At 38.3% G+C, this 72089-nt stretch overlaps 2 protein-coding genes across 6 annotated transcripts; one reads left to right on the top strand and one right to left on the bottom strand.

Moving 5' to 3' along the window:
- The first annotated feature begins 16473 nt into the window (after nucleotides 1-16473).
- POU1F1 (POU class 1 homeobox 1) lies at nucleotides 16474-44700 on the top strand. Of its 5 annotated transcripts, none has more exons than XM_085527274.1 (7): nucleotides 16474-16605; nucleotides 31435-31500; nucleotides 32634-32751; nucleotides 34772-35013; nucleotides 36589-36753; nucleotides 38191-38251; nucleotides 42210-44700. In XM_085527274.1, exons 2-7 carry the CDS (start codon nucleotides 31494-31496, stop codon nucleotides 42421-42423), a joined length of 807 nt encoding a protein of 268 aa, XP_085383400.1. In that variant the 5' UTR covers nucleotides 16474-16605; nucleotides 31435-31493; the 3' UTR covers nucleotides 42424-44700. The 5 variants fall into 5 exon arrangements, with proteins under 5 accessions (XP_085383400.1, XP_085383384.1, XP_085383396.1 ...); XM_085527258.1 differs by lacking the exon at nucleotides 16474-16605 and adding an exon at nucleotides 17038-17221; XM_085527262.1 differs by lacking the exon at nucleotides 16474-16605 and adding an exon at nucleotides 28949-29220 and having other exon boundaries at nucleotides 31432-31500.
- Nucleotides 44701-47108: 2408 nt separating this feature from the next.
- Nucleotides 47109-59222, bottom strand: CHMP2B (charged multivesicular body protein 2B). The gene is made up of 6 exons (XM_015879963.3): nucleotides 59069-59222; nucleotides 55856-55947; nucleotides 52416-52610; nucleotides 49969-50071; nucleotides 49076-49182; nucleotides 47109-48893 (listed from the first exon to the last, which is right to left on the bottom strand). Exons 1-6 carry the CDS (start codon nucleotides 59100-59102, stop codon nucleotides 48780-48782), a joined length of 645 nt encoding a protein of 214 aa, XP_015735449.1. The 5' UTR covers nucleotides 59103-59222; the 3' UTR covers nucleotides 47109-48779.
- Between the last annotated feature and the right edge of the window lie 12867 nt (nucleotides 59223-72089).

Here is a 72089-nt window from a genome sequence, read left to right on the forward strand (position 1 = left end):
AATTGAATTGTGGATTTTTTAAATTATTATTTTCTTTTTTATTTTTTGCTTGATTGTTATTTACTGGGTTTTTGTTTGTTTGTTTGTTTGTTTTTGGCTTGTTTTCTTACAGAAACACTTCCATACCTTCTTTTGCTGGCAGTAGGATATTGTTGTAATCTAGGGTGGATCATTATTATAAATATCTGAATTTTATGCTACCAGATATAAAAACTACTTTTCTCACAAAGTGACTCATCCTTCCTAGATGGATGCACAGTTTTACAGCACTGACAATATGCTTGGAATTAGATTCCTTGTCTCAGTGCAAGACGCCAAGTCAAATAACTAGTGCAATAAGAATTAGAGACTTGAATGTGGTATGACATTAGCATAAGACAAAATTGTCTAGGGGAGAAAAAAAATGTTTTGCCAAATAAGTCTCTTGAAAGGCTGAGTAACAATGTGGAAGGAAAAACAGCTGTGCCTACTGCAGAGACTTTTGAAGTTTCTGGTGAAGAATTCCTTTTTGCAAATTAGAAAGCATGATTTGTTATGCTTCACAAACTTTTGAATTCTGCATTAGTTCGTGATTCAGTATAGCTGGCTGCAACAAACGGTATGATGTTGTTCTAAGTACCAGAAGAAAAATGTATTCTTATGTTTTTGTATTTGTTATTTTGAGCTATTTTTCTTTTCCTGGGACACACTGATCTATGTACGAGATAGGAGACTGCACTTGTAAACTAAAGACTATTATTAATAATAGTGTTTTCCACTTGAGTGGCAGGTTCTTATGCAATGAAACTTAGCTTTCATTCTAAAGAACTGTAGCTGCACTTGAAGTATGACAATTCTACCCAACTATGGACAGGCCTAGAAAAAGGATGCTTCAAATTCAAAGGTGTCTTTACCACAATTCAAAATTGTAGAAAAAAAATACAGAACATAAACAATTCCTGTTTATTCGTCTGAAATGTTCAGCAGTGTGAAATTGGCTTTAGCAGAGAGCTGAAGGAAAAGCTGCTCCCTTCAACCACTACCACCACTCCTCCCTCGTGATCCTATGACAACGATATAGTTAATTGTGCCTCTTCCTGAAAAGTTACTTTAAAATTGACAGAGGGTCATCTAGATGGCCTTCAGAGGTCCCTTCCAACTCCAAGGATTCTGTGATTCTGTGATGTAGACTGCCAGAGTCACCAGTCTAATGGGAAATCTGGAGTAACCTCCTGTTTCCCTGTTAAAAAAAAAAAAAAAAAAAAAAAAAAAAAAGAATCATAGGATGGATTGGGTTGCAAGGGACATCAAGGATCATTAAGCTCCAACCCCACTGCCACAGGGCAGGGCCACCAACCTTTATGTCTAATACTAGACCAGGCTGCCCAGGGACCAACCTGGCCTTGAACACCTCCAGGGATGGGGCATCCTGTTCCAGCACCTCACCACTCTCTCTGTCAGGAACTTCCCCCTGATATCCAACCTAAATCTTCACTCCCTTTTTTTAAAACCATTTCCCCTCATCCGGCCATTACCTACTCTTGTAAAGAGTTGACTCCCCTCCTGTTGTAGGCTCCACTAAAGTACTGGAAGGCTACAATGAGGTCACCCTGCAGCCTTCTCTTCTCCAGGCTGAAGCTCCATCAGCCTGTCTTCACAGGGGAGCTGCTCCAGCCCCCTGATCATCCTTGTGACCCCCTCTGGACCCACTCCAACAGATCCCAAAATGGAGAAAGAGTGCAAAGAACAGAGAGCCAGGGTCTCTGGGGTGTGAGTGGGGTTTATTAACCTGTTAGGCAGAATCATTCCACCTTTTGAGAGAGGGAAGTCAGCAGGAGTAATCTCACATAGAGAGCTGTGAAGGACAGCACTGTGTTCCTCCTTTAAGAGAAGAAAAAGCTGTACTTTTGTAATCCATAGTTTTAAAACTCCCAGTGGAGAGGGTCACTGTATTTTGTTTTACTCTTCTTCAGTTATATACCACACAGAAGATTACATATGGAGACCTGTTGCTGAAGTGTTCATTCTTTCAGTTGCTGGCATTAAATGGGGATTAATTCTGAAGCGGTGTAGTTTATCTTTAAAAAAATACAAACAAAAACAACATAAAAACAAAAATCAAAGAAAGATATAAGTTACTTTGCAAGCTTATTTTCTGATATCAACTGTTCCAAACTTCTCTGCAGGATTATTTCTGCTTACAGAAGATCCCTGCTAGGACATGACCTGTGTAAAAGAGGGCAACTCATACTATGCTGACAAACAGCAGTTCAGTATACCCTAATGCTCTGAAGGCTGCAAGTATGTTGAATACTACAGTGTTTTGATATATCCATTTTTAACAAAATAACGGCAAAAAATATATATATATCTTTCATTAAGAATTTTGAAAAATAGAGAAATATAGAAGATATTAGTGGCCATTAAAGAAAAAAAGAACAAATTTTTTTGGCCTAAGATTTTATGTGCATCTCCCCCCAAGTATGTGTGAAAAAAAAAAAAAAAGTAAAAAATATACATATTTATTCATATGCCATTCTCTTGAGAGAAAATCATTGCAGTAGTGAAGCTGAATATTCAAGAAAATTAATCTGCATAATAATGAAGGGAGTCACCACTGCTCATGTTCTAAGGTACAGGGAAGAGCATTAATCTGTAGAAAACAGAGAATGTAGACAGACTTTTTAGACCTGCAGTCTTGTGGAAAGGGAAATTTGCCATATTGAGGTTCATAATACAGCTCCTTTGAAAGGAGCTTAAAGAACAAGCGAAGTGCTGGAAATGTGTTTTCATGGAAATAGTGAACAAAGAAGTCAAGGTAAATAATGTTGAAGGTAATAACCAAAGCTGTAAAGAGAGAGAGAGAAAAAAATCATTATGTGGTAAGCAAAAATCTTACTGGAGAGACAAAGCAACATGATTTTATTTTATTTTTTTTAAAGAAATATACAAAATATAGAAATATAGCAGAGTCTCATCAAGTAGTGCTGATCCTCTGAGCATGACGAGATTGATAATTCAGAGATGTGCTGCTGTGTCAGAATGTCAGCTGCATCAGCATGTTGCCATGGAGGAAGGGCATTCACAGAGTACAATTGAAAAACCAACATAAAACCAACAACAAACATTTCTGTTGATTTGCAGTGGTGTGAAACTATAGCAACTTTGGAACATGATGCCAGGTGTGGGTGGCATTCATCTTTTCCACGTGCTGCCTTCTTTCTGTGCAGAGGTTGAAATAAGGAAAACTGTAGCTGAGATGCTAAGAGCATAGAGAAGACACGCTTTAATGCCCTTCTCTTCTAATAGGAATCCTGCTACTGGGCTTAGAGCTTCCTCTTCATATAGACTTGGTGGGTTTGGAACAACTTGAAGTCTAGCCTTATGCTACTCCATGTAAACTCTTCTCTAGTGATTACAGTAGTTTTTGAAACTATCGTTTCTGATTTTTTTGAGTATATAGCCTCAAATACATGAGGCATGCGAATGAGTTTTATAGCTTCAGGATAAAATTTGCCCCCATTTTCAGTATTCTTTCTCCCTTCTGCTGCTTGGTAAGTAACGGGGAAAAGAAAAAAAATCCTTCTAACACTTACAGTCTCCTTATCTTTTTCTGGAACAGATTTCAGTTTCCATAGTGTAAAGAACAGATGCCACTGTTGACTTGTGGTTTGAGTTCTGCTGGGGGAGAGAAGGAGGAGGGGTACACTGGCATTTTTGTAAAACACTTTCTGAGTTCATTCCATAAAGGATTTCTTCCTTCTCCTTGTAGGATTCAGCACCACTGAGAGGTGCCATCCATGAGTTTTCAGTGGTTTTTCCCATGTGTTTGCCATATGTTGTTTATTTATTAACAGTAATTAAACAGTGATGAAAATGACCTAGGAAAGGCAAGTGTCCTACTAAAAATCCTTGAATAAATTGTTTGTTTCTAAAAAGAATACCAACTTGCTTTGAAATGGCTGTTTGTCTCCAGATTTTAAAGCTCACCAAATACAGATAGAGCTGAAGGAGAGACACATGGACAAAATTACTATCACTGTGTACATGTGGAATTCTAAAAAAGCATCTCTATAGTCATCAATTCATGAGACCTTCCACAATAAGTCTAATGAATAAAGATGGTTCTTAGAAACCTTGGAGGGGTAGATAGTAAACACTGCTTTTTTTTTCTTTTTTTTCTTCTATATACTCCTTCATGTGTTCTGAAAGGATCTCTAAGTGCCTGTGGGATGCACTGAAATCTTGTTTTACTGTTCTGGATCTCTACTGGGATTGGCACTGAGGCTGCCAGCACTAATTGTGATGGGTTTTTGTTTGTGATCTGGATACCTGCCCACTAGGAAATGAATTGGAACAACTCAGTCTTTTAGGGATTAAACTGAGGGAGAAAAACAATCTGTCAGTTTCAATCAATGCACAATTCACATTTTTGCCCATGTTGCCTTGTACAAGAATTAATTTTCTGAAGTCCAGATTCTGAATTCATTGAGAATAACATCTGTGGATGTGAACGGAAGGAGAGACTGTATTTTTGAGCATCACCAGAAGAAAAATGTGACTGCATCAGTGCAAGGTAACACAAAATAATGTAAAGGTCTGCTCCCAGAAGGCTTTCCTGTAGAGAAAACCATTTGCCAGAGACCTGACAGACTTGAATTCCGCTGGACTAAAGGATATCATTTAAGAACAGCACTATGTCTTATACTTGAAGTTTTTTTTCTTCCATCCTTTCATTTTATTATTATTATTATTATTTTTTTTAAAAAACCAAGAGCCTAGCTTGTCTTCTGGAAATTATCTGTTTCTGCAGATTATCCACAATGTTTCCTTTAAACTAAGCAAAGGTTAGATGGAAGTTTGAATGTTTTAGTATCTGTATTTGTACCTGTTTTTCTCTTTCTGTTACTGTTGTTCTCCTTTGCTTCTCTGTGTGAAAATGCATGTTTGGAAAGGTGGTTATTTTAGCAGATATTTTGCAGATCATCTTCTGGTGTTTTATGCGCCACCAGCAGTCCATGAACTAAGAGCTGAAAAACAGTGTAATGCACTGGGCTGGAACTCTCTCCAGGTTTTAACCAAGCAGAATAGCTGGACAAAAATTTTGGCTTGATGTCCACAACTGGAGAAGAACACTGGGAGAGATTTGGCTGACCTTATCTGTTAATGTGCCATGAGACCTAACTTTGTGACTAGTAGGTAACAGCCAGTTTATTCCCTGCACAAGTTGAGGTGTCTGGTGCACAGGCTGAGGTGTCTACTGGAAGGTACAGGCCCTGTTCAGTGCAACATCATGGTCTCAGGAAGCCTCCAAAAGTAGTGAGCATTGTTTTGTAGTTCTCGTTTCTAGCTGTCTGTTTTTTGTTTTTTTTTTAATTAGGATGTTCCTATTTTTTCTTCCTTCTCATTTCCCCACCACATAAATGGACCAAAAGCTTTATAGTTTTCATGTAGTATTTTTTGTTTTTTTCCACCTCTGTTCACAAAACAGGGTCAGCCATGAAAGAATTCAATTGTTAGTAACTGCCTACTGCTTAGTGTTTGCTTGTTTGTTTTTATTTTCAGACCCACTTCTGTTTACAGTGTTTTTTTGTAAGGGTAATGTTTTGTGTTTCTTTCAAAAATTCCCTCTACTTGGTTGTTGTTTTTTTTTTTTGTTGGTTTTTTTTTTGTTTTTTTTTGCCACTGACATCTAGGGAACACCACCAATTTTACTTTGGCATCTCTATAGTAGTGAAGAGAGAAACACAAACTTTGTGCAGAAAAAAGCTTCTCTCAAATCATGGTAATTAAGAAAGTCACATTATAAAAGGGTGACCTGGTTTTAGCAGATAGTGAATGCTGAAATAACTGAAGTATTATCACAGAGTGGTGCTGTTTGCTATGGCTTGTTATTAGTATCACAGATGAGATGAAAGGCTTGCAGATAAATGTAGGTTTTAATTGATGCCAGCATTATTTATAAAGATAGAAAATAACTTGCCTGGTAAATGATGGACAAGGAAAAAAGTATTAATTTAATAAAGTATGTACAATTAAAGGACTATCTGCAGGTTGGGTGAGAAGCTGTGAGCTGAATTGCAATTTGACAGACTAAGCCAGTGTGAACAATTTCACGTGCTGAACATACACTGTTCTGGCTCAAAATAACATGAAAATGATTTCAGAAGTGTGGAGTGTAGGGATATGTAGCTAGTTTCCACAATAAATGGGATTTCTGCAGTCCTCTTGTAGTAAATTTTGTGCTCAGTGGCCATTTTCAGACAAGTTTTACTTAAGGGTGTCAGTCTTAAAACAAAGCAAAAACAAAAACAAAAAACCAACATAAAATGCCATAAATGTTATGAAAACAAGTCATTTGATTGAATAAAATGAAGCTGCAGAGTGAGCTCATTTGGTGACAAACATCAGGGAATCAAAGGAGGAAAAAAATAATTGCTGCTTTTTCAGGAAAGTCTTAGCACATGAGAATAATCTGCAGGAAACCAGACTTAATTTGTCTGGTATGTGAAATTATTTGCTTTTCTGAGATACTGTAGTTTGATGCTGCTTTAAATGAACTTTTCTTTTTATTTACTTGTGTTTGAATTGGTTTTGCAAGGGTGTACCATTTAGTGGATGAGAAGGGAAGTCATGTCAACCATGAGATATGCCCCATGTTCTGCTCCTTTGCATTTACTCTGGGAGACTGCTGGCACTACTGCAGTGGAGCAGCCCTTTCCCAAGGACACCCAGGAAGGGAAAGTAGGAGAGTGGAGTGGAGGAAATCCTTGCCCTGCTATAAGCAGGTGGCAGGAGGCAGTTTAACTAGCAGCTGTGCCATTCAGGTGTCTCATTCCAAAACACATCTAGGATGATGCATTTTCTAAACAGCAAGAGTCAGCATTTTGTGTTAGGGGAAAGGACTTCGAGAAGTATCAGTGAAAAAATCTAAGTGGTCTTTACATCTTAGCTTATTTTTATGATTTTAATGTTGTATTTTAAAGAAGAGGAAAATTAGAGGATTCAGAGAACTCAGAATTGTATTTCTAGGCTGTACAGAAGGAGCCAACTACTGCTATAGGTTTCATGGCTTGATGCCAACCCATTAAAATACCTTGTAGTTCTGCACAAATGATTAGCCTTCTTCACCATTTAATATGAAACATCCTTTTTTTCCTGGCAGTGTATTTCTAACACATAACAGTAGGGGGTTAGATTTCTGGCTCCAGACACTGCGATAAGAATCAAGCAGTAAAATCTCTGCTCCTTGTTTTGGAACTATTCTTTACTTATTCTATTTTCTCAGTGTCAGATGAGTGCTCAAATACTTAGACATCATTACAGACTTCTCCACTACAGACAGTCAAACAAAGAGGATGTACCAAGAGTTGGAAAACATCCGTTAATAGTACAGAGATTTCAATTTGTTTATCAAGTCCTTCTTCATTTATTGCCATAAAAGTCATGATTGTCTAAAATGGCTCTTTTTCCACATGAAAGATAACAGAATATTTGCAATGCAACCCAGCAAACACCTGTGTATGTGGCGGAAACAGTTGCAAGAAGGTCTGTGTGATCATAGGGTGGTTCAGAACCGATGGGAGAAAGTCACAAAGAAACTTACTGGATTCATTTTCCTCTCCAATTCACACGTTCTAATCTTCATTCTCTTTCAATGCAGCAGGTTTACAGAGGCATGTAAATGAAACTGTGCAGAATTTAGTCTGGTAGCAGAATCACAAGAAGTATCCAGTAGTCTTGGACATTAGTAGAGAGCCTTACATTAAGACATTGATCCTTCAGGAATCTAGGGGTGTAGCCCTGCAGCTGCTGAAGTTCAAGATGAACAGGCACACTCATTCTTGCTTCTTGATTTCTGGGTGGGGTTGGCTATTTCTTTGCTTGTGCAGTCTGGATGCATGACTAGTAGTATAGTGACCTTTTTTGGCCATCGTTCTTCGCTATTCTGTTCTTAAAGATCTCTTTCTGTGATTGATATGCAGAAAAATTAGCACTGGCCAATGCTTGTTCATGATCATAATAACTGTCCTTCCCATTTTAGAAAGGGAAGAATTGCGCAACATGCAAAACAGCACCATCTCATTGCCTTCAGCTCTTCAATGCAACACATTTGAAATGACTCACTGACACTTCTAGCACTTGGATAATTATAGTGTATTTGATTCTACTCACAAACAGAGCATTCGTAGTGGTAGCACATGAAATGGTGGAAATCTGGTGTGGATCCAGAACCATTGCTGATAACAGGCGTTTGGAAAGTCTCACTCTTTATGGCTAAAAATCTTACGAGAGTTCTCTAAAGGAGAAACTAAAAATGTACAATTCTCTAGCAAATCTATCTTCTACTGCCCTCTCCTGCTACCTTTCTAGGCAGAAAACCTGGATGAAATTACCATGTAATAGTTGCCGTTCACCAAATGACCCAAAAAGTGAAGCTGGAGTTAGCAGAAAGTGAGGGTAGTTGATACTCTGTGAATGGACAAGATAAGGTATTTGGAAGGAAGCCACACAGACAAATTGCTCATAGGAATTCCTATCCTGAAGTAACAATGTTAGCACAAAGGACAAGGTTTTCAGTAACAATCTGTGAATGTCCCTGACTGTGTGAGAGCTGGAATTGACTTGAACTAAGTGTTTATAGACTGTTTAGCTCATCTTAAAACATTGTTGCTAGTCACTGCTGTGATTAAAATAAACACAGTATGGAAAACTCGATGGACAGAGTTGTAATTGAGGTACGCTTAATTAAGATGGATTAAACTCTTCCCAGAAGTTTATCGGTTTATTCTCAAAGAGATGGAACTGAATGTAATTAGCTAAATATCGTCAATAAAATTACTTCTCAGTTAGGAATATATTCTATTGAGAGCAATAATGGCTTAGCTGTTCAAGAAACCATATGAATATATCTTTGAGACCACTAATGATACTTTGGGCTTCGGAGGACTGGACTCCTGCTCAGAACATCCCCAAAGGTTTAGAAATTAGCCTATGAGAAAAATCTATTTTCCTAACTTTTCTTTGACTGCTTTTACCATGGATATGTACATGAGATGCTTTGATCAAAGGATTAAATTAAATACTTAGAGGTTAATTCTATCATCTTTTCTGAAGTAGTCAACTTGATTTATTGCTTTTGGCTTATACAGTTAACAATTATCTCTAGAGCTAACATTGTCTCAACAGGTGGTCACATAATTAAACTGAATTTTTTATTGCAATTAAGCACTCCATATAAAGCATTAAGTTTCTCATGTTTGCCAGGAATCATTCATATTTTAAAGCCACGTATGAGATCTGTAAATGCATTGGTGGGAGTGAAATGGCTTAGGAACAGTGGAGTGAAGTTTAATTATTTGGAGAGTATGTCCTCTACTTCTCACACTAAAGTCTTAATGTCAGTTCCCTCAGCACTCCATCCTCCCTCTCGCTTTGCTGAGGTGGTGTTTCTATTGCACAGACAAAATCTATTGGCACTACATCTTCAACTGCATTGTTATACCCTCAAAAGTAAAAGTGATAAGTGGCTATTCACACTTGCAGGGACTGTGATGGGAAAATAAAACACTGTGTTATGAGCTGTGTGAGTGTGCATGGGTATCCTCCTAGTGCACTATATCAGATTTCATGGACGAGCTCTCAAGTCAAACCAAGTAGTACAGGGAAAGAAGAACAGTCTCCACCTACAAGAGGTGCCTCTGACTGAATAATTGAAATTATGGAAAACACTCCTGGGCCACCTTAGGTATGTTGTTATCTGAGGCAATTCACCAACAGTACACCAATACACTTTGAATAGCTTCCTGAGATGATGTGTTCATGTGCCCTGAAAAGTAGCTGTAGGTTCATACTTCATTTTTCTTCAGGGGGGTGGGGAGGAAGTGTGGAGCAAAAATGCACATGGTTTTTTAATACTGCATGTCCAGAGAAGTGCAATTGAGTTGGTGAAGGATCTGGAGGAAAGCCTAATGGGGAGCAGCTGAGGGAGCTGTGATTGTTCAGCCTGGAGAAAGCAAGGCTCAAGGGGTATCTCATCTCTCTCTCCGTCTGCCTGAAAGGTGGTGTGGTGAGGTAGAGGTTGGCCTCTTCTCTCAGGGAGCAGTTCTAGGATGAGAGGTAACTGCCTTAAGTTGTGCCAGGGAAGGTTCAGTTTGAATGGTAGGAAAAATGTATTCTCTGAAGGAGTGATGAGCTATTGGAACAGTCTGCCCAGGGAAGGGCTGGAGTCCCTGACCCTGGAGGATTTTCAGGGACTGTGCAGATGTGGAAATGAGGAACATGATTTAGTTGGCATGGTGAGGGATGGATTGACAGTTAGACTGGGTGGATCTTGGTGGTCACCCCAGCCTTAATATTTCTATGACAATAAGCCTTCCCTTCTAATATTGCAGCTCTTAATATTTTGCCTGAATATAGGGTTTGGTTTTTTTTTTGTTTTTTATTTTTTCTAGAGAGAGGGAGAAATATTTTATAGGTATGTGCATAGGATGCTTCTGAACTGATGGTTATGGTGCAGAGCAGTTAGTGTGTCTGACAAACTGTAGAGAGGAAAAGATTTCTCTGAGCAAAATGTATAGAAGCTTATTATATCTGACCTGCTTGTCCTCGATCTGCTTTATGACCAGAGAAGAGAAACAAACACTTTGTGGCACCATTCATCTCATCTAAAAATAAATAAATAAATAATCTGTCTAAACTGGCAAATTTAGACAGGAAAATGATAATTTTAGTCAGGTAATTAGACCCTCTAGTCCTTATTTCTCACTTGATTATAAAGAGCCCAAGGTGACAAGCTCAGCTGCTGACATCTTGACTGTAAATTTCTAAAGTTAAGTGAAATCAATCCTATGCCTTCAGCCTTTGAAATAAATGGGACGTGAGTCCCCTTTTGGCCGTAAGCATAATTTTGTTGCTGTTCTCGACCCTTTGGACATTAACAGCTAGACTCCTTTACTTCTTCCATCCACTCTGAAGTGTGCACTCAAGATTAGCCAAAGGATTAAAAACCAAGCAAATTCTGATAGCAGTCAGCCTTTCCTCTGACTTTTCTGGGCTCCGAGCCTTTCCCATAGAATGTTAAATTTTTGTATTTATAGGAGGCTGTGGGTTTGTTGTTGTTTTGTTTTGTTTTGAATAAATGGATGCCCTAGATGCCCTTATGCCCTAGAAACATTTTGGAATGAGAATGATTTGAGGGTGCTGGTTTAAATTCTGAGATAAGCAGGTATTTGTGTAACCTTAACCTGTCCTGATGGCTGGGGATCAGGGAGCATCAAATGGTTCTGGATGCAGCCAAAGCAGTGTGTGCTGCTGAAGTTCAGTTTGTGTCCGACTTCTGAGACTCTGAGACCTGAATGAACCTGCCACGTTCCTGTGAACTGCCAGGTCTCTAATGGTCTGAGATCGTGCTGCACCTTTTACCCTGCTGAGCTCTGTGCTCAGCTGCCTTTATTTTGCAGTCAGACCTCAAAAAATACACATCACTGAGAGAAAACTTTGGTTGCACAAACAGCTTGCATGCTTGTGGATGTATAAACCTTTTATTTTTTTTCACTAGGAAGCCAGGCTAATTGCTACTGCATTCTCTCTCCTTTCTTTTTTTTACACGAGGAGCTAAAGCAGCAAAAAAGTGCAGAAGTGCAGTATATGTAACCACAAGGCTGATGCAATGGCGCAGTACTGCACCTGCTTTTTGAACGCGACCCTGCGGGGTGTGTCCCCGGAGCGTTCTGCTGGCTGGCTGTTTGCGGTTGCCACCTGCTGGTAAAAATACTGCATGGCTTGTTTCTTCTTTCCACTGCCAGTTCCTGCTCCCTGCAGGCTTTTAAAGAACTATAACAAAGAGGACCTACATTTTGCATTCCCATTGAAAGCAAAAGGTTGCTGATTGCCTGCAATGGGTTTGGAGAACTCATCAGAAACTGGTAGGATGACATCCAGAGATCAGAGCTTGTGGGTTTCATCCTGGAATCTGTGTGACTGCTGACCAGTCTATCTACTCTTTCTTTCCCAATCTCCCATGGAAGATGCTGCTCATGCGTTGTTCGTCTTCAGTCATTGCTAGAAGCCACCATCAACCCACCGGTGGGTGCAGGTCAGTTTTAAAGCCCAGCAGTCCCAGGCTGGAGGCAATGATGTTGGTGAAACTTGGAGGCTCTTCACTAGCCCCACTAGTGTGGAGGCCTCCAGGGATCATGTTGGTTTTTAAGTGATTAATCCTAAGTGTTTTAGCCTTGACAGCCTTTTTCAGGAACTAATCTCATTGTCTTCTGCATAATCACATAAAATGAACTTTCACACAGTGCAACAATCATCAGCTATCTCCTGGTAATTAACAATTCAAAAGCCCCTGCAATGTGTGCTGTTTGTTGCTTTAGCAGAGATTTAATGGTATGGTAAGTGAGAACTGGGTACTTGGGAGGTTTGTAACCTCCATTCACTACCACAGGGATGGTGGCACTGTTCACACCGCTCACAGACCTGCAGTATGGGCTGAAAGGGGACTTGCCATTGAGGGTTTCTTTTATTGAAGGTCATGGTGTCTGTGCTACCTGATCCTGCTCTGTATTGTTCCATGTGCCTCTAACAGGGACAAAATTAATATTCAGCTGTAGCTGTATGGGCTTATAGGGCATTTCTGTAAGGCCATCTACAGAACACAGGAAATGGTTTAGTCATGGGAATAGTAGATTGGGTTGATGGCTGAACTTGATAATCTGGAAGGTCTTCTTCAGACTAGCTGTGATTCTTTTCTATGGTTCTCCACATAGATGAGAGGTTGGCACAGGGTTCCCACAGCTCTATTTTTGGGACATCCCTCCAGTTTGTGAAAGGCTGTTTCCTGCCTCTCTCCCCACATCCTTTGTGGAAGTATGTGGGTATTGGAGGTAGGTAAGTCTCTCCTTGGTCTTCAGCAGGATTTCTTTCAGAGCTTTACAAAAAACATCTATTCCTCTTCCTGACAAAAAATTTTTAAAAAAAGCACTTGAGTTTCATCCAGTGCTGCTGTTGTTAAGGCTGCCCAGCCCTTTGTCTGAGAGGATGGTTCTTGCAATTATTTATAGCTGTCGGGCTCTGATCATTCAGGATGAAATTTTTCATGCTTAGTAGGAGTCTCAGATTAATTTTTAGGGTCAGTTTTGCCTATTCCACTTTTTTTTGAGGGAGAGAGAAGAGCAAAGGAATACACTTTGCTCATGTTTCAAACAAAGAAAAAATCATTTTATTGTATTGCTTCTATTTAGTTCCCATGCTTAAAATTCATAATTTGGATTTTCTTCTGACAAAGAAAGATGCATTAACATCCCTTTGAAAATATGCTCGTATTGGACAAGTGAAACAGCCTTGAAAAGGGCAATTTGCTCCAGAACAAAAATTCAACCTCCAGAATTTTCTGGAGGTTGAAAGGATGCAATAATAAATATTTGTGAATGTTTTCTCTTGAGTGAAGCAGCGATGATGAGTCAAAGGTCTGGGACAGATATGAGGACAAAGTAGTGAAGACAGGAAAAAGAAGGGGTCAAACACACAAAGAATAATCATGACTGAAGACCATGCATGTCTATGCTAATGTCTTATTCAGGCTGTGTATTTTGAAAATATTCTTTTGAAGTCTACCTGATTTAGAGACATCTGCCTTTCTGGGTGTTTGACTTTGCAGATAGGAGGTGTACCTAAGATGGAATAGACATTCGCTTTGATTTGCTTGTAATAAGGATGTCTTTGGTAGAATCATAGAATGATTCAGGTTGGAAAGACCTCTAAGATCACAATTTAAAACCACTGGTAACAGAAAGTAATGAAATAATTTGTCAGAATTGCCACAGGAGAAAGCTGTGCACTCACACCTGTATCTTAAGAGACTGTGAGAAGGCAAATCTCTCTCTCCTTTACTGAATGTGGATGAAGTACCTTTGAAAGCAGTCTAAATAGCTACCATTGAAGGCCTAAAGCTTCTAAAGATTATATCCTAGTGTCCTCCAAAGAAATGCAGCTCACTAGTGAAATGCAGTCATCCTCAAGCTTTGGTCCCAGGCCACTAAGCTCTGGAAATAAGCAACCCACTTGTAAAGGCAACAAATGAGGCTATTCAGAGAGGCGAATCTCCCAGCAGCCCACTCCTGGCTCAAGGGTTGTCCTTGTAGCTTATTAAATCCAGTAGTGATTTTTCAGGTTTCAGAGCAAGTCAGTTGCTCCAGGTGCATGCAATGCGTATGCTCCCATCTAGACAGGCACTAGTAAGCCCACGTGTGTTGTATTTTCTTGAATGAAAAATGATTTGAGTTTAAAATCAACGCTTTTCATTCTAGGATCAGAGATAGGAACAAGAGATCATAGCTGTTTAAAGTGGTAAAGCTTACTGTGGAAAGTGGGGCTACACAAGAGTGGCAGTGGCATGGTTTATTCATGTGACCTAAAGCTTTTCCCTGCTGTCAGCAGATAGGCCCAAATTGAGAACTGCCCCTGGATAAGCAGGAGAACCTAAGCTACACCACCAAGCTTCTTTCTTTGTGCCCAAAGATTGTAACTCCACATTCTAAGAAGTCCATGGACCTCTATGAGAGAGAAGCATTCACACCAGTATTTGTTATGTTGGGAAAGAAAAGGTGAGAGACACTGTAAAAACAAGAAGCAAGGAGTTTGGGTGATCCATGTTACCATTTTTGACTGCTATTTTTTGTTAAATCCTGATTTAATTTCTGTAGAGAAGCTTGCAACAGCTCAGGGCTGCCATTTCAACAGTGTATCGTCAGTAGATGTTGGCAGGGTTAATAGAACTTATTACCTATGCCTGAAATATTAAGCTGAAATAAAATAAAGAGACCAGCCTGTAATTACATGTTACATTTTCTGATTGGTTTTGGGGACTGCAAATTTGCTAATTGTTTTATCCTGTTTTCCTAAAATGAAGATGATAATATTGCAAACATACCCTAAAATCTCAATGGCTCTGTATAGAGCAAAAACAAACAAATAAAAACAAAATGAAGCCTTCATAGAAGAGAACACTGAATTTTCTGTGAATGGTTTAATGTATGCACAGCTTTAGTTTGGCTATGGATATAAAATGCCTCCTGTAACAAAGAAACTGCTTTTGATTTTTGGTGTGCCAAAAACTCAAGCCAATGCTATGAAAAGGGTGCAGTGTAGAGACTGTAATATCTGATTCATTTTCATGCTATTTTTTTTCATGGAAAGGATTCAGTGTGTTTGTAAAATTTGGTTTTCAAGACATACTGAAGGATGCCAGCTAACTCACTGTATGGAAAATAGATCTCAAGTCAGTGTTGTTGCTCCTTTGTTATTCGATCACTAAGAAAAAATACAGGCACTCATTTTTTCAAAGCTTCGGTTTACTTCACTTAGCCCTAATTAACAAGTGTTTTTGAAGTTATTTGGTGTGAAGGTTTATCTTTTGCACATGCCCGCTTATCCATAACCTCTATGAAGACGGTCTTTTACTGTAGTATCTGAGCATCTCCCCTTATTTTATTGATAGCTTTGAATAACTGGTATTTCATTCAGAATATATGCATATATATATATATGTAATCTTATAACAATTCAAGATTTGCATTGTTTCTGAGGGCCTAAAGGGGAATTTAAATACGTGTGTGGTTTACATTAGAAAGCTGAAAGCAGGAGGATGCTACGTAAATATGGTGAGATCTGTGATTATTCAGTCAGTAAGGAAATTCTGTATTCTGCGCAGTTCATTCAAAGTCTGCACTTGAGACCAAACCAAACTTTCCTTTTCTCTTTTAAATATATTTGCAGGTATTGTTTTTAAAATATTCAGTAGCATTTGCTGTCAGAAAACACAAATACGGGTTGAAATTCATATTAACTCACAAAGTCTTACATCACATTATATTTTCCAAATTTCAGGTAAGAGAAAGTTGCTGTAGATTTGTTTATGCAATATTAATAAAAATGGGGAAATGCTTAAAAACAGTCACACTGTTCTGCGAAACAAACAAACAAACATCTGGGCTCTGCAAAACATTGTCCTATCAGTAGGAATTCAGGTTGGCTGCTTAGGAAGGTGGAACTAGCTGATATATTTGAACCAGATCATTGTCCAGCTTTAACAACACCCACTTTCTTCTAATTGATCTAAGGGAGACCATATGTTCCATGTTTAAGTGCATGTTCCAATGTTAACTTTCCCAAAGTTTCCTAAAGTGTAGGGTGCTGTTTGAGGTTATGTGAAGTTTAGAACAGACTGTAGAAACTCTGAAATCCCACTTACAACTTAATAAATGGTGGAATTTCAAAATAGAAAGTTTTAACAATATTTTTCTCTAAAAACAGAAGCAAACAGCATTATTTCAAATTGCATCCAAGAAATCCTAATTCACATAGAGTCTGCGTAGATACTGAGAAGCTCTTTATTTCAGTCACTGATATAAGTGCAAAGCTGAGAAACGTATGTAAGTATCTGTATATAATCAAATGCATACCATAAAATTTTCCTATTTTTTGCAACAGGATTTTCCATGCTTACATAAAGATTCCTGATCACAGAAAAATTCTTGTCTTGTGGAAGTTCCTTGCTGAAAATTCGTAGGAAAAAGGAATCAGGTCCACACTCAGCACCAAGAATGTCACCATAGTTATGAGGTCAGTAGCCTTACTTTTTAACAGGTGGTTTAATGTAAAAATGCAGCAAATCATACTGGGCTATTTATGTTCTTGAATCCAAACAAACAGTAAAATAATGTCTTTCTTACCTACTTCTAACTTAACTTATACAACAGTTTCCTATCTGCACATATCCTTTCTATTATCTTTCACTACAGTTGATTCTTTTGAAGCAAACATCACCTGATGTTACACCGTGATGTTTTATATTATTTTTAGCCATTGAGAAAATAGTGAAAATTGTATAAGCAGTCATTAGCTAAGGATGATTATTTAAAGCTAAGCTATTAATAAAATCCTTGGACAGGTGGAGGCAGTTAGTAATATCAATTAGTTCTCTCTTGAGATATGAAGTATTCATTTTATAAATTTATTTATTCTCTATATAAAGTTTATTGCCTCTTGAAAAATGGCTTGGTGTTGGGAATACATCTTGCTATTCATTTAGAAGAATGTTCTGCCAATGACATGGACGAGCTTTCAACAGTTTGGGGAAAAAAGAACAAGTGGTTACGTTTTACAAACATGAAGATGAGCCTGAGTGTTGGATTAAGAAAAAGATTAAGAGATGGCTTTGTGGAGATCTTCTGCTCAGGTATTGTGCTTGCTGTGTGGAGATGATAGGTTATCACAGACATTAATAGCAAAGACTGTTTTTTACTGTAATGCCATATTTCTTAGTTTGCTTTCTTTGTTAAAGGTTTTTGTGAACACACAGATAATTTGTTTCCAGCTACTATAAAACAGTTGCCAAGAGTGATAGAATTTCATTGTAGAGGTTTAATTCATCACTCAGGTTGTTTGTCTGGATGTCGCTATGAAAGCTGTATAGCAGAACAAGTATCAGCTGTGACTCATGCAAGGACGGAGATGCTAAAGAATCAAATCTGTTTTATTTTTCCTATGCTTTTGGAAAGTTGCCTTGTGCTCAGTGCTCTGGGATAGAGATGAGCACTCTGATAAAGGTATCTGCCTGCGTGTGCTCAGGCAGGAGTAGCTGGGTAAATCGGCGGCTTTTCTAAGCAACACCAGCTAGGCTGGAAATTGAAAACTGGTATTTATTCAGATGTACTGAAGCCTCTCTTCCATGGAGAAGGTAGCTGTTCCTTTGGACTGAGACAATGCACAGGAAAGTTCTGGAAGAAATAAACTTACTGTTAATAAAACTAACAATAATCTGCTTCTTGTGTTGCTATAATCTGCTTGGTAGATGCCAACTAGCAGAGAATGGTTGGTAGATGCCAACTAGCAGAGAAACTGTGGTAAAACTGGCTAGTTTTTAGAGATGTCAGTTCCATACTTTATATACTATATATTGTTTTTGCTTAGCTTGTAGCTTTAAATGTTATCAGACGAGAAAATGATGGTGTCCTCTGACAAAAGGGATTTTGCACTGTGCTTGAGTGAACTAAGTAAAGGGGGCTTAAAAAAGCAAATTGTAAGCAGTTCCAAGCTGGTGGAGATGGATGGACGGAAAAGAGGAGGCAAACAACAAAAATATGTCACAAGAAAACAGAAAAGGGAAAGATTTCCTCATTCATTTGGTTGAGCAAAAGGTTTTGGAAAGATGGACTCAATGAGACTGCATTTTGCAGGGCAACATATTTCACATAGGCTCGTGGATTGTGGCGTTGCTTGTGATGTATGATGGATTATGTTACGAAAAGGTCAACAAAAATTGCATTTTCCATTTCTGTTCTTCATTTAATTGTTGAAGTCCACAGCTGTGGCTGCGAATATAATTCGTGGTGGGGATGCAGCACCATTATTAGTGTAATCCTCAAGACCAAATTAAACTCAGAGGTGCTGTTTTCATACCTCCTTTCTGTGCTTGCTCCAACTTTCCTTCTGAAAGTTTCCATTTCATAGAATCATAGAATCATTTAGTTGGAAGGGATAATTAAAGGCCATCCAGTGGACCATGACAATTATAGCTCAGTGCTATACAGGTGCTCAAGTGCTAAGTTACTGAAAGTCCCTAAGCTGTTTTATAGTGCAAACTGTGGATATCTCCTGACTTATAGCATCTTTAAGAAAAATGTCCTGATGGAGATTTCCTTAAAAGCTCAGCTTCTGCAGCCACTGTGCAGTCCCAATGATGAGCTTGGCAGGTGAAGGAAAACAGCAGCACCTGGGTGGATAGTTATGTCTCCTTGCAAGATTCTTGCAAAAGCTGTGGAACTATAGCCTGGAGAGTGCTTGGCTGTTCTGGATGGGGAGAAATCCACCTCCAAGAGGGAGCTCTCTTTTGGCCCAAGCATGAAAGAAAGAATGGATTTCAAAGGTTGAAATATCAATGAGCTAAGCTTAGGTTTACCTTTGCCTGCAATGATGCTCTGTAAGGAAAGAGGGGGATTCCCCTCTCCCACTTCCCCAATCACATACAAATTTGAGTTATGCTTATTTAACTTGGAAAGTGGCATAGTATTTTGTTTAAATACTTGCTTCTTCAGGCAGCACACTTGCCAGTACAATGAAAAGCCTCTCCCCAAATGTAACATGTATCTATCTACTCAGATTAAAATGCAATATATCAATTTAAGAGAGAATTTTCAAGCCCTGTTGTGCCAGCATCCCAGCCCAGAAACACTGTGCTTCTCGGTGGGGATTTTAAAAAGAAATCTGGGTGCTAGTTACTAGAGCAGCAATTTTGTGGTAAAGCTGTAAACATAATTCCAACCAGATGCACTAAAATGCTCACCGTGGAGAGAAGGAAACAGATTTGAATGCTTAAAGACAGTAAATGATTCTCATAGTCCCATGCTGTTTGTTTATGCCAATCACTTCACTATTATTGTTTGAGCTTTGTTGTGTTTATTCTGAGAAGATGTTCACTTTTTCCTGAGCAATAATTAAAGAGGGGTATGTATATAGAGAAAATCATTTTATTCCCCATCTTACAAAAAAATCAAACATCTCTTCCCTCTAACCCAAATTTCCTCTTACAAGTGAAGGGAGAGTAGGTGGACAGATCTCTTCCCTGCCGACTCATGTGGAGACTGAACCAGCCCATTACTTAGATGATGGCTTCTGAATTTAGAGGCTGGACAAACATGGTTCTTTTCCCCCTGATCTCACCCTGGAAAATGTAAATGGAATTTTTGGATACTCATACTGACTTAGGGAGCCATTTCAGACTTTCTCCTGTGGCATGGAACTACATTTAAAAGCTGTACAGTTTTATAAAAGAAGCACTGATCAAAATGTAAGTTGACAGATTTGGCTGCTGTCCCACTGCTGGCAATTGGTTTTATTTAACATTTCAGCTTTCTCACCTATAAATTTCAAGCAACATCTCTGGGGTCAATAGGTAAAACAATAGTGTTTAGATAAGAGGAGATACTGAAGGGTGAGGTGGTATTATACCACGATGGTTGTTCCTTTACCATGAAGGTACACTTTTCAGGTTTATCACTGTTGGATAATGATTAATCAAGTTGTGTGGATTAATTTTTATTTGGGGTTATTATGTATGTTCCAAAAGAATAATAAATTTTAAATGTTATTTGAGATTTCAGAATTAAATCTGTCTCATATTTCAAATAACTTTAAATGACCTTCAGACAGAACCAGTCAGTGGTTTGAATATGCTAATGAAATCACTTTGCTTGCAGGATGTTTTTTTTGGTAATGAAACTCAAAACTACTGACCATGTTGAGCTGATGATGTTTGTCTATCTAATACACTAATATTCATCAATGCAGTGTGTGCAGGCAAAGTTCAGATATGAATATAGATGACTAGAATTTTCTGGGAGTTCATATAATAATCTCTTTTAGGTATTGATCTTTTTAACAACCTGATGACCTTTATCTTACACTGATACTGAAAGAAAGCAGAATTATTTTATCACTTGGCTCTGTGACTGCAAAGATAATTGAGTTCTCATTACTAATCATTTTAGCAAATTAGAAATTCCAATTTAGAGCAGACCTTGCTGGCTGTACTTGTATTGAGTAGTGTTTCCTGGAGTATTTTGGGAGCATTTGCTGCTTAATGTGCTCAGTGAAGATATCAAAATCTGGCCTTAATTTTTTATTTTTTTTTTTCATTTATTTCAGAATCCAGTTTTGCTTTTTTGTCTTACTTGTATCTGCCATTTTAATGAGGCTGAACTTAGTTGAGTATATGTAATTTTTCAGGATGAAGCATGATCATTATAGTTATCTTAGTACAAAAGAGAAAAATGTATTTGTGTTGACTCTGAACTAACATGTTAGTGTTGTTTTAAAAATATAAGGCAGTAACCTTGAAAGATTCAAATTAAATTAAAAACATCCACATACTTCACCTTTACTTCAATTTTATGCCTTTGTTGCTGTAAGTCTTACTGAGTAACACTGGAATCCTATCAAGCCAACCCAAATTATCACAAATTTGGATTAATCCCAAAAGTATGAATGTTTTATGCTACAGTTTCTATAGCAGCTTTCCTGCTACACGTTATTCCATATAAATATATTCCATATACTGCTGATTAAAAAAAATATATCTATAAATATATATTCTAATGCAATTCCCAAAAATGTAAGTAAAATATGATCTGAAATATTTATAAAAATTATTGCAGATGCCCAGAGCATTAGATGAGGCTTTTAATGTAATTGTTTCTGAAATTCTTGGTGACTCTTCATTGAAGCTGAAATATTCTACATAAACTCATTGACTTTGTAATGAGTAATAACTGAAATAAAGAAGTTTATTATTTTATTCAAAAACTGCTGCAAGTGAACATGCTGTCATTCTGGTTTTAGTTTTGAAATGACTTTATATGTGAAAAAGGGTATGTGGTGGTTACAAAGCACTTTCTGGAGAGAGTTTAACTAAATGAGGGATTGGCTAGAAGATTTGTTCTGGCAAGCTTTCTCTCTAACTTCTTACTCATTTACAATACATAGTTTACCCAAATGTGCTTCAGCTAGCCCTTTTGCACTTAGTTGCTTTGTCTCTTCAGGGGATAAAGGGACATGTCTAGAACATTTCAAACCCAGTCTTGGTCAATTCTGCATCTTTTATTGTTCTTGTTTTGTGTATTTATTTAGTTACTTTAATTTTGACTGTGGGTTTTTTTGTTTGTTACGTTGATGATTTTTTTTAATTTTTTTTTAAACTTTCTGACTTTTTTATTATTAACAGTGCATCTGGGAAGAAACTGTTTTGCTAGCAATAAGTACACTAAGAAGCAGGGGATGTATAAATGTTCCATATGTACTAAACCGTTTTGGGATATATGAGGAGACACTAAAGTACAAGTGATTAGAATTCATTTCTATGCTGTATACCTTTTAAATGTTCAGGTTTTCCAATCATTTTACTATCCAGCACACACAGACATAGGTATCTACCATATTCAATGTTTATGTGTATTCACAAAAGCTTTTTTGAAAACAATGTTTTCTATTTATTTGGATACATAAAAAACATATTTATGTATAAGTATATATATCAATATGAAAAAGTGTCATACTTATATTGTATTTCACAAGGATACAATGTTTTGTAATATAAAAATCAACTCTGGGAAAGGACTAATGATCTGCATACTGTAGCAAAGGCCTGGTTTACATGATAAAAGCTTGTTGGTATTACAGGCACCCTTTCCAAAGTGATGTAAGAAAATTTGAGTAAGGTCATTAGAAAAGGAATAAGAGCTCTATCTTGAAAGTGAAAAGCTTCTCAAATGAAAAACTACTTGGAAATATAGACTTATATGCTACTGAAAAGGAAGTTCTGAATTACTTGAAAATGAGTCAGACATTATTTATCTGAAGTTTAAACTTGGCTTTTAACAAATGTTAATTTTTTACTAGTGGTAGTATGTTAATTATTAAAGATGTTAACTATATCTACTTTTTCACATACTTGGCTAAACGGATGGCTGGTATTAGTCCACTGACTGGGTCCAGTCCTGGCTGTGTGTAGCCTGTTGCCACACTGCTTTCACTAGAATTGCAGTGTAAGGGCCATGGGCTAGCAATCTGATTTAGTTCTTGATTTAGAGGCTGGCAACCCTGCCTGCAGCAATGGGGTTGGAACCTGATGATCCCTGAGGTCCCTTCAAACCCAAGTCATCCTATGATTCCATGATTCACTGCCATGCAGGGTCTCTCTCTGTACAGCAACCTGTCTGCAATATATGTAATATTTTAGACTAACTGAGAACATAGAACACACCAGTGGAACTTGTGTATCTATGCTATTTAAGTTTGCAAGACTTATCTCCCAGACTAAATGTAGGTTAGTATGCTCCCTAGCAGTGTTCAGTTGTTCTCTGAGAGCCGTGGGAACACCGCCACTCCCTGCTGGTAACAGATCGTGCCTGTGCCGCACATTCAGAGAATCTTTTCTGTGGGGACGATCTAATGTAAGGGCAGGTGGCTTGGAGAAACAAATAATCTTACTTTCTTTTTGCTCTTTAGCAAGTCATCTTGCTTGCTTTAAATTGGGCTTTAGGGCTATTGTTTGCTGTAATGCAATTACACGTGTTTTACTCAGACTCCAGTGAGCCAGAATTTGGCAACAAGACCTGATAAGCCTTCTGTGTATCTTTAAAAGTGAACTGCATTGTGTTAGTCCCTGGGAAAGTGTCTTCCATGATAATTTGTAATCCTTCTTCCCCATCATTTGTGGATGAAACCATCCATGGTGTGTACACTGACAGTCAATTGACATTTTAGAAGAGACGACAGATCTTTTTTTTTCTATGCACAGGGTTTGTACTCAAAGATGTCTTTCTCATTTACTGTGTGGGAAGTAAACCTTGAATTCACGAAAGCCTTCTTTCTATTTCATATTTTAATGGCACATAAATATAGTGATTTCAGTGAAATGTCTTTCTGGATCGGAAAATTCTGGGGAAGAGCTGTGTAAATATGTAGACCTGTAGAGCAGTTGTATACTACAGTAAGTATAAAAATCTTTCAAAAATGCTGAAGTGTATGTGACTATATCACTGAAGTTTGTTTGTATCCCAATGTATTAAATGCTTGGTAGATCATGTTCTACCAAGTGGACACAGGGAGAGGAGGAGATGTGCATATTCTCTCCCAGTATGGATCTTTTAGTCTGTATGTACATAGAATGGCCTCCATTATGTTGTGATGATGCATACAATTTTGTGCAGGCAGAGCTTGAATGCAGAACAGTTACACAAGATTTCTCAGCTTAGCATGACTGCTGAGCAGTGCGGCGTGTGCCAGGAGTTAAGTGATTTAAGGTAATGACCGACACAGGGGTAGGATACAACTGAAAGCTTGAGAAGAGTTGAAATTATTTGAAAATCTGGAGCACAACTGGAGAATGTTCAATCCACTTTTATATCTCATAGGCACAATAGATCATTACTGGCAAAATAGAAACAAGTCCAAAAGTATTTTTCTTCTTTAAATTTAAGTTACAGTTTTATCCAACTCATTGGAAACTAGCCATGAATTTAAAGCCAGGAAGTTATCTACTCTGAATAGAAATAAAACATATAACAGGAATTTTTGCATGCAGGGTAACAATGATGAAAACTGTTATAGTACCAAAAAAGTAACAGTTAAATTGATCTCCCCACCAGATGTGCATTAAAAGCAGAAGTGAGGATTACTTCTAAAAGAACTGGAGTTTCTCAAGAATGCATTGTTGATATGTGTACGTGTGTGCCTCTTAAGAGTGTAAATGTGCATATGGGTGATTATTTGAAAGGATAATGTTTCAGCATCAGGATTATTGTAGTGATTATATTTATACAGACTTCCAGCTCTACAAGCTCTTAGTTTAAACAAGCCTTATATCTGCAGCTTTTCTCTAGTACAGAATTTCCAACAGGCTCCAAATGCAGTTAAAGCAGACAGGCTGTGCAGATAGATTCCGCATCCCATAGAAACAGAAGTTGTTAGCATTTTCTTCTTGAAGGTATTTGTATTTATGCATGTTCTCTGGGCAACTAAAAAGGAGTTTCCAGCATGTGGATATTATTTAGTAGAAGATGCTGGAGACCAAACAACATGAAAGAATGAATGATGCTACTGAGACCCACACTGTGTCTGGTTTCCTTTGCAGTAATGCGGTACTTGGCAGAGGTGTTAATCAGCATGTGGTTGTCTCTTGAGCACAGAGAAACTGTGCTCCTGTGGAGCAAAATTTCTCTGCTTTCTGATAGCCAGTCCTGGGAATTTACGGAAGAAAAGCTACCTCTGAGCTGAGAAAACCACATGTAAGGACCTTTCTGCCATGAAAACAAAAGACATAATTCTATCTAAACATAAACTTTAAAGGGCTTCTGAAATGTCTCTTCAGTATTTTGAGATCCAATCAGAACAGATATAGGGGGGTGGGGGGGAAGAGCCAGTCTTCTGCTGTGAAGTAAAAATTAAAGATTATTTAAGGAAATAAATGAAGGTGATTTCTGTATTATCCAATAATGGACAGTGTATTAGATGCCTGTCATTAAAATTTTATTTATTTATTTATCTATCTATCTATTTATTTATTTATTTATTTATTTTTCCTAGTGCTCCTTACAGAAATAGTAGCCACTTGGAAGACCAGTTTCAACTGCAGACTCAGAATAGAGCAGATGGTCTTTGCTGGGATATGTACCAACATCTTATCACAATCATGTTGGAGAATGAGGTCTTTGTCTCAGGGCAGAATGCTACCTTCATGTTTTTATGACACTCATAAGTGTAACAAAGTGTGAGAAAGACAAAAACTCTTTTGGTTGGTGGCTGCAGGTCTGAAACTGCTGCCAGAAATCCTCAGCTGAATGATAATACTTTCATTTTTAAGTCCTTGAAGACAACTCATAAATGAAGGCCTCTGGGTGTTAGTGGCTTCCAAGTATATTGTGTAGTCCATTTCTGTGTGTGCACTGAGGTCTTTCTTATTTATTAAGCACTCTCTCACCAGAAAAGAACACATTCATTTAGTTACCATAATCTTCCCAAACTTGGGTTGCTGAGTGCTGAGATTCAGATGCTTCTTCAGATTTATGAGGGTAATAGCAATTCATACAGTTCTATTCTTCATTTTGAGATCTGTCCAAAGAATGCCGTTTGGAGAGCAGACAGATGTAAGTGATATATTGAAGAGAGATGGGGTATTTCTGCTCTAAGACTATAGATAAGTTGTTGCATCTTGATGATTTCTGAGAAGAAAAGAAAATGTTTTGGGAAGTCTTTACAGTCCTGTGAAATTAAGAATGAAAATCAAACTAAAAACCATGACCCTGGGTCTTCAATTTGTGTTCTACCAGCCTGGAAGAGCCTCGGTCTTCCATGAGTGTATTCAGAAGGGAGAAACTGCTTTTTGTCGAATCTTGGAACTTCCCCAGCCCCAAACTCTTCTTCCTTCTTGACACAGGAGAGGAGCCCTGTATCATTCCTTTTGCTTATTATTAGCATGCTTGTGCTGATGAGAACTATTGATCATAGGTGGACTACTGATCTTGATGATTCTGTAGGTCTTTTCCAACCTTAGTGATTCTGTGATTCTATGATTCTTCTGGCCAGAAATGAGAGTCATAGATTCACAGGGTGTTTTTTGTTGGAAGAAACCTCGAAGGCTATCTTTTTCTAGTCTCCCTGCCATGAGCAGGAGCACTTCCACTAGACTGTGTTACTCAGAGCATCACCCAGTCTGGTCTTTGACACTTCTGATGATGATGTCATTGGACAAAACCCTGGCACTGTTTTGTGAAATATCAGAGTAGCAGTCAGGAGGCCCTTCTCAGATCCATGTGACCCCATGACCTCCTAAAACTATCAGAAGAATATCTGTTACTGCAGATCCAGATGGGTTAGGAAGAGCAAATACTTGTGTGGAAAAACACATCTGCTGTCAGAGAGAATTTAAAGCTGACCATGAAATTACAGAGTCACAGAGTAATTTTCTTTAAGTGAGTCTGAAATCTAATTAAACAGCTGAGCATGGCTAACATGTTAGGGATTCATCACGAAGGAATTCTTCTTGGCAGAATAAAAATAATAGCAGGTTTCACAGTTACAACCACAGAAGATTGTAGCAAAGCTTTAAGAGAGGTTCCATTTTTGTTGGAATTGACTTCCTTTGCTCTGTCTGACGAGTGTGAAATTTGTCAAATACCTAGTCTGGATATTCAGAAATCTCAAAAATGCCATCAAATAACTAAAAAAAATATGACTAAAGGCACAGTCTTAATGAAGAAATTAAAATAAAAATAAGAAAGTTGTTGGTTATAACGAGAAATAGGCAATGTTACATGAACATATTCTAAAAATCCAAGTAATTCCACATTGTGAAATATAACACTGTAGTGAAATGGCAAATTTATTTGAGAAGGTGATTGGGTTGATGTCACAAAACAACTCTTTTCTGTACTCTAACGATAAGTTCACTGTCTCAGGATTGCTGGTTGCATGTATTTTCCAAGTTTCTGTGGGTCAATACCCTTCATGAACCTACTGACATCTCTTCTAACAATCTGTACATGTCTCTAAAGATCAAAGAATAAGCAGGTCTCCTGATCACAGGAAGAAATGGTAATCTGGCAGTGAGCTCCATCTTTCACCTGAGGACAAGTCACAGCTTCTCTGAATCTATTTGTGAGTTTCCAGTAGAAATTTTACAGTTTATTGACTTTCAGTTATGTATAGCACTTTGGTAAGTGTGACAAGATCTACCATTGGAGCTTTGAAATTATTTATGTCATAAGAGGGAAATACTATTTCAGAGCTGTTTGTAAGGTTTATTTATTTTGATATGTAATTTATTATTACATATCAAAAACAATGTCAGTGCTGTTGACTTTGCCTTAGTTTCCTTCTGTGCATTGTCCTGATCTGAAAATTTCATGTGTTCCAAATACATGCTCAGCTGAATGAAATGCTAGACTTTAAGGCTCAGTTCTCATTCATTAGTTAACATAATGTGCATATCAGTTCTCAGACTTCAATATACATAGAGCCAAGCCCAAACTAATACAAATGACATTTCATTTATTGGCATTATCTTCCATAATGTCATAATTACTACTTCAAGGTTTTTGTAAATTTTGAAATGAAGATGTGCATATATGGATAGTAGTTATGAACTTAGAGCTTCACCTCTGCTAAAGCACATATGCAATTTGCTATATGCTGTAATTCTGAAATTTCTCAACACTCATAAACACAGCCTTTCACAAAATAGAAAGATAATATCAAGAATTCTGCATGGAAAAACAAAAAGCAAAAAACAAAGACAAAAACAACCTGATAAAATATATGATCTCTGCTATGCATGCAACACATGTGAAGTCTGTTCCACCAGAATCCTACTTCAGGTATTTGAGCCAGTCTGGAATACCAAAGAAGGTTTATGCTCAAAGTATTGTAATCTTTATGTTCAGACCATCTTTAGTTACAAAAATAAATAAATAAATAAATAATAGTACAAAAAACATAATTCAAATCAATACATTTTACCTCCTAAACAGTAAAGTAAATGACATGGACCATCTGCTTCATTTTTCAGCCTGTCATACACATAGAATATATGACTCTGGTGTACTGCAGTGATTTTTCATCATTTACTGGTTAATATGAATGCTCTTCACTACTACTCTGAAGTCATTCCAGTCTCGTAACAGCAAATCACTGAAACAGTGAGTTATGTTTTGAAAAATATTCAGCTTTTACTTGGTATCTAGTACAATTAAAGGCCAGAACACTCTGTATGAGACTGTAGATGCTGTGGTAATATAAATTAGCAATAGGAGCTGTGAATGAATTTTATGTATTACTATGGGTTTTTCCAAGAGTTTATGTTAGATAAACATTTAGCAGATCTTGCTTAAGTAAAGCTATCTGCTCAGCAGTTTCTTCTTTGACAGAGTTTCCCCATATTGTGCATCTGTTATTTATACTTGTATGACAAGACAAGTGATCACTGTTGGGAATTAAGCTAACTTGGAGTATTTTGCTATAACTCTTGACTTCTGCAGACTTTTGATTGAGCTCTCAGCCAGGTTGTCTTCCACACAATTGTATGGATGAGATTCCAGGGGCAGGTGTTAACTGTGGAAACCTACTTAGTATTAAACGTACCTGTCTGATGGCTACCGAGTTTGGAGACAACGCTTTTATATATCTTTTTCTGGTCATTGTTCTTCACAAAAGACCTAATTGAAAATATCTGTCAAATCGTGTCTCTGGTTTCCCTCTTCTTCTCCCCCCGCTAATTGGACATGTATTATGTTTGTGTGGGAAGGAAGGAGGCTCTATAGCAGGACGGCAATATTGCTGGGAAAAGAACATTAAAATGGATAAAGGGATTTTCTAGTGGTATAAATACCTGCACACGACCTCTCTGTTCTCTGGAGTCCTTCTGTATATGTATATACAAGTGCAAAGATTGGAGTAGAGTTGGAGCTGCCGTTAATCGCTCAGGACCTGTTCAGTTAGAAAAAGGGGAAAGGTGGCTCTTTGCCTTTCACCTGTTTGAGGGCATGACTTGCCAAGCATTTGCTTCATCCGACAATTTTGTACCCTTGAATTCTGACTCTCCTCCCTCCCTGCCTCTGATAATGCATCACAGCGCAGCAGAGTGCCTGCCCGTTTCTAACCATGCGACCAATGTTGTCTCCACAGGTACTTTTTAAAAATAATATTGCTCTCTGTAACGCTCATTTGTAGTGCTTTTAGATTATATTTGTGCATCAAGTTTTACAATATTTAAAGTTTTTGATATCAGTGCTATGCTACTTTAAAGTGGAAGCATTTTCACAAAGCTGCATCATGCATAAATCAGGAACACGCTAAATGCTTTCATTTCAGCCAAATTTTAACTTTCTCCCAGTTTATTAAAATATTAGGCTAAAATCAGTCACTATAGTAACTCAGAACAGGTTTAATGCTGACATCTTTTTTTTTGTGCCTACATAGTCTTCAGTGGTGTCATGTAAATATTTTAAAGTCTGTTTTCTGTGCAACTGCAAATTTTGATCATATAAATTACTTTAGATAGAAAATAGATATAAAGCAGGTTGTAATATTACTCATGGGAGCTTTCAAGAAGGGAGAGGAAAAAAAACAAATTACCTCCTGAATAAAATAACATCTAATGTTCAAAACTGGTGACAGAAATCTTATCTACATTTTGGAAATTTGTGTTTGCGTGTATAATCCAAATAATTGCATTTAAACAATAAAGTACCAGAGATGGGGAGACAGTTTTTTTTTGCAGCCTCAGATCTTCTGGAGTGGTATTCTGCAATACAGGAGTTACTGAAAACTTTCAGGAATATAAATCGCTTTGATTTATTTGAATCTACGTAAAGGTAAGAGCTTTACTGGAAACCCCCAGAAGAATCTGTTTGCTGAAATGCATTGGAAATAAAATATTTTAACAATATGAAAAAGCATGTAAATAATGAAAACTGAGCATCGGTAATACATAATGCAATCTCATACTCCAGTCAGGAAGCTCAAAATATCGTAACTCAGTTTTTGGGTAGTGGTAGAAGTAGGGAATAATAGAATTAAAATTTTGTTTGAGGCCATAATAATTAATCTGTATCATAGCAGTGTTTTCTATATTGTTTATTTATCCATCTTGTTCTGATCTACAAAAAATATATGGGGTGACAATCAGTGCTACAAAAAGCATCCACAGGTGTGTTTTAGGTTTTCCATACTTAGTAGTTAGAATTCAAGGACCACAGTTATCGGTGGAATTTTCTTCACAGCCTCACATCTAGCAGGTGACCATCTGAGAACAGAAGTGACAGAAGGTGCTGCTTACAGTGAGTAAGCTTACAGAATTTCATAAGTAGATCCAGAAATTGCATTAAATAATGCCATTTTGGTGGAAACAGATAAAGAAAACTTGTGCAAAACAGTAGAAACAGAGAATTTTGAATAATGATGTATCTTAAATGTAGAAATTTATTAAACAGCATGCAGTATTCCTCCATTATTAAATAAAGATGAGTATACTCCTGTTCAAGAAGTATACTGCATCATATATTTAATATTCTGCAGTATCCTCTGCAGTTAAGTTGATATTATTTAATTCAAATATCATCTTCCTCCCTACCTTGTATTAAATCCTTATTAGTCCGTTGAAAATGGCAATTTTAAGCATAAAATTATATTGATTATGGATTATGAAATAATAATAGAAAAAGAAACACCTACAAGTAAGCACCTAGATATTATATCAATGGAAAAGCTGTATTGCTCTACATGCATGGGAATTATTAACTCAATCTCTCTTTTGGATGAGCTTGCAGTTGTACAGGTATGACTGTTCCAGTAGCGTTTGTATATGTAAAAGTGTAAATGGCATTTTACAGCTATGATCACTGTTCTAAAAGAACAGATACTAATCCCTAATTAATCATATTGCTCTGAACAACTGGAATGTGTGATGTGAACTTCAGCTTCTCACATTCACAAATATGAATTTACAATATTACAATGGTTGTTAGAGGGGATTGTATGTATTTCTGCTGCCTACTTACACATGAAAAACAACCATGTATTTTGCAATGAGCAACAAATTGTCCAATTTTTCAGGCACTGGGAGATTGCTGAGCATAGGCCTGAAATACCCATCTCTTCATCTCACTGCGCTATAAACTGCTGACTTTTGCTCTGCAGAGATTTCCAGATGGTTATGTCCTAGAGTAAATGTTTACAGGAGAACTATATACAAGGATATTGTCCAACTCTGAACTGAAAGGATGTATCTTGAATCCTCATGCGTTTTCTTACCAGTCCCGTCTGTTTTGTCTTTGATCCAAACTCCCAAATGTTCCCATCTCCATTTTGCCATGATGACTTTGGGAAACATGTCAGCAGGACTTCACTACTCTGTGCCCTCCTGTCACTATGGAAACCAACCCTCTACCTATGGGGTGATGGCAGGTAAGAGGCAGCCTCAATTGAATGAGCTATTAGCATAATGAATTTGGTCAAATTTCCTTTAAGTTCAGAACAGTTGTTTAAAGACAGGACTGGAGTTAAGGCACTACAGAAGAGGTTATCAAATTAGTGTTCAGTGTTTTAAACTTAAAACTCTGTATCTCAGCACTCTGTGTCTTACTTCTTTCTTTAAGACAGGGGCAGTGTTGCTCTTTTCGCTTAACTATGACCTCTTTGCCTTTAAAGGGATCAGGAATTACTTATCTGATAGACCAATATCTGGGGTCCTGGATCCTACTCTTTCATTTGTCTCCAGATACCAGGATCAAATGGGAAAAACAAAGCAATGAGTCTACACAATGTTTACTGAAGCTACTGTTAGCTGCCATATTTCTGTTATAAAGATGTCAAGGCAAATATTCTGTGCCTAAGATGATCTAATGTGTATAGAATCATAGTATAAGTAGTATCATGAACAGTAACCTTGTATTTAATAACAACAAAATTTAGGATTAAGATTAGAAATAGAGAGCTGCAATCAAAAGTAATTTTCTTATTTTTATACTTTTACCAGTTTAAAGACATTGGGATAGCCTTTAAAGCCAGAAACACTTTCAGTCAGTGTATGATTTTCCAACTCCTATAAAGCAGTATAAATTACTTTCATACAAATGATCATGTATTTTTTACACTTACAGGTATTCTAGCATCCCCCTCCCATCTTAGGCTAAGTTACCCCGTGCAAGTTTAAGTAGTGTTCAGTGAAACACAGCTAAATTAACATGCAACCCAGAAGATAAATGTTACTCAAAGACAATCCAGATCAAACTCCACATTTGATTTCACTTAAGACTGATGAAAATACTACAGTAAATCAGCATGGATGAATATATCTACATAGAGACTTCTTAGAGACAGATAGTAGTGCAAATATTCAAATGTTCTCATCTCATGGATAAATTCACGTTTGTTGCAAGTGTTCCTGGCATTGTGCAGAACCCCAGGTAAAATCCATAGGTATTAAATAATAGATATTAAAACTAGGTATTGCTCAGAAGTTTATTTTGTTTTGTTCTAAAATGAATGCATCTTCATCTTTCTCCTTTCCTTCCTGCAATATCCTTCTTTGTCTCTAGGCATCAAGCCTGCAACTCCAGAGATGCTATCAGCAAGTCTCTCCCAGAGCCGCATCTTACAGACATGCAGCATGCCACATCCCAATGTAGTAAATGGTGTCAGCACGTTGCAAAGCAAGTCTTTCACTTTTTCTTGTCTTTTCCCTTATTTCTTTGTTGTTGTTTTCTTTTTTTTTTTTTTTCTTTTTTTTTTTTTTCTTTCTTTTTTACAATCTGTGTGAAATGTATAATGTTTTATATGTTCCAATGGGGTAGAACCTCTAGCAATAAAGACAGAGCAGTAAAGAAAACAAGTAGAGGAGGAACATGGAGGGATTGCTAATGAAACTGAGTTCTGCTGCAAATGTTTGCATCATTTAGAAAACTGAGGATTTCCTGAGGACTTAGAGATTCTTGTTCACTTCAGGTAACACTAAGGAGGGTTCATTCTTCTAGTTTCTTCTTAATAAGTATGCCTTCTCTCCTTCAAGTTGGAAATTCTTTCTATATCGGTGCAATACCTAGACCTGGTAGCTTTATCCTTAAGCAATTTCATTTTAAGATAAAATGGTCATTGTTTTTCCCTGGGTTTTCCTTAAATCATATGTTAAACCTTAACCAAGACATGAAGATTGCTCTGGAAGTAATGTCTTCTATGTTATTATGTTGGCTCATGACGTCGGAGGCAGATGTTGATATTATGGTCACAGAGTGTGAGATGGTCACAGAGGGGAAATCTGACAAAATGATGTCTGGCATGGAAGTTCATATGAAGGAGAGGTGTGACACTGATATTTTCCATGAGGAAAATATGGCACACATTGATGTTCATCAACGCTTGCTGAATGTTTATGGGGACCAAACAATGCATGTGAGCACAGTGAGGCAGTGGGTGGTGCACTTCAGCAGTGGTGACAGTGATGTGGAAGACAAGCTACATTCTGTATGGCCACACACAGCTATCACACCACAAAATTCTTCATGGATTGGCAGATTATGACCAGGGAGCTATATATGGAGCTGAATAGCAGCTTCGGTGCATTGGAAACAATGGTGCTGATGTTGGAATAGGGCAAAGTTTGTGACAGGTGAGTCCCATGACTGTTCACACAGAAATAGAAACAACATTGCATGCAAGTTTGTCAGGAACTTTTTAACCAGTACTGGGCTGAAAGTAACAGTTTCCTGGACAGCATCATTGCTGGTGATGAGATGTGGTGTCGCCACTACAAGTCAGAGTCAAAGCAGTAGTCCATGGAGTGGTGATGTGAATTCCCAGGTGAAGAAAATGTTCGATTTTCTGTCCTCAGAAGATAAAGTGACGTTGGCTGTCTTTTGGGATAGTAAAGGTGTGATCCTTCTGGATTTCCTGAAACTCTGACCATTACATGATGACCCTGACTAAGCTGAAGACTCGAACTTCCAGAATCAGGTCAAAGAAGAAGACAACCTCTTTCTTGCAACACAATAATGCAAGGCACTGTGCCAGTTGAAAACTGTGGAGCACATTGTTTTTCTTCACTGAACTGACCTACCACTCCCACCACTTAGTCTGGATTTGGCACCTTCTGACTTCCATCTGTTTGGGTTGATGGAAGATGGACTGCATAGACATTTTTTAAGCAATGATATTAGAGCAGCTGTGAAATAGTGGGTCACTTCTGCTGGTGAAGATTTCTATTAGTTTGGCATTGAGTTTTTTCATCACTGGAGAAAATGCATAGCTAATAGAGGTTGAAAATAGCAGGTGAAAACTAGAATCATGTAGCTCAGAATTTGCTCTATCAAGTAGTGTTGTGCTCTGTTACAGTGCCTGTGGAAATAAATAGCAAGCATTAATTTCAGACTGACCTACAGTGTATCTTGCCTGGACATCTGGATTAATATTTGCTGATGTCTGGACTATTTGCAATCTACTTTGCCAATGCAGTGGCTGTGAGATGAGAAAGTAGATGTTGTTCTGCTTTTGTATGTGGGGATAAGAGAAAAACTTGGTCTTCTGGAAGATCCTTACCCTCTCTCTTGAGTAGCCTTTCATGCATGTTACATAAAAAATATAAAAAATATTATGAGCTTTGGCTATGAGATTACAAAGGCACCTTTTTAATAATGTTTCAGAATAACTATATTTAGTTTTCTTTTGGGTTTTGCTCAGGTAGCCTGACCCCTTGCCTTTATAAGTTCCCTGAGCATGCCCTGAGTGCCAGCTCCTGTGCCCTGGGCCACAGCTTCACACCCATGCACCAGACCCTCCTCGGTGATGATCCCACAGCTGCAGACTTCAAGCAGGAATTCCGCAGGAAAAGCAAGTCTGTGGAAGAGCCTGTGGACATGGATTCCCCTGAAATCAGGGAACTGGAGAAATTCGCTAACGAATTCAAACTGCGGAGAATTAAGCTGGGTATGTGCTTTTAGCCAGCCAACAAAAGACTGAACATTTCCAAGGAGATCCTTATTATTTCTAAATATTTTATGGTCTGGGCCATGCACTTGTCTCACCATAACTTTAATCCCTTCTGGTAGGACTAAACTTCCTCCATTCCTAGAAAACTTGCAAAGAATTAATAAATGTCAGTTTTTGCATCTTACTGTGCCAAAGGTAACTTTAAATATCCCTTCTTTATGAATTATTTGTCTTGCTCACAAGAGCAAACAAAATTTATACTTGTTCATTAAGTTCCATTTGGTGGCAGGTATGTTATTTCATACAGTTACAGATTTTCTGCAGCTGAGAGCAGCCCATGAACTAACCTTTTGTACCCATTCCTTTCCCCATGAAGTGCTCCATCACACAAGGTGGTGCAATGTTACTTCAGTATGCAAGATGGATGACATCCATGGCAAATATTTCACAACAGCAGAGAACTAGCTCTTCTTGTTTTATTTTCTGGTGTCACAGCTATGGACAGCAGCAAGTGATTTCTCTGTTGCTGTCTGATAACTAGCAAGGGTGATGTGAGATGAATTGCGTTGGTGGGTCTCTGGTGAGCTGAATACTGGGTTCTTGAAACAAAATGATGCAATTTTGATGTTATTGCTTATAAAATTATATTGTATCATTACAATTGTAGGGCATCCTTCTACAAAAAATCACCTTTAAAATGTAAAAAACCATTTACACATTTGTTACAGATATCTATGCATTATCTCAACCACAAAAATCTCGTGTTCTACTTTGCGGTATAAAAATAAGGACTAAAGCAGAAATTTATGTTTTAAAATAAAATCTTCAACATAGGTAGTTTTGTTGTATATCATGTGTTTAGTGTCAGATGCAGCACAGGAAAGATTATCTGGGCCTCACGCTATTAATCGCTGTAATTATTAGCGTATCTTGATGCAGTAAATTGTGAGGGAGAAAAACTTGGCTCTGATGTGAAGAAATGGCTCAGAGGTGGTGAGGCTGAGCTTTATGCATTAGTAGGAAAAATGTAATTTATGGACGAAAAGTGATCTGAGGTTGAATTTTATGAGAGAAGGCAGAGTTCATATGGGCTGTGGGTCTGGGACTGAGAGACACAGTTAGTGAAGTCAAATGGGAAGCAAAAAGCAGCCTTGTGAGACATTTGGCACCTAAATAGATTATGCCCATCCTGGCTCAGATGTAGGCAGGCAGGAAGGCAAGACAAACTGATTGGTGCACTGAAAGGGGTTCTTGGTGCCCATGAGTAAAGTGCAGTGCTATTATGTTTGTTTCTGTTCAGCCATCAGAACAGATAACAGGAGACCTGCAGGGCTGACAAAAAGTAGCTTTAATGCCACTGCATCAGCTACAGAAATGTATGGGATCTGGATATTTCTGAGATCCCTCATTACAGAGATGTAAAACTTATGAAATCAGCACAAGATGTGGCCTTACCAGTGCACCACAGGAACACAAGGTTCCTAAGAGCCCACAGTGAAGGACTCAGTGGCTCAAGAACAGTTACCCTCTGTAGAAAGCTCCAGAGTGACTTTTTCCTCTTAATTTTGACAGGTTATACACAAACCAACGTTGGTGAAGCACTGGCTGCTGTGCACGGCTCCGAATTCAGTCAAACTACTATTTGCCGCTTTGAGAACTTGCAGCTGAGCTTTAAGAATGCATGCAAACTGAAATCAATACTGTCCAAATGGCTGGAAGAAGCAGAACAAGTGGGAGGTAGAGTTGAAATCCTCTAAGTATTGACTGCAAGTAGATCACAATCCCATAAATACTTTAAAGGACTAACATGTGCCTTCCATAAACTGAGAGTTTTGCTTTATTAGCTTTAGATATTAAGATGTGAGGATGGTAGGTATTAAATTTTGGTGTCTTTTTTGGGTGAGCAAAAAGTATTTGGATGGGTAAACTGTAAGGCATGGAGACTACAGAACAACAGAAACACCACTTGCTTGCTGGAAGTCATTTCATTCAGTCTCATTGCAGTGAACTAGTTCTATTCCTTTAGTCATAGTGATTACCTCTACTTTAGGATCTGCAGGACAGCCCATGAAGCACTGAGCTGGGACTTTCACTAGCAGAGGACTTCCTACAAGTGCCTAGTGTTTAAGATGTTGCCATGGGGTACAGAATTCATGTTTAGCTGAGGCAGTGCCCTTTAAAGCCCCGAAGAAGAATAGCATGGCATAGATATATATATATATATTTTAATGTGACCTTTTTGCTACTAGAGGATTCCCTTCCTTTTGCCTGGTTAATTTCCATGTGTAGAGAGAGTCCTGAAGTTCCCTGGGCTAAGCTGATTGAGAACAAGTTGGCTGATGTGAAAGAAACAGGTCATTTTAAGGGACAGCCTTTTCATTTGAATTCATTCAGAACAAATTGAGATGAGGGGAAGTGGCATGCCTGGAGGTGACGGTGAAAGCCAGGGCTGTCGCTGTGCAGCACTCACCTAGAACAGGAAGAAAGAGATTTAATACTGCCTTTTGGATTTGCCATTACACTCAGCAGTAGGAAACATTGTTAAGCAGCTGCTTCTGCCATGCAGTTCAGTTTCCTTTGAACCAAATGAAACCAGAAACTCTCCTAATGTGGTCAGCACACTGTAAGGATTACTTGTAAGGGGTTTGCAATGTGTAGCAGCTGCTGACTTTGATAGCATTGATGCAGGCGCGAGCTGCACAGTAAGGTGGTGGCCTCTGGAAAGCAAGGGTGACTTGTCCAGCAGAAAGTGGGGAGGGTGAATAAATGGGATGGAAAACAGCCACATTTTTGAAGAGAGTGAGATAGCTGAGGGGTATGGAAATGGATCCAGGTTGCATACTGCTGCTGATGAGGAGGAAAGTATGAAAAATGAGTGGAGTGACACGTCTCCCCACGTACACAGGCACGGAGGCAGAGCCAGTGCTTTTGAATCTGCTTTTGCTTATAACTATTTACAGCTGGAGGTAAAATAACCAAGCCTCTCAAAGAAAAAAAGTATAGCTGTGTGGTGCACTCCCATTATTCAGCAGTAGTATCTGTTACACTTTCTTCTGTCTTCAAAGAAAGGCAAACTTTCTTTCTTTCCAGTGATGACTGCACTCAGTTTCTGTTCCCTGTGGAAGTTAACTGCTCTTTTTTTTTTTGTTGTTGTTTGTTTTGTTTTTAATGCAGCTTTATACAATGAAAAAGTCGGTGTGAATGAGCGGAAGAGGAAGCGCAGAACTACCATAAGGTTATACATATTTATGAGGTTACATGTTAGAAATGCCTTCAGCTAAGAAATTTCATTTTGGGGGGGGGTTGAAATCAAAGTGTTGTTTTCTATTTGTGAATAGCTAATGAAGGATAAACTATTTAGAAACATTCCAGTGAAAAATAAAAGCACACCTACCTCCCTATGAAACCCCAACAGGCTCCAAGCACAATACATTTCCCAATTAGTGGCTTTACAAAATATGACAACATAATTACACGTGAAAACATTCCAATTCTGACCCAATTTTACAGTTTTGATATAGTAAATAGATGCAGACCATCTTGTTTTTTTTGTATATGGAAATTTCTGCATTATATCAGATGGAATTGCATAATTTTCCAGGAAATTGATATCAAGTAATTCATCATTACAAAATCACAGCATGGCGCAGCTTGGAAGGGTCATCAAAGATGATGAATCTCCAACCCCTATCCCTCACCACAGGCAGGGCCACCAACCTCCACATTTAATACTAGATCAGGCTGCCAAGGGCCCCATCCAACCTGGACATGAACACCTCCAGGGATGGAGCATCCACAACCTTGCTCCCTTTCCTATAAATGGGAGTGATGTGTCCCTTCCTCCAGTGATCTGGGACATCATCTGACACCCATGATTTTTCAAATAGAGAGTGCTTAGCAACCACCTCAGCCAACTCCTTCAGAATGCTGGGATTCATGCCATCTGGCCCCATAGGCTTGTACACATTCTGTCTTATGAGGCAGCCTTGGACTTGCTCTGCCCTTACCCTGGGGGAGGATTTACTGATCCAGTCCCCACCTAGAGGTTTAGGGATGCAGGGCTCAGGGACATGAGAAATATTAGAATCCTGGATGCCAGTGAAGACCAAGGCAAAGAACTTATTCAGTAGCTCAGCCTTCTCTTTGTCCATTTAAGCCAGTTCTCCATTTACATTTACCAAAGGATGTACTCCCGTTTTGGCCTGTCTCTTCTGGCTGATGATCCTGTAGAATGTCTTCATATTGTTTTTCACATCCCTTGCCAAGTTCAGTTCTGCCTGAGCCTGGGCTTTCCTGATCCCACATCTGTAAGTCCAGATGGCATCCCTGTATTCTTCCCAGGTGACATGCCCTTGTTTCAAGCACTTGTATGCACCTTTCTTTGCCCTCAGTATGCCCACCTGGTCCTTGATGAGCCATGCCAGTTTCTTGCCTCCTCTGCCCTGCTTTCTTATTCAGAGGGATGGAGATCTCTTGTGCTCTCAGAAAGACATCCTTGAAGAGTATCCAGCTCTCCTCAACATCTTTGTCTTTAGGGACAGCATCCCAGGGGATTTTGGCCAACAGTTCCTTGAACAGCTTAATGTTTGCTCTTCCGAAGTTCAGGGTCTTGACCCCACTCTTTGCCAGGCCCACATTCCTCAAGATCATAAACTCAACCAGTGAATGGTCACTGCAGCCCAGGCTGCCTCTAGCCTTAACACCTTTAATGATCTCCTCCACACTGGTGAGCAGCAGATCCAGCAACTTCACCTCTGGTAGGTCTGTCCAATACTTTGTATGGGAAATTGGTAATCACAGCCTGAATCTTTGATTAATCAGTTGAGGCAAGTGTTGGGTCAGCTGTGGGAGCACAGGTGAGAGTAATTTAGCTGTGCTCCCAGAAGGGGTGGAGCTTGACTCCACCTCCTCTAGATCTCATTTAAGGGCTGACCACCACTAAGGCAGCATCTCTTGGAAATTGTTCCTCAGTGGAGATTGCCTCAGTGGTTTTCAGCAGACTGAAGGCTTCCATATGGGTGAGTTTTTTCTGTAAGTAACCTTTTGGGTATTTACAACTGCCATCTTTTCATTATTGTCATCATATATTTGGCAAGCCAGCCAGGAGACTGTGGATACAGCCAAAAAAAAAAGATGTCTTTCTTATGGAATATGTTCAATTGGTGTAAGGGGGAGAAAATTACCCCCTTAGGAAAGATCCTCCCTGGGTAAATCCCAGGGTTTATGGGATCCCCATGTTTCCAAACTGCAACCATTGTTGAGCAATGGGGTCCTTTACAGTAGCGGGCAATATGTCACTGTACATACTTGAACCAGGAAGTTATCATCAGTGGATTCCAGGAGCCTCATGGGCCTTATGTATCTTGCTGTGTGGTCTTTCCAACAGATATCTGGATGATTGAAAAAAAAAAAACCAAATAGGGAAAACAAAGAACACAATGCAAGAGATGGTGAGGTATACCCTTTCCTTTTCAATATCCTAGACTCTTGTAATTGTTGGTGAAGAAGACTCACCAGTGTGTGCCTCCAAGAGGCTGTAGAATCCTTCCACAGGAAGGGGATTTGGCCACTTTAGTGCACAAACTTGGTGCTGTCAAGATCTACCTCTCGCAACAAAGTGCCTGTTCTTTGGATAGCAATCATGTTCTCTGTGCAATGCTATCTTCCTGATATGTAGGCTGCTCTATGGCCCCACAGTGACAACTCATACCTTCTCTCACACTCAACTTGAGCTTTGCTTTTTTGAATGATATTGCCATTTTATATAAGAAAGAAAATGAAGATATGAATTCTTTCTGTCTTTCAAAGTATATATTCCTCTAACAGGATGCTTCTTAGCTAGGAGTGAACAGATGTAAAATGTTTCATTGCTTATTTGCTAATCACAGCATTTCACTAGGGACAAAACTTTACTCATGGAAGACCATTTTTCTTTCTCAGCTTCTTTTCAAGTGAGAAAGGACTGTGCCAGACCCTTACCCACTATGGCCTGCAGAGCTGTTGATTTTAGAGCAACACTGTTCAGGTGTTTTCCAAGATCTAGAAAAACCTCCTGATGACTGTTCCACTAACATTATAGGATTTCCTGTTCTTGCTTTATAACAGCTGCTGAGGAAGTCAAGCTTCTTATTATTTTTGCTTTTATATCTACCCTCATTACACTAAGGCTATTAAATATGGCAGGCTGTCAAGGGCACAGACTGCTGAGGGGAAGCTCAGGACTATACCCAATATATTAAAACATATAAGATGTTTACTATTTCTTTGAAGGCATGTAGAACCTCAGTTTGAAAACTTGAAGGACCTGGTAATTTACAGTTGTAGAGGCTATTTTATTTTCTGGTTTTTTTAGGAAGTTTTAAAAAAAAACTTTTTGTCAAAAAATATTAGTAGAAGCACTGAGTGGTTTGAGTTGGAAGGGACCCTTAAAGGCCATCTAGTGCAACTCCCCTGCAATAAACAAGGACATCTACAGCTTGATCAGGGCACTCTGAGCCCCATCCAGCCTGACCTTGAGTGTCTTTATGGATAGGGCATCCACCATCTCTCTGGGCAATGTTTCATTGCTTCATGACCCTTACTGTAAAAACCTTTTCCTTATATCTAGTCTAATTTTCTGCTCCTTTACTTTGAAAGCATTTCTCCTTATTGTATCACAACAGTAAGGTTATGCATCTCTGTGTGTGTAGAACATTATGATATTAATTAGGTGGTTTTGGTAATGTTGCTAAATATGGCAAAATGCACACACAAATGAAAGACCACCAACATACTACAGTTGAAGCAATAGAAACTCCAGCAGGTAGTTCGTACCTTTTCAAATTATTTCCAATATAATGCATAAGGTGCCCTCTTGTGTCCGAAGAGATTATAGCTACTGCTTAAGCCCGCTTTGGTTGTGTCCTGCTGTTCCTATGTAAAAATGTTGCAGATACTTTCATTTCTGGGAACACATTAACAAAAATAGGAAGCAAATTCCATCTGACACTATAGAAAGATAATAGTCTTTGGTACCACTCAACATTAGTCATTGCTGACTGCAAAGAAAAGGTTATGGCAGTTATTTGATTATTAGGAAAGATGATAACCGCTAAAACACTGCAGTTGTCATTTCTGATTTCCAGAAGTACTATAGAAAAAGCCTGAATGTGTCAGAAAAGTTTCTAAAAGCGATATTTTGTCCCTTTATCCAGTATTACTGCCAAAGAAGCCCTGGAGAGGCACTTTGGAGAACAAAGCAAGCCTTCTTCTCAGGAAATCATGAGGATGGCTGAGGGGCTTAACCTTGAGAAAGAAGTTGTGAGAGTTTGGTTTTGTAACAGAAGACAAAGGGAAAAAAGAGTGAAGACAAGCCTGCATCAGAACGCCTTTAGCTCTATTATCAAGGAGCACCATGAGTGCCGGTAAAGCTTTTTCATGAATAGCTTTGGATTTCTGTTTTGCTTTATTTTAAGTACTTTGTAGTTTACAAAACAAATCAAGATAAAATCCATGAAGAAAAAAATGGTAAATCACTTGATTCCTTTACAAGCTAGCTAGCTTCAGATACAATTTGGTGTGGAAGGCCTGGTTTCACTGTAAAAGGTTGGGGAAAAAAAACAACATTGCATATATCTGAAGTGTTGAAGGCCTGACTTCAAGGAACCTATTAGGCATTACTTGACCAGAATTGTTTTACAAATAGAACATGTAGTTGCAGTTTCCCTATGCTGCGCCTTCACTGAGTCCACATTGTACTGAATGATTAACAGAGAACTCCCATTGTAGGCAACCTAAGCATGAGGAAAAAAAAAAAATCCTTTGTGTTACTCATGAAGGAAGATTACAAAGCTTGGTGTAAGTAGCTGTAGTTTGTGAAAGATTTTTGCCTCAGCCTGTCTATGCACAGGTCATACCCCCAGTTCACGGTAGCTATCTCACTGAGCTAACCTTTGTGAGATTACGAGCCCATTAGGCACATTACACTGTCCCACTCCCAGTGTTGAAAACTGAATTCCCTGAATTTAACATCAAAAAGAATTTAGAACTTTGAGGGAGAACTTGAAGAAATGATCTTAAGCCTGCAGTGTTGTTATTGTTGAGTATCTATCCATGGCCAAAGATGGGAGCCTGGAGGACTGTCACAGGATGTGAGTGATCCAGGAAGGCAGTAGAGGAGTAGAAGATAAGATGAGGAATGAATAGCTGCCTTCCAAAAACTGGATGAAATTCAGGGACAAGCTCACAGCTGCTGTACATCCTTGACTGAACTACTTCAGGTGACTACCTTGTGTCTTTTCAAAGTGAAGATATGAAAGATGCACCATAGCTACTGTCTTTATTTATGGTATAATAAGCTTACCAATACTGAGGTGTCAACACTGCTCCCACTGTGTGCTCAGTTCATTGTACCACTACCTTAAATAGGTGCCAAGTTGAAATGACATTTTCTAATGCTAGTTATGAAAGTTATTTCCTGCTAATTCATTGCATGCTTTAAGATCCAGCTTGGATAGGATTAGCTATCTCCTTGAGAATTTACGGTTTGATGGGGAAAAGTAGGGAATGATCAACTAATTGTTACTTCAGGCTTTTTCTACCTTGTATTTTTTTTTAAGATTAAATCCTTTTGTGGACATATTTAAATGAGAGAGTGTATCAAGGGAAAAAACAAGGCTTTTTTTTGCTTTGAAACAAGAAGCCAAAGCATTTATTGCACTGTACATTCCCATTTTCTTACACCCCAACAACTGAAAGTAACCCCTTGTCATCCTGTAGCCTGGAAAGACAATCAGGCAAAAAAGAACAATAAAAACTAACAAAATAACCCCACAGTAACAAGCTAACAAACAAAAATCAATGACAGTGCCAGAGCTCCACCTATTAGAAAGCCAGACACCAAGAAACTAAATTAAGGACTTTAGTACTCACCAGGGACAGATTATCAAGCCATCTCATCAGCCCTGCTTGTTGTTATTAAATAGTCCATTACCACATATGTATTTTACACTTTTCCCAGGACTGAAATTAAGTGAATACATGCAAGCAGTAATGGCCTGATAAATTTTATTTTTTCCATTAAATAGACCTGATGATTTAGAAAATGCCTAAATAATAGGCCCACAGAAAGCAAAGAGGTTTACTGTTCATGATCACTTAGAATCAGCATGGACAAATTGGGTTTTAACACTCCTGCATGCTAAATTGTCTCTGACATCTATTACTGTGACCGTAAGCTTATTCAACTGTGGAAGTTTGACCTCTGGATTAAGGAAATATATTTTTATGGATTAATTGCATTGCTACAACCTCTTAATTTAGAAGCAGCCTCCAATCTAATCATTCAAATGGGAGAAATTATGCCATATACACTCTCCAGGTTGTTCTCAACACTAGCATAGCTCACCCACAGCAGCACAGACCATGCCTCTGCCTTTACCAGTTGCGTGCGTATTGACAGATGATGAGCTTTCCAACAGGATAAACACATTTAAGAAGATTGACACTCAGTGTTCCTGCATTTGTGTACTTCTGATGTTATGTAGCCTAGTGTTGTATGTATGTTGAAACTACTGACAAATATGAATTTTATTTATGTTGTAAGTTATTTTATTGATTATAAAAGGCCTCCTACTGATGCTGTAAGCCTGAATGTTCTCTTCCTCCCCAAATAAAGTATTCTTGCTCATTCAGCTTTCCACATAATTGTTTGTAGTTCTCTTTTGGTAATACATTTTTTAGCTGTGTGTTGTGCAGATTTGTTTATTCTCTTTAGCATGCTGTAAGTTAATTCAAGAGAAATTCATGAAATCGTGATTTCTTGTCTTCCACAAAGCCTCACAAGTGAAGGCTAATTGCAGAAGCTTAGCAAAATAAAATGAAAGCTGACACACAATGCCATGTGTTGCAGGAGAGGGACAAAAAAACTTAAGTGGAAGAAGCAGCCACCACCTAAACACATCTAGCTGTCGCCATGGGAATACTAACAATTCAGAGCAGAATTGGCTTAAAAATAAAATGAAATAAAATTAAATTAAAAAGCTGGGATGAAATCAGTTTAATGTGCTGCAGCTGTTAGACTTGGAGTAAGTGGCAATGCAGTGTTTTCTTAGGAACAACTCATTCACTGGCTAATTGTTATCAGTCACTCTTGACTGAGAGAAAAGGCCCTAGATCAGACATCTATGGGTTAGTTAGTCTTATAAGCCTACAAGCAAGATAGGTAGCTGCTCAACAAATAGGGGTTGTGCCATTTTAATTTGAAGTTGTTTTTACTTCATTACTTTACTTCAAATTACGTCAGGTAATTAGCTTAGAACAGAGGACAAAACAAGACATTCTGCTAACAGAATCTGTGGTTCACCTGTCTCCTGAGTGATGTACGCTCTTATCATAGTATCATAGTCTCATAGTCTCGTGCGGGTTGGAAGGGACCTTAGAGATCATCGAATCCAACCCCCTGGGTTTCGAGCCTCTGTGTAGCAGAGCGGCACTTCTAACACTTGCGCCACAGGGGGGATTCGAACGGTGTTGCAATGCGGCATTCCTACCACTGCGCCACCGGGGCACACACCTCCTCTGAAGGAGACAGTATACTTAGAAAAAGACCCAGTACCAGCAAAGCTGTTGATCAAAGTTAAGTGGAATAATAAAGTAAGCTGGACTTTTATCTCTTTGAAATGTAGCGTACATTGACTGTTGTAGTGATCTACCGAATTACAAGCTGTACAGAAAAGATGGAAACAGGTTGTTCATCAACCTGCATAATATAAGAACTAAGTCAATGTGTAAAGTTAAAAAACACCAAGAAAACATTAAAAAAAAGTAGTGATTCTCACCGCGGTGAGGAGTAGATTGTGGAACTCCTCTACTAGAAAATGTGAGTGCTAGCAATTTATTCACGTGGTTGAGCCTGCAGAAGAGAAAGCCACTCCAACAGCCATATATGGTAAAATTAGGTACTCTCTGGAAATTAGCTGACTTCAATAGATAACTCCTAATATCTCATTCAACCTTTATTTTCTTTATTTATCTTGTTCTTGTGTTTTCTTGGGCACTCCTTACAGGCACCAGCAAAGTAGGATCCTGTGTGAGATGGACTTTGGTCTGCCTCAGCATCGCTGTTTTTAGGTGCATCAAGCAATTGTGTTATTCTTCCTGGATAAAAGACTTTCAGTTGCTGTTAAGGTGTCAACAAGGATAAAGGAGTATGAGGGACTGAGTTGGTTTCTTTGTTGTTTTAGTCTACTAAAAATAATCTTAAAAGAACTTGTTTCATAGCAGGGGGATGTAATCTGGTTATAGAGTGCTATAAAATATGTAACTGACTATAACTGCAAACACTTTACTCTGCTACTGAAAGATTTTCATATAGATTAGGGCTGCAGAACTTTAAATAACTGTTTCCAGAAACACTGATAGAACTTGATGACGCCTTCAGATAAGCAGTTGTTCCAATACCATATAGTAATGCCTTCACTACTGCACTTCACAGGCTCTGCAGATAGGGGAAAAAGCTTGTCATCAAAGTTTTAACAGCTACCGAAAGGACAGTGTGCACTTCACTTAGAAGGGTCACATCTTTTGGTCTTCAACCCAAATACAATCAATAACACTTTATACTTAACTTCGCATTAGTTTGTCCTTCAATGCCTAAGAGTAAAAACTCCCTTTCAAGAGGAAGGAAATGCAAACTTAGTCAAAATCTATGCTTAATGTTGAGTCAAAGGCCCACAGACAACTTCAGTAAATGCTCAATAAATGTTACACTTCTTTATTGCTTGGGTCAAAGGTAAACTGATGTTTAAGATTGGTATTATAAAAAAAACAATGAAGTGGTGGTGTAATTTGGATAGCAGGTTAGTCAAAAGTTTTGGACCCTACCTGCTGTCTTTGTGACTTTAAGCTTGGATTTTAACAATTTAAAAGGCAAGAGAAGGAGAAATACTAAGTAGGAGAGCAGATCTGGTACTGCTCTGCAAAACCAAAAGTAGAAATTGTATCAGAAACCTTACAGATCCTGAAAAGTCAGTGGCAAGATAGCAGATCTAACAATGGAAATAAAGCCCACGAAGAGAAGGATGTTTAGGACTAACTTCTAGAGGACAGAACCATTGTGGAATAAAAAAACCCACCTTTTATTAGATTTTTACAAAATAACTTGTTCAAAAAGAAAAAAATCATTTCAGAGAGATAGGCAATAAATAAACTTCAATGTTCATATCCACTGCCTCACAGATTAATAGCACGTCCCTTACTTTCTCCAGTTGGTATCAACATCCATATAAAAAACATGCTATACTTTTTTTTCCTATGCTGACTCGAAAACTAAAGTACATGGTGTGACATTAGATTCACAGACGTTAATGTTTCCTTCTGCACCTTCTCTAGCAGCAAAGTGTTTTTAAGATACTTGTACCTAAAAGTACAAGTACAAAGTACCTCGCCTTTCAATCTTAAGAAGTATTTTAGTTTTTAATTTGTAACAACAGTGCTTTTGTTGCTTCTGTTCACTGAACATACCAGCACAACCAGGCAAATTATCTACAGCAGAGTAAGGGCTGAGGAACTTTATGCTATCTGGGAAGTTGTAACTGGGAACTGCATTCTCAGACGTAGTCATCTGCTAAAAATGTCAAGTTTTTATTTCATTAGTTGCATGTATTCCACCTAAAGCCAGAATCACACTGAGATAGCTAAGAGACCATAGAAAAAAAAACCTTCATGGAAACAGAATGCTTTTATCGCAGTGTTTTGACAAGAAATTATTGTGTTATCAACCAGAATTGTCCTCACAACTGAGATTTAATTTAGTCTATCACCAATGTGCTCAACTGTATCTTAGTAAACTCAACTATGTACAGTTATCTCCCATTAAGAAATACTGTAAAATATATACAAATGTTTCAGGCAAATGTCCTTTCTGCAGACGCACAAGTAGCACTTCCGAACATGACTGAGTCTCATCAGAGCTCTTGCCATAATGTTTTGTGGAAACTATCCTACTTATAGTTTACTCTCCTTTCAAAGACTCACTCTGAAAAAAAAAAATAAAAATCAAGAGTACTAGATTTATATACATAAAGGCACAGGAATACTATTAGGTTACAGTACAATAGAGTTCAATCAGTGCCTTTCATGCATTGAAGTTCACTAACATCTAAATCCCTTTCCAGTGGAATTAACTGCACGACTGTATTCTTCTCCTTTGATAAAAAGAATAATCAGATATTTAGTCAACTCAAAGTTACTGCAGAAACTTGAAAGAAATGCATAAACTGCTTTTTCTTTCTGCCTAAACTGCTGGATTTTCAAGGCTATTTCTCATCAAAACAAAATAATTTCAGCTAAGAGTAAAGGTGAAGTTTTGTTTCTGCCAAGATGACAGACTAGTAATTCTTCTATAGCAACAGATTTATAAAAATGACATATATTATACAGGTGCTATCCTAGGAGATAACACCACCAGCTACAGAACTGCCAATTCTAAGGGCAGAAAAGAAACTGAGAAGAAAACTTTCAGTTCAACAGAGAATGAATTCAGACTGTGTATAAATGTATCATTAGAGCTATATCCCTCTTTAGTCCACTGCTCAAGACAATGGAGTGCAATGCACACTATCAGTTGATTCAAAGTAGTCTCTTCTCCCTCCAGAGTATCAGCTTGAAGACGTCATTTCTGCAGCTTCAGAGTCTTCCTAGGCATCAGTTGCATTGAAAAAGTATTTGCACTTTTTACATTTGTCTGCAGCTGAATAATTAGAAGGCAGACTATTGCCATCAAGCTAATCAACTCCCAAAGCTTTGAGCTGTCGTTCAATCTCTTCATCTGATATGGTAGCAGCTTTTGATGTTGATGCAGATGGTAAACCTCTGGCAGCAGATGGAGCTTTGGCCATCTAGGAAGAGACAGAAATTTTCTTGAATCAAATGAATCCAATTCATGAGAACCTGACTACTAGAACAGGACTTTAAAATAAAGGAAGTTAGGAAGAAATACTAGGTGGTGGTGGTGGTGGGGAAGGGAGGGGGGAAATGAATAATGGGAAGAAATATGCGAAATAACTCAAAATACCCATACCTTCCCAGAGATTTCAATTCCAATCTCATCGAGTACTTGGTTAACAATATCCTGGCTTTCCTCCTCTTCATCAGAAGCATCAAAAATATCATCTAAAGTATCATTAACTTTGAAGAAAAAAAAAAACAACAAAAAACTCACATTACCTTATGCAAAGAGACTACAAAAATCTACTGCTGTTTTTCCACCCTCCCAAAATACCACTGATTAAGATACCAGGAAAAAGCAATGGTACATTAGAGATGGTTTTCTTACTTCTGCCTTGCACAGCCTGCAAATACAGGGATGCATACAATAGGACTGCTTTTGTAAAAATGTTTGATTTCAGTGAAATAGCCCAGTTGCTCTAATACCACTTCACTATGTTTTAAGATTATTATTCTTTTTTCTTCAAAAACACCATCTACAGTTCCCTAAAAATCCCTTCCCTCTTCCAAATAAGTGGCTTAAAATCAATAAGGAGATAAATACATCTTATACCAGCATGTACATAAAGCTGAGTAATTTCTCAGTTAAACTTGAATTGCTAACAGTCCAAAACAAAAACCACTTACAGAATGATCAGCTGCAGGAAAAGCAGTTTTTACATGACCTCCTATTAGTAATGCCAACAAAGCCTTGTAGCGGTCTCAAACCCTTTCCCCTTCCAGGATGTTCCTTCTAAAAGTATGATGAGTGCATGAAGAAGGAATGGATTTATGTATCCAGTGCTACTAAAAAGCCTAAGGCAGCCTCCTTGCTCAGGCATTCATTGTTTTGTTTGCTCTTCACTTGCTATCAATCTCTTTGTTTGGAGAAATAAAACCTCAAACATCTGTATTTCCGTACTGGTTTTAACTCTTGAAGAGATCTATGGGATGCAGCTACCTATTTTCCCTAACTGCAGAACTTACTCATTTCTTCAGTCATTTCCATCTTCATATTTTCCTTCTGGAAATTCTGCATGGTTTGTAGTGTCTTTTGTGGATCCATTTTCTTATTAACTGCTTGCATTGTCTAATAATATGGGGAGAAAAAGTTACCATTATCATACAACTAGCCAATAAAAGCCAATATATGCATTAAGAAGGAATAAAACTTCTCTAATAAAATAAAAAAAAACATTTAGTCAGTATTTCATGTTTTTTTGGTCTTTTTACATGCCAGGAGAACTTCAGATAAGCAGATCAATAGTACAGTATGTACCTAGAAAGAAATACTGCCGTCTACTAACCTAGCAGACAAGTTTTTTTGTGTATGCCTTTCTGGCACTGTACCTTTTCTGCTGACTTTATACTTGGAAAAACATGACTGATCTGAATGCAAAGAAGGGGAAAATATGCCCTTACTTGCAGGCTAAACATTTTAGATGTAAATGGCTGTCGGTTTTTTATTTGTTTGCAAAGAGCACTTAATTTCAACCACCACTAGAGGACAGACACTAAACTGCAATCATTTCCTTATGATATAATTTCATGGAAAAATGATTTTTATCTGAAAAGCAAATACGTAAGTGCTCAGGAAGTACACATTATCTTACAGTGAAGTCTTTTTGTTTTACTAGTTCTACTTGTTACTTGTTTACTTGTTTTACTATTTTGTTTTGAAGTCAAGTTGTTTTACTAGAAATTTGCAGCTGTCTTTGCTTATAAGAAGCATGCTTCTACACCTCTCATGGGGTTTAAACCTAAATATAGATGTGAGCAGTATAAATGACAGAGTATATCCAAGAAGGTAAGAGTTGGCTTGATAGTATTTCTTTAATTAGTCAGTACATCCACTACCAGCTTTATAGAAGTACTTCTGCTTTCATTTCTGACTTTACTTGAAGTGGTTATAGAATGTCTCAAGCTGGAAGGGATCCATAAGGATCATCATGTCCAATCTCTGACTCCACATAGGATCACTCAAAAATCAGACCATCTGACTGAGAGTGTTGTCCAGATGCTTCTTGTGCTCTGGCAAGCTCAGTGCCGTGACCACCGCTCTGGGGAGCCTGATCCAGTGCCTGACCATCATTCCAATAATGATAAAATAGCATGTTTGAAACATTACCTGAATTTCAAAGGTTGTGTTCTCATTCTTATTATTTTAATTGAAGAATTTGTTCAGGACTGGTAGGGTGTTAGTTATTTAGAATTCTTCTACTCACAGATGAATATAAAAAAAATATTTGTACTACACTGATTTATGTATCTTCAGCAAATAGAGGTCAGACCCATGATTAAAATAACAGGTGACTACTCACTGGACTTTATCCAAAAATAGTGCCACACAAGGCTGGAAAAGCATTTTGATGGTATTTTGGAAGTTTCACTTTTATGCATTTGTTATGCTTCCTGAGGCAACTGACTGCATATACTTTTCCACTGATGTAATAATTAATTAAAAAGCAAGATCAATTTGTTCCCATGCAAGACTGCTATAGGAATATACTCAGTAAACTGTTTAATCTGATTGGTTGTGTATTCAGACACACCACCTCTCTGTGGGTTAGCCCTGCAAAACGAAGTTTGCTGCAGACCTACAACTTCATCACAGGATGGGTTCGTATCTGCCAACATACTCCTCTAAATATTTTTTTACAACAATAATTACTTCCTGCAATAAGCTGCAACACAGGTTTAACTGGCGCATAACTGGGTTTATCTCTGATTGTGATAGAAGTACTATTTACCTGCAATTATGTGTGCAACTTCTGTTTCCTACATCTCAAGCTGAACAATTCTGCTTGCCAAAAGCAAGTTACTTATTTATCAGTTCAAGGAAATGGGATAAAGTTCATAATCAAGAAAACTGAGACTTTTTAGAGTCTTTTATGACCAAAGATTTGTGAGAAAACTTAATGCAATACTGGTTCCTTAGAGCATGGAGAGTGAGAATGACAGGGAATCCCAGATTAAATTTCCTTAGAAATGCATCATCTCATGTAATAACCTACCTCTCATAAGCTATAAAGCTGCTGTCACACACTGCCTTGATTTCCAGAGAAAGCACTCCCACTTTTTCCCCAATAAAAACTGCTTGTGACATGCCATACAAGCGAGAAATTGTAATTGCATGGTTGCCTCTCACTTTTTTTGGTGGTGGTGGTGGTTTATTTTTGGCCATTGGACTTAAAAGTTGAATTTTATCACACAAACATTTGACAGATGTCTAGGCCAAGAAGATACTCCTAGTTAGGCTCTAACCAGCAGGACTAATTGAACCAAAAATTCATAATATAAATTAAATTACATTTCCTCACTATATTTTCAGCACTGTTCATGGTAGTAAGCAATACACTTGCTTCCTTTAATTACTGTATGCAAAATAACTCCATGTTTACATTAAAATGCACCATATGCTTGTAACACCTTACTTTTGCTGTAGTTGACATAGCTCCAGCCATCTTCATTTGAGAGTTCATGACCTTCGTTTGAGTTGACATAGAAGTGACTTTAGAGCTAACAGCGTATGTTCGATTTTTCTGTTTCCGCAGTTGTACGAGCTGTTTTGCCAGCACTTTGCAGGCTTCCTTATTACCAGTCTTAGCCATTTTCTTTATCTCCAATTCCTATTTAAAAAAATAATAATAATAATAAAAATCATTCAAATAATAGAATAAAGTCCCAAGTTCAAGAATTTTTAGTGTTAACTATTCTTATTGGTTTTGTCTTTTTTTTTTTTTTTCAGGATTTTTTAAGTTATATCAACACTTAACTGATTTTTTTTACTGAGGTTAATCAAGGTTATTTCACAGAATAAATACAAAACTGTCTTGCTTTGTATTTAAAACCCAAATTGAATCACATAGTACGGTACCACAGTTCTCCAAGAGGCTTCACTTCAACTTTTACATAATGGCACATTAATTTCTATGTGAATATTCAATTCTATACCTGGGTATGGTACTAGCACTCCTGCTGCACTGCCCATGGAAGAAACAGTGAGGCCATAGGCTCAGCTAGTTCTTCAGCTCAGAGATAATCTCATAAATTTGGGGGGGAATAGGGAAACAAAGATAGGAAACAAAGGCTGTATTTGCCCACATCACTTACCTGAACTTACCACATAATAAAAGCACTGTAATTTGACTACAACAACATGCACTTAACGTGGACACTACTGGCTAACAAGAAACAAACTTATTTATCAGCTTGGGGAAACTGCAGGTCAAGAGGTACCAGAGAGAAGTTTGGCACAAATAATTCTGTTAGCAGGGAATTTTTCAAGATATGCCTTTTGATTTGTTTTTTTGTTAATATAGACTTTCCAAACAACTTTCCTTTTCAGCCTTAAGGAGAGCTTGCCGTAATAACTTCGTTCTTCCTATGAGGCCAGTTGTGCATTTTGACTTTTGCCATTAAGCAAAAGCAACTTTAAAACCAGCACTGAAAGTCTTCATGAAGATAAACCTTCTACAGGAATATAAATACTTCACTTTATGTACAGCAGTAGTCCAGAAAGATGTACTAAGAAGAAGATATGTAGTTCTAAAAAAGTAAACACTAGTCACTACAAAAAAACCAGTCATGTTTAAAGGCAAATATAAACTGACTCATTGCATCAGCTTTACAACTAGGAAAGACCATGGTTTACCAGAGATGGCACTAGCACAAGGACCTCCCTGAAAGCCTGTAATTTCTGAAGGCCTGTGTTATAAATACTATTTTCAATTCAAAATACAGGTCAGCAACTAAGGAACGTAAGGCTATTCAAATATTAGAGGCCAGAAATAGATGCAAAAATATATTCTTCCCAATTAGGAATAGAATTCAGGTATTAGAAAGAATTATTTCACACAGAGGGTGGTGATGCACTGGAACAGGTTGCCCAAGGAGGCTGTGGACGCCCCATCCCTGGAGGCATTCAAGGCCAGGCTGGATGTGGCTCTGGGCAGCCAGGGCTGGTGGCTGGCAACCCTGCACATAGCAGGGGGGTTGAAACTGGGTGAGCATTGTGGTCCTTTTCAACTCAGGCCACTCTATGATTCTATGATAAGTAGCTCACAGAGACCACAAAAACAAAATTCCATAGTAGGCCCAGAATTTTTTTTCTTTTTTTCATACCTCAAATACTGCAAATGATTGAAGAGATTAGTTTAGACTGGATTATTTAATAGCAAACACTTGTAAATAAAGATTCTCTCACTGAGAGTACTAAGTAGCATTTATAACCTGACTTTTTAGAAAGACAAACCAAAATCAATCACCAATCACTGCTACATCACTACAAATAACACAGAAAGAAAAAAAGTATATATATATATATATGTTATCATATATACATTATTTTATTCTTAACTAAGCAAAATTTTGATAGCAAGCTGCAATATTGTACTGGCTGTATTTTCTTCTAAAAAGAAAAGGTCCTTTCTCAACATATCTGACTCTTAAAAAGCAATATTTTATCTCCATTAATTGTCTCAACTGAAGAGCACATATTAAGTTTTTTGAAGATGTAATTAATTTCTTTTTTATCCTCCCAAATATCCAAAAACTTCTCACAGATTTTAATGTCATGTCTCAAATAATCACGAAAATTAAGGTATTTCTAGGGTCAGGATATTTCCTACTGAAAAAAACCTTATCAGTGAGTCATCTATTACAACCTACCTGCTGAAAAGCAATCTGTGACTTCATTTTGGCTCTCAAGACCTGCTGTCATGAAACACCACCTCAGCAGCTACTGAAACACTGCTTGGATTTACATAGCCTTTCCCAGTCGGAGCATGTCTTCATGCATCAAACCACACCATCTGTCACATCCATTTATCCAATTATGCTGCCACACAGCTGCAGCATCCATTCACTGAATACTTGATAGCTCCCACACATGAAGTTTTAAAGAAATTTTAATTTAGGAATATTTTTAACATTATTAGCTAGTTTTATGACATTTCTAGCTGAATAAAAAGAATACATGCTATAGGAGTATTCATGATATCTACAGTCACAAAAGAAATGTCAGCACAAACACCTTCCATTACTATACTGTTGATTTGAAAGCCCAGTAGGATAAAAAAAAATCTTGTTGTGAAGGATAGAGAATGCCAAGAATGGAGAGACATAGAGATTTTGGAAAGGGTCCAGAGGAGGGCCACAAAGATGATCAGGGGGCTGGAGCACCTCTCCTGTGAGGACAGGCTGAGGGAGTTGGGTTTGTTCAGCCTGGAGAAGAGAAGGTTGCGGCCTTCATTGCAGCCTTTCAATACCTGAAGGGAACTTACACGCAGGAGGGGAGTAAACTCTTCGAAAGGGCTGACAATAGCAGGACTAGGGGAAATGGTTTTAAGTTAAAAGAGGGAAGATTTAGGTTGGATGTTGGGGGGAAGTTCTTCACTAGGAGAGTGGTTAGGCCCTGGAACAGGCTGCCCAGGGAGGTTGTGGATGCCCCGTCCTTGGAGGTGTTCAAGACCAGGTTGGACGGGGCCCTGGGCAACCTGATCTAGTAAATGTGTATGTTTGGTGGCCCTGCCAGGCAGGGGGGTTGGAACTACATGATCCTTGAGGTCCCTTCCAACCCGGGTCATTCTGTGATTCTGTGTGATTCTGAGAGAAAAAAATGTGAATGTAGTAATTAAATCCAAATACACTGTTTCTTTCCCTACCTATGTCAAAGATTGAGCATCAGAATCACTTTTAAATTGTTTTCCAACTAAATTTTAATAACTGAAAAGTCGAAAAGGAAAAGCCAGTTTTTTCAGTGTTCAACTGTTATCCACTGAGTACTATCTTTAGCACTTTCCAAGTTCATAGAATCAAGTTGTTATGTTAGGCAGCTGTTTGTTTTTAAAATGAAATTCTCTGCTCTACTTACCAGCTGTTTTTCCTGTTTTTCAAGTGCTGCTCTATCTCTGGTTATGGTCCTCTGCGTACCTCTTAACTCTCGGTTTTGCTCCTTTATTATATCTGGAAAGAAAATATTTACAGCTAGAAAAACTTTCCAGTAGCATATAAACATCTTGTCTGCCAAGCACTCTGCACACATGCTGTATGTTGGACAGCCTTTCATTCAAAACATAGCTACCAGAACTGTCAGCATCTCAAATACATGAAATACATGCAAAATACAATTTGATGTACACAGCATGATTATAGCATAGTTTCAGTAGCATAGGCCATATAACTAAGTGTAATCTTTGCACCACAGCAAGATCCTTAACCACCCACTAAGGACTAGGTACAGGCACTTTTCTGCAAGTTTCAGCTGTAACCTCAGGATTAACACATTCACTGTGAGTTCAGATTTTGTCTATACGTCAGGCATAACTGCAACAGGGAGGTCAGCTGTAGAAACTTAATACAGATGATTAGCCAGAGAAGAAGACCAGCGTGGGTGAATAGGGAGCTATTCTTGAGGCTCTTGATGCCTTCTTTATGTCTGTTTTTAAAAGTCAGTCCTGACTCTCTGACCTGGTAGTCTTGGCTGGGGAGTAGACTAAACACCCCACAATCTAGGAGGACACAGTCAAAGACCTACTATTCCAACTGGACTGCCACAAGTCCATGGGTTGAATAAGATTCACCCGAGAGTGCTGAAGGAATTGATGGAGATGATAGCCGAGCCACTTTCAATCATCTATCAGTGCTCTGGTGAGGTCCCAGAAGACTTGAGGCTTGCCAACATAACTCCCATCTATAAGAAGGCTTGTAAGGAGGACCCAGGGAACTAAAGCCGTGTTAGCCAGACCTTGGTGCCAGGGAAGGTTATGGAGCAGATTGTCTTGAGGGAGACCATGAGGAATATGCGGGACAACCAGGGTTTCAGGCCCAGCCAGCATGGGTTCACAAAGGGCAGCTTTGTCCATTCTGTTTACTTACTGGTAATATCCACTTACTAATAGCAAGAATTTCTTACAGTATAGGCATCAGTCATGCCAGCTGCAGTTAACTTGTGTTAGAATTTACAGCAGATGCATAGGTGTGATTCACCTGGGCGAAGGTAAGAAGCCTGCATCTGACTCAGCATCCTCTGACCTTTATAAAGGAAATAAACCGGTGCCCTTAGGAGATCCATCTACTCCTAATGCATATACCTACTACTAGATAAACTTTGCATAGAAATTTAAAAGGAGCACACTGTCACTTAAATTCTGTGTCTAATCCACAGAAGGGCTGCCACAATGGCATTCTGCTATTGTACTTAAAAACGTTTAGGCACGTGAAAAATCAGTGCAACTGGATAATTAAAAACAGAAATAAAGCCATAAGGGATATAAAGAATCAGTTGCTGATACACAGTCACCCTTTATTTATTATTGTTATTATTTTTAAGGCTGGCATCACTTTTTTCTAGCTGCAAAGAAGCACTCAGATTCTGTTTTCTCACATTAAGAAATACTGTAAAACTTTCAGGGGTGAAATTACTTCAACCTTGAATAGGTTCTAATTAAAACAAAGGAAAAGAAATCTCCAGTAGCATGTACAAACACATTACCCACTCCCACCATGTTTTCCACCAAATCAACATACAATGCAAACAAACTCTGTGAAAAGAGTCTTTCTTTTACAGTGCTACCACTACTCTCAGACCTACATAAAGATCATCTTCAGGAAACTGAGTTTTCAATGGACGTTAATGAAGAGCTGAAAGATGATACAGAACAGAACACTGCATTCTACACAAGAGCAAAGCAGCAGTGAGAATTACTGTGAATACAACATTACAGGTAAGTAATTTTGAAGGCAGAGAAATGTATATTACTCGGACAGCTGCACTGAAAATGAAAGAAAAGGTTTACTAGCTACATACATGAGTACCTTCTCTAAAGCAGTAACTTAAATTCCCCTAGAATAGAAATGAGAACTTCAGGACAATAAGAAATAAAATTGTCATGAGACCATATGGGCTAGCACAATACTTGTTTTCTTCCTCTCACTAATCTCACAGCATGGCTTAAACTAAAGACAGCAACACACTAAAAACAATGATTGCCTGCAATTACAAGCCCTTCCATTTGTTTTTGCAAATGAGGGATGAGAAGAGAACTTGTATTAGCTACATAGCAAAGTGAGAAACAAGTTCTTAGCTTTGTTCCTTCTGCTGATGGCCATCCTAGGAGACACCTGCCCTAACACATCTCTGTGGGCAAGAAGGGCACACCTCTATTCCTGTAAACCGGCTGGATCAGAGATGCCTGGCAGGGCCTGACCTGGTGCTGTCATGGGAATGTAACGTCATCTCCTCCTTCCTCCCTACTGACTGTGCACCAGAAATGGGAAGGAACAAGCAGCAGATACGTATTCTTCTTGGGTGAAGTACAATTGGCTGGCACGCAGCGTCACTTTTGGCACGCAGCTTTCAAATGAAGACCCACATGATCCAGCAAGGAATATCACAGAATCACAGGGATTGAGTGGGACCTCTGGGGATCATCAAGTCCAGCTCCTTGCTAAAGCATCTGCCAAACCATGCAGCCAGCCTGTGGGCTTGTGCCCACACCCGACATGCCCCTACCCTGGGTGTTGTCTATATGAGGCAACACTTTTCTGCGAGGGCTGACAGCTGTGCACTGGACTTCCTTGTGAGGTAAGCAATCTTTTCTGGCTTTAATCTCGAGATGGTCACTGCTGTGTCTGTATTCTGCTCTGCCCACAGAATGGCTGTGGAAATGACGAGACCAACTTGTTGGAAGGCCCGCACAGCAGAGAGCTCAGTCATCGCAGCCTTCTGTTCGGGAGCACAGCGGTGCTCAGCCACCCTCCCCACCACCACGGACAGCCCTCGTTCCCCAGACCGGCACGACTCGTCTCTGTGTTTATTCCGGCCTCACCAACTCCCCACAGCTCGTTCCCTCTATGACAACGAACGGCGTTTGTTCTCTTTCTCCCGACACCCACAGGAAGGGAATCGCCGGGACTCGGTTCCCACCGCCGCCCCCAACCCAGCCGCCCCGCGGGGCACGGAGCCTGTCGCCACCGCCCCTAGAAGCCGCCCGGTGAGTCCCCCCGAGTTTCCAGGACTCCGGGCCCAGGCCTATCCCGAGGGCACCGCCACCGCCCTTCCCCGGGCCCCATCAGCCGCGCTCACCGTCCACAGTCTTCTTCTTAAAAAGCGAAGCCATGCTGGCTGCCGGTCCCGAGCCCACCTGAACCCCCAGAGCCTCAGCGGGCTCCTTCCTCCTCCTCAGGTGACCAGGAAGCGGCCGGGCCGCGCACAGCGCCCGGCTCCACCTCCCCAAAGCAAGGGGCGGGACGGGGCCGGGCTGCGGCGCTTCTCCGCCTCCCTCCCCCGCTGAGGCGGCGGCGGCAGCTCGGGGCTGTCGGTGCCCTACGCAGCCTGGGCTGTCGGTGTTCACGGTGTGCGGGAAGCGGGCATCTGCTGCTGCTTCGTAGCTACCGTGGGGGCACAAGAGAGTAGAGTGTAAAAAGTAATAATGTTTCTGGCTTTCAGCGTCTAATTACAAATCCTCAATTTTTTATGAGGTAGTCGTAGCGTAGCAGTTGTTAACCAATGTCTACACCAACTAATGAGAAAATTATATGTGTATATATATATAGCTGAAAAACGTACATGAATATTTAATAGTTTGTGTTTTTTTTTTTTTAAATGTATTTTGTAAAGAAAAGCAATAAATTGTAACGTAGAGATGTATTTTGACATCTAGACTTAATGCCTTCCCAAGCTGTCTTTGTGTTTCTGGTGGCTGTTCCCTGATCAGCCCTGCTTTTATAACCTCGTGTGGAAGAACAATCTCTTGAATAGCGTAGCAACAGTGTAAAGATTTACGTGGATTTTACAGCACTGATACTTAAAATCTGTATTTCAGGAAAATTAATTCCAAGTAGCTAGTTTTCATTCCAGTTGTTGCTACACCGAAATCTAGGTCATGTGTGATGACATCAAGTGCTGTGAGCTTTAACAGTTTGCTGTAAGGTGTAATGATACGCACTCTGCAAGTTTATAGCAGTATGTCTGCTACTATTTGTTCCATCAGGTCAGTTAGTGATGAGTTAGCCAGCAAAACCAACATTTTGGCATTAAAAATGCACAGATGAAGGGGAGGAGAGAGCTTGTGATGGACATTCAGTTTCCCACTTTTCTGAGAGAAAGACTGAGCAGTTTACGCTTTCCTTCAAATGAGCTAATTAGTTATGTGACCAGAAAATCATATTTTTTATTTATTTTTTTTTTCCCCACAAAATTTCTTCCTGAATGTTTTCTCATAATGAGGGAAACAATGATCACAGAATGATCGAATATCCTAAGTGGGAAGAGACTCACAGGGATCACTGAGTCCAATTCTCAGCTCTACACTGGACCACCCAAAATCTAAACCCTATGTCAGAAAGCTGTGTCCAAACACTCCCTGAATTCCTGCACTTGGGGCTGTGCCCACTGCCCTGGGCAGCTGTTCTATGCCCACTGCCCTCTGGTGCAGAACCTGTCCCTAATCCCCAGCTACCCCTCCCCTGACACAGCTCCAAGCCATTCCCTTGGGGCCTGTTGCTGCTTCTCATACACCTTACCCCGCAGACCCTGCTCTCTGTGCTGCTGTTGTTGAATTCCATGTAAGTGGCAATTGTCCAGCCCTGATTTGTCACCATCTCTCTCTGCTCTTGAAGTAATCAACAGTTTCTCCTACCTCTGTCATCTGCATACTTCTTTAGACCTTTGACTCCTGTATTCAATTTACTGATGAAAACATTAAAGAGAACTGGCCAGGGGCTGACTGGATGCTCTTGTTGGCTGAGAACCAACCACATATATTGTAGGTGTGAAAAACATAATTTCTTCAGATTTATTATTACGGTGTTCATTGGGTGTAGGTGGCAAGGTTTGGCTGGTGGGGGTGGCCTCTGTAGGAAGGGTCCAGGGGCTGCCCTGTGCCAGGCAGAGCTGATGCCAACTGGTTTCCATTGCCCTGGTCCACTCTATCATTACAGATATGATCAACACAAAGAAAGTAAGTGCATTTGCAAGGGCCAAAGCACTCTCTTCTGCAGAGATGAAGTCCATGTGATAGTCTGAATCACAGTACATTTGCGAGTGAGAGCAGTGCATGAAGGAATGAGCTATTATCGCTGTAGACCTGAGTCTCTGCTGTGGGGAGGGGTTTTAGAAGGACAGTGTGACTCAAAATTGAGCACATTAAAATGAAAGTACAAAAAATTACATCTGTGTGTGCGTGCATACATAAGCCACTCTGCCATCCATTTAGATATTTAAGCATATTTTTAATTTAAACCAGGTGACTAGGCTCAGTTAACTTACAGCTGATTGTGTTCAGGTGCTCAGACAAAATGACTGATATGGAGATACCTTTGCAAGTCATCCCTTTTTCATACTTTTGATGTAAAGGCTGATGCAGAAAAATACTTCTCTAACACACCTGGAGGGAAAAAAAAAATAGAGGTGAATATGAGTCTTGAGACGACTGTCAAGGTTATGCTTCAAACCTTTGAAGCTTTCTGACTGTATCAGTTAGTCTAATGAAAGTTATTAGACCTCCTTATCTTTGTTTTTAGTGTGAGGGAAACTTTACAAGTGAACTTCAGCTGACAAGCTAAGGCAGGCTGTCTTGGGATATTTTGTGAATAATGACCCAAATTCAGCACTCTGTTTGATCTATTCTGGGCCTGTCTAGTTACTCATCTGCGGATACAAAAAAAATTAAACAGGGCCATGTGTAGTAAAGAATGAAGTGAGTAAGCTGAAAATTAGAGGAGCCTGAAAGACAAACGATCAAAGAACTGTATAAATGTATTGTTATATGAAATGCTTAAAGCATAAAATAAGGTTGTAAAAAAGAAGTGTCTTCAGAGCCTCAAGAACTGGGTACGTGCCAGATCCCACAGAGGCTTGCACACGCTTTATCATGGAGAAGCTCCAATGAAAACAGGCACATTGGCTACACATCTAACTAAGAATTTGTGAGATCGTGCTGTAAAGGCTAATGTGCCTTATGCCTTTGAAATACAAAGGTAGTTTGAGTTGGGAAAGGGACTAAAAGCAAAGATCAGGAAGAGAAGCGCAGAGCCTGTGGAAATTTAAGTTGCACTTCAACTAAACACTTAAATTCTTCTTCTTGCGCAAGAATTCTGAGGGAGGAGTAGTGGAAATGGTATAGCTGTGAAGTGCTGGAAGTTCTCTCTGGTATTATTGCTCTGAAATTCTTTCCCTCTTTTTTGGTCAAATTTAAATAACTTTTATGTATGCAAGGATAAGTAAAAAAGTTCTACACCATGCATCTTACTCCCATCGTACAGGTCACACAACTTATCAATAATTTTTCTGCAAAACTCACAGGAACTGAAAAGTACCTCACTCATTGGAAGAGAGGAAGTGTCGCATCTAGGAAATATACAGGTATGAAAGTTTCAGAAACACTGAAACTGAATTTAAAGGTATATTTTGTAACAAAAAATATTTAGTGGCCTACAAATAAAATTGCTGAATTTCATTCATGTAAAAATAGTATTAGAGTAAGCCAGGTTGTGATGGGGATGAAGTCAGTGAGCTACAAGATTAATCAGTGGATTATCTATTTTAAACTGTTTATATTTTAAAACATTCTCACTTCACCTCCCAGAAAGATATTTTTCATAAACATAAGAAAATTCTGCTGAAGTGAATCTGAAGTATGACTGAATGTCTTGTTTCCCATCTTTTTGCAGTTTCAGTTGAGTTGGGCATAAATGTGAAACAGTGTGTTATTAGTCTCACAAATAACTGGTTCTTGTTTTGCCTGTGTAAACTAGATCACTTTCGAAAGAACTGCTACTCATATGGCTTTACAAGATGTGCAGGACAGAGGAGATATACACACTTAAGGATGGGATTATGCTTTGATTTATTTTGCTCTTGTGGGGGCTATGTGACGTATGTGGAGACTGAATTTGTCTGTTTGCACGAGGGGTTCTGTGATGTCAACATTTTGCCTGGTAGTTCACTAAATTTGCTTTACAGGCTTCAGGGGAAATTAAAAAAAAAAAAAAGTGAGAAACTGTAGTGCATTCAACATGAGACATTACTGTACAGATTAAAGCCTTTTTTGGTCAGCTGGAACTCTGAACTTTTAAAGGATGTTGTCTTCATCTTAAATTTTTACTCCTGGATATGTCTGCAAATAATCTGAAGGGGTGCGGGGGACAGGGAGGGGAGTGGGCTATGAGGAGAGCAAGGAGGTGAGAAAAAAAAATTCTTAATATAGTAACCAGGTAAATAAGTTTTGCATTGTATGAAAACACAGTATATCAAAATATATACAGATATTTACATATGCAAGGTTATACCTTAGTTTTTTTGAAATTCAGCATCATCTTAATACAGAGTAAGTACTTTGCACCATTTAGTGTGTGCATAACATTCAGTCCTATGTAAAGCCCATTAAATGTCTAGCCCCTCCTTATAGAAATCTGATTTTAATTATTACCTTGATTGGTGATAATAAGATGCTTTTGAGTTGCAGAGTGCATCCTTTTTAACCTTCACATCTGATTGCAAGGTTCTTCCTTGGTGAAAGAAGAAACTTCATTATAAAATAGTGACATTACTTTATGCAAGCAGATTTAGTTTTGCTTCAATAATCAAGTGCAGTAGGACATCATTTTTCTGTAGGGCATTCTTGAAATCAAGGTTTTATACTTTTAAAAGCATTTACTCGCAAATACTATATTTTTAAATGTCTTTGCCCAAGGAGAAACAGAAACCCAAGCTATCAACAGAATAGGTAAATACTCTTAGTATTTTATCATAAGCTTCAAACACTCCTCAAGGCATCAAGTTTAAGGGGAGGTGGGGTGGGGAGGGAAGTGCAAGATTACAGAGAGGGTATTTATTATTACAAAGTGTGAACTCAACAGGGACTGCTAAGTGTTCTTACAGTCATAATAGCCTATCTCATGTTAATTCTAGCCTGAAGCTCTGTGGCTCTTTATGTATGGAGATAATGGGGGGGGTTAAAACTGTATTTTTAGTTTAGCAGCAGATTCCTCCCAACCATGGAAAATAAATTAGAGAGCTCTGCAAACTAAAAATGATTTGGGCTTTGAAAGAATTCCCAGCAATAATATACAAGACTTATTACCCTGGGTAGTTAGAGGGTCCTGTAAATTTATGGCTGAGTGTAGTCATTTTCATTCAATATTGCCTCAGTAACTTGTTTCCAAATAATCTGCCTTTAGCACAGATATGTTGGCCCTAAATCAAAGCCCTTTTTGGGAATACTCTTCTTACTTGTATGTGCATCTTAGATAAAATGTAATGTACATTATTCAGGAAAAAATACTTCATTTTAGTGAAGTTGTTATATTTCAATTAGCTGTAACCAACCATACATAAAGATTTAATATATCAATACTTATTTAATTAGGCTCAGATATGAGAACATATGTCCAACTGTTCAAGTACATAATGCTTAGGACGCTACAAGTAGTTCTAAAATCATGCATTACAAACCTGGAAAATTCAGCATGACGTTATTGCTGTCCATTATTTGCATTACATTGTTATCTAGGAACAGAGCTGCCTTGGCTTAGAAATGAAACATGAAACAAAAACACACATTCTCTTTATAATAAGAAATAATGTGTGAATATCAGCAGTCTGACCTGCAAAAAAAACCCACCAAACAACAGAAACCTCACATACTGCCTGTGCTTAGGTGTCAAGGCAAAAAGATCCTGAGAAAGCATTTGAAAGATCTTTTTTAGCAGCATGTCTTTTCAGCAGCAATAAGTAGCAAAGATCATTTGTCAATTGTGTGTCAGAAGTATATATTCTTAAGTATACTTAAGAACTGGTTGTAGAAGCTAACATTCATGAGAACTTAAAGAAGGAGGCAGTGTGGGCTGTGTGTGAGGTGGTATGGAGATTGGCACAGGCCAGGGAAGGCCCTGAATAGAGAGAGATGCATCGTCTGTGGTGAATAAAGAAAGGAACTGTTTTGAAAAAGACAATGAAAACAGTGCTGTAACCAAAGCACTGAATTGAGAACACTGCAAAGTTTGAGAATCCTGCAAAGCATTAAGAAGGAGCCAGATTCATCAGAGACATGAAGATGTTGCACTCATCTGTCATCATAATAATGAGTATCTGGACTAAAGCTTCAGCTTTGTGACTAGATAGGAAAGGCTGGTGTAACAAAGCTGTTCTGCAGGAGTGAGTGGTGAGATCTGTTTGTAGCTGAAACTGAGAATCCAGTGATGATGCTCAGCTGACAACCCTGAACAATGGAGGTGAAGTTGGCAGTGATAATATTTACTAGGAAAGGAAAAGTTTGGATGCACTGATGTTTCATTTAAAATAAAGAAGTATGAAGTAGAGAAACAGATACATAAGTTATCAAAGTGTGATAGCAAAGGTTTTGTATGAAAGCCTTAAAGAGATGAAAGGGTGCATCCTTAATAGGTGTGGTTCCATTAATTTAAGATTTTTATAATTGTTTTTTAAAAAGTAGATAAGGTAGAAATACTTTTAATATTTCTTCTGTTCTAAGTTCATGATATTTTTCATACCTTAAGGCAGTAATTCTTTTTACTTGTGATGATTCTGCTGTACTATAAAATATTTATTATTCTATCTTTTGATAGCTTTGAGAAGAAGAAACACATTTAGCAGAATTATGTTTGTCTTTCTACGGATGAAAGAATGCCAAGTAATATTTTAGAAACATTAATATTTCTTTTAAGTATGTAAGGAATACTGGAAGTGTCAAATAAAGGATTTCTCATCCTGGTCTTTTTGTCAATGATTTATTTTTTTCACTGGGGTTCAGAATGCTTGTTACTTATGCTGTCTTTTGAGAATTGCTATAGCTACCTAATGGTCCAATCCAACTAAAAATATGTTCAGGTCCTGCATCACAAAAGCCTATATAAACCTCAAATTCACTAGAATCTACTCCCAAAACGTATACTACCAGAAAGACAGATATATTTTCTATTGCATCGGGCCCTGAGGTGTTATAAAAAATAGCATATTCCTCGTTTTTTTTTCTACTTTATGACCAGGAAGACAGCATTAAGCAGTTTATTGCAGTCACTGTTTATGCCTTGCAAGAGTGCTGCCTAGTGGGCCCATGTGTGTGCTTTGTTTTCAGCACCAACTCTGGAAGCGATTTTGAATCTCATTTCATTTTATTTGAATCTATGTTCTCTTTGTTGTCTGTCTGTGAATCAGTTTTGGAAAAAAAATAAATCTGGACCAGTTTTTATTTTATTTTATTTTATTTTATTTTATTTTATTTTATTTTATTTTATTTTATTTTATTTTATTTTATTTTATTTCACTGTTTGAAAAGACATTGGATTTATTTTAGATTACTTTAATCTTGATGTAAAAATACAGTTTAACTATTTATTTCTTAACCCTTTTAAAGCTGTTAGGGTAATATGTGTCATTTGTAGGAAAGGGAGGAAGAAAACAGCCATATGCAAATGAAGATTTTATTCTGCACAGCCAGGAAAGGCATTTGACCATATTAACTTCAGTTAGAACTCACATAAATAATCCCTTTTCAGTGTTATCTGAGGTGTTTGATTGGTGAATGAGATCACAGAATCACAGAATTATCAAGGTTGGAAACGACCTAGAAGATCATCTAGTCCAACAATTACCAATGCTTCCTGGCTAAATCATATTCCTCAACACCACATCCAAGTGTTTCTTGAACACTCCCATGGTCAGTGACTCCACCACCTCCCAGGGCAGTGCATTCCAGTGCCTGACTACTCTTTCCAGGTTGAACATGCAAGTGTCTCTATCGGTGTGGGAGACTCAGCTGTTCCTAACAGGGAAAACTAACAGTTGGGCTGCCTCTCCTTTCTTTGCCCTTGAAACTTCAAGTCTCTTAAGCTGAGCCTTTTGATCTAATTAGATCCCTATTCCAAGGGCTTGTCTGGCTTAACCTTTAAATTATATATGAAAAAATCTGTTCTTTTTTTCTTATACATTTATCAAGTTGGTGGAAGGGATTAGTTTGACAACTGTTAGCTTGCAGATTTACTCCTTGATTCTGATGTGGTTATATTTACCAAAAGTTTTTGTGGGGTGATCTGTGTATGGTTTAACACTTTTTTCTTCAATGACAGTTTCTGATTGTAGCTGTTCCTGGGAATTACTAAGGTTTGTTTCTTAAGAACAGTCCTTGAGCAAGCAGGTGTTTTATGTGATGCTGATGGAATTTTGAAACTATTTTCTTCAAAGGTCTGCTACCTTTATTGTTAAATAAGTTAGATCTTTTGTTATTAACTGCCTGACTGGAACTAGTGAAATCTAATGTTAGCCAAATCCAATACTGTGTAATTTTGCTGTCACTGCAATAGAAATTACAGCAGCTTCATGTGTTCATTGTTGTTGCAATTCATGTTCATGGAGTGCTTTAATAAGGGGAATAAAAAGGAAAGTTTACCATGTGCTTTCCCGTTGTACGGAAATAGGTGATAAAAGTACACCAATTTTGTCTCACTTATAAATAGCTTCTGGTAATAGTGTCCTGTGAGGGAATAGGACTGATTGACTCATTGGCTGTGAATAATTTATCCTGAAAATTTGCATTTTTATACATGTATTATCTGTGGATAAATGAATTTACATTCATCTATTTGCTATTCATAATCTTATATTTAATAGTTTATGACTTGCTGTCTGCATTTTTTTTACCAAGTGCTCAATTCAGAGTTTTGTTACACGTGATATGTGGTGATCATCAAAGTAATCTTGACAGTTTTTGGGTTTTCACTGAAAGACTGATGCTTTGAAATAGGGATCACTTATTGCTGTTTGTGGTTCTCTGTGGCCACATGAGAATACAGTTCCCCCTCCATAAAGAGGGCTCACATACCATCATCATTTGTTAGGAAATGAACATGGTCAAGTAGGGGCAGCTGTTTAGACTTGCAGTGACTGTGAGTTCACTTCAGTGTTTGTAAATCAATACTTGTGAAAGACTGTGTGTGTGTACCTTACCATGGCATTCCACACACACACACATATATATATATGTATATATGTCAGGCTTGTATTTCAGGTGTTTCTTGATATCTCTACTCTTTTGATATCTCTGCTGGATTATATTTTTATCTTTGTGTACATTTATGCCTGTACGTCCATTGTATATATACAGATGATATATACGCACCTCAGTTTCACTCTTATCCATCTCTGCTGTGTGTGCAAATGGAATTGCTCAGACCTGTTTACTTTCTCATCTGCAAATAGGAATAAGAAACACTTCCCATTTCCTTCTCAGGAAATTATTTTTAGCCAGTGTTTGTAAGGTGCTATGGGCATGTTGACCGTTTGCATGGGAAACCCAATAGTTCTGGATTTTTTGGGCCCATTAATGGTTGCCAGGAGGAATTAATAACAGTATCACACAAGCAAATATACAAAATCCTTGTATGTTACTTTTATGCATGGTTACATTCAATGTCAAAACTATAGGATGTTGCATAATCAAATAATTTATTTGGCACAGCTGGTTAACTGCTTACAGCAAAGCAACCTGTAGCTTAATTGCTCCTTCTAAATCGCTGGTTTTATGCATGTCTTTCTGGCCCCAGTGCCCAAAGTAGAAAACTCTGCCTTGGGCTTCCTGAGGGTTGTGCAAGAAACAGTAGTTCATAACTCATCCATGTCAAATTAATGTTGCTGTCTTGGGATATCAATGACACAATGAAGGGAGAATAAGGACAATAAGGAGAATTAGTCCTCTGATAGGACTTCCCATCTGATTTCATTGAAATGATAAATGGAATCTCTCTCTCTCTCTCTCTCTTTTTTTTTTTTTTTCCCCCTCTTCTCTCCTAAGGAATCATGGAAATGTCTTAAAGTAATTTCCATGAGGAAAAAAATATGAGCCTTGTTGTTTGTGAATACTACTAAGTTGTTTCAATGAAGTGTATGAAATAGTTACGTTTTTAGCAACGTGGTATGGATAGTTAATGCTGTCAATGCTAACATGTCTTTCTCTGAGGTAGTTTTTGGCTACTTCAACTTTTTTACTCAGTAAGGCATGAAGTTAAATGCCCCATGCTCCAAAACGGCAATTCAATATTTTGATTTTGTTTTCGGGATGTCCACTTCCATAGCCAGGTAGTGAAGCATGTTGTCAATTTGAACAAAACCAGAAAAGTTCTATAGGTTGTTGATTGTAAGCAAGAGAATCTGATAAATGCTTCTTCATTTAAGCACTGAAGCCTTTTACCTGTTATGTTGAATTTTCAAAATAATCTTGATTTAGGGGCATGAGCCTGTTGGAGTATGTGATGCTCAGTCATATGAAACTTATCTGTGTTTGAGTTGTTCATTTATCAGCACAGCTGTTCAATCCTATGGAATTGTGACAGATACATATCTGTTTGGAAAGGAAATCAGATGCTTTTTGCAGCTTTATGTCCATATTAAAATATTGTAGCAGTTAACTGTAGCTTTCACTGTTAAATGCATTCGATTTTGTTAACAGTTCTTGTGCTAGATGCTGTTGAAAATGTATTCATATGCCTTCATACTTTGTCATCTTGTTAGGAAGCAGCAATTTCTTTGAGTAAATAAGTACAAGAGGTTAGAAATAAAGCTTAACAAAGTGGAGTTACTGACATGGGTTCATGTATCAGGTGAAAGCACTATTCTTTTCATAACTGTTTGGCTTTTTCCTTGTGCACTGCTCAATTCAATGAGTCCATGATAATTCAGTGGAATTGTGAGGTCTTAATTCTTTGCAAAGAAAGAAACACACAGAGTAGCAATATCTTTTGCTGCTCAACATTGCAATTGGATATAAGCAGGTGGAGACTTTTCTTGCATATTTTTGTATTTCCTATTCATCCTTGTGGGTCTTTTGAGGGCACATTAATACAGAAACTTATACTCTCTGTGGGTCTTTTAGCACATTATTCCATGTTCCTCAGCTAGCATGTGTCATGGCAGGGGACCCAGTTTCATTTTTAAATCATAAATCACCATCTGCTTTTTTTCCATAGATCTAGAGGTGAGAAGCTGTGAACTCTACTGTATCTTGACACTTGTGCCAACAAAACTAGAATTCTGTTTCCTGCTGATTTCTTTGAGAGAGATGTTTGCCTTGGTAGAGTTTAGCTGTCTCCTTGAACATTTACTGAATTTTTAATTTTAACTTTTGCGTTTGAATGGAAGGAAGAATGATATGAAACCTGAGCTTTTCACTTCTGTTTTTGACCATCTTGTTTTGGCTGTGGAATAGGACTGATACAGCTTGTCATGTATTTCTTACTACTGAGGCAAGTAACCAGGTTCTTTTATTCCTGGCAATTTTGTTTTATTTATGTACTTAAAAAATAGTATATATACATGTAACCAAGAGTCATGGAAGTCTGGATAAAAATATTTTTTTTTTTGCTTACTTGCATGGTGAGCTATTACTGCAGTGATCTTGCAAGAGAAACATGGGTACTCTTAGTGTAAAAGTTTCCAATTTATTTTGACGTCTTTCATTGTAAGGTCTGTCTAAACACATACATAAAAAGTCAGGCAGCCATCTTACATCAAAATGTAAGTTGGGTGTTGTTGCACACACATGAATTGTGTTTATCTATATATTTTTAATTTAACTTAATGGCACACTTGAATAGGTTTCCTCCATGTTGGTTTTTCTTTAATGTTGAGCCTTCCTTCTTTTGAAGCTGAATGTTTTGTATATGTTTGTATAAGGTCTAAGTGAACTTTTAATAAAATGTAACCCTTTAAAGTGCTCCAGAGTCTTCTGTGATTGCTAGTATCTGATGCTTTCCCCCGGTTCTTGAAATTCAAAGATAGTATTTTTTTAACCTGAATTTGACATGATCCTCATTCCAAGAATATTGGATATGATATTCTGATTTTCTCTGATTTTATTCTGATTTAGATATTTTCTTTGTTCATTCAATATCAGCGATACTGCAAAAGAATTTGCTTTTCTCTGAAAGGATAAAATCAGTTACTAATTGCTTCAGATCCTTGGTCAGCTTTCTCAGGTGCTAGGTTTTTCTTTTACCATTCCTTACTGAAATACATTGCAATTTTTCTTCTGTTTCTGTCCATCCTCCCTTCCTCTTTTCCACAATGATCTTAAAGAATTTGATGTTCTTGGAGGATTTTTATATTTCCCCAATGATGTCACTTGTAATTATTTTGAGTTATTTCCTTGTCTTTCTTTTCATTTTCATTACTTATGTGTATACTTATTACTCAGACTAGATTTATTTCTCTGGGGGAAAAAAAAGAAACACAAAAAAGCCCCTAACACTAGATGATTAGAGCATTTCTGCCACATGAAGAAAACAGACATCTATTAGTGCTGATTCTTATTACAGATATATCTTATAATGCTTGAAATCTTCTCAGCTTGAAGTTGCTCTTTTGTATTGGTTAGTCTTTCACAAACTGTTTTGTTCATGCTTTCAGGCATTTTAGTTTTCTTGAGATAACTTATTAATGAATAATAATGCTGCAAATAATCACAAGCTATGAAAAACCTTTCTATATAGGTGAGGTACTCCAGCCTTTTGATCATATTTATGGCCTTCTCTGAACTTCTTCCAACAACTCCAGATCCTTCCTGTGCTGGGGCCCCCAGGCTTGGATACAGTACTCCAGATATGGACTCACAAGGGCAGAGCGGAGGGGACAGTCTCTTCCCTTTCTCTGCTGGACACCCCTCTTTTGGTGAAGCTCAGGGTACAGTTAGCCTTCCAGGCTGCAATCTGGCTCATGTCCAGCTTTTCATTCACCAGGACCCCCAAATCCTTCTTTGGAATTCTCAAGGAATTATTTTAGTCTGTGTGTGTATCAGATTGACCTGACACTTTGTACCTTAGTTTTTTTGTTTTTTTTTTTCTCATGTCACATTCTCTACTGTGAATGTTTTGTACAGACACTGGGGCTTAAATATTGAAGTATTTTTGGAAAAAATGTGTTACAGAAACATGTGATACTCTGAAATCTTACATGCCTTTGAAGGGTCAGTTCTGAATATTTAGGGTTCTGACTCTAAACTGACATTCTTGCAAGATGGTTCACCTTCATTGAGCATCTTCACTACATACTTCAACCTGCTATATACTGGAGAGGAGGGACGGGGCTAGCAAATACT

Source organism: Coturnix japonica, chromosome 1 (genome assembly GCF_054131305.1).
Source record: "Coturnix japonica strain WE chromosome 1, WE-NBRP24, whole genome shotgun sequence".
Classification (NCBI taxonomy): Eukaryota; Metazoa; Chordata; class Aves; order Galliformes; family Phasianidae; genus Coturnix; species Coturnix japonica.

What these genes read in the sequence shown, in the direction of transcription:
- CHMP2B (XM_015879963.3), bottom strand. Translation starts at nt 59,102, where the DNA reads ATGGCTTCGCTTTTTAAGAAGAAGACTGTGGACG. An exon ending in CTATGTCAACTACAGCAAAA is followed by an intron (nt 50,072 to 52,415) that starts GTAAGGTGTTAC and finishes CCATATTATTAG; the next exon opens with ACAATGCAAGCAGTTAATAA. An exon ending in GGAAATGACTGAAGAAATGA is followed by an intron (nt 49,183 to 49,968) that starts GTAAGTTCTGCA and finishes TTTTCTTCAAAG; the next exon opens with TTAATGATACTTTAGATGAT.
- POU1F1 (XM_085527262.1), top strand. Translation starts at nt 29,079, where the DNA reads ATGACTTGCCAAGCATTTGCTTCATCCGACAATTTTGTACCCTTGAAT. An exon ending in AGAAGCAGAACAAGTGGGAG is followed by an intron (nt 36,754 to 38,190) that starts GTAGAGTTGAAA and finishes TTTTTAATGCAG; the next exon opens with CTTTATACAATGAAAAAGTC. An exon ending in AAGCGCAGAACTACCATAAG is followed by an intron (nt 38,252 to 42,209) that starts GTTATACATATT and finishes CCCTTTATCCAG; the next exon opens with TATTACTGCCAAAGAAGCCC.